General features: G+C 33.0%; 1 protein-coding gene across 2 annotated transcripts; it reads right to left on the bottom strand.

The window, feature by feature from the left end:
- Positions 1–18,893: 18,893 nt before the first annotated feature.
- LOC118198798 (E3 ubiquitin-protein ligase TRIM71-like) lies at positions 18,894–37,926 on the bottom strand. Of its 2 annotated transcripts, XR_004759851.2 has the most exons (3): positions 37,688–37,926; positions 30,907–31,008; positions 18,894–26,555 (listed from the first exon to the last, which is right to left on the bottom strand). XR_004759851.2 is itself a non-coding variant. In XM_085808078.1 (2 exons), exon 1 carries the CDS (start codon positions 37,478–37,480, stop codon positions 35,189–35,191), a length of 2,292 nt encoding a protein of 763 aa, XP_085664204.1. In that variant the 5' UTR covers positions 37,481–37,681; the 3' UTR covers positions 18,894–26,555; positions 30,907–35,188. The 2 variants fall into 2 exon arrangements, 1 of the variants encoding a protein (XP_085664204.1); XM_085808078.1 differs by lacking the exon at positions 37,688–37,926 and having other exon boundaries at positions 30,907–37,681.
- Positions 37,927–54,791: the final 16,865 nt, after the last annotated feature.

Here is a 54,791-nt window from a genome sequence, read left to right as displayed (position 1 = left end):
CGATTGCTTACTTCTAAAAAACTTGTTCAATGAAACTAATATTAAGATTGAAGAAAATCTACGGAGAAACATTCAGATGAGAGGTTCTGAAAAATTTGCTTAAACGCGATTTTCTGACAAATCAACAGAATTTGATGACTTTAAATGGGATCTGATTGTGTTAAACATGATAAAAAAACCACCAACCTCAACTGAGTGGAATATATATATCTTAAATCTCATAGCGACCAGCAGTTCAAAAATCAGCTATTACTGATTATGTATTCAATCCTTTTAGCTTTTACTCAAAGAACGAGTTTGCACCTTTTGAACTCCCTCACTGAATTTTCGAGAGTAAGTAATCCTGTACTTCTGGAACTAACCCTATGATATTTGTTACTATGTCGCGGAGAGGTTGGGGCACAAACTTTAGTATTAGCAGGAGCCAGATTTACTGTTTTCTTGTGTTAATTATTTATGGTAGGAGCAGTGACAAAGTTTTCCTGTTCCGAGCATTATTATTTAGGCGCGTAGCCAGATGGGGGTGTCCTGGGCGCCCGAGCCCTCTCCCGCTTTACCACTACCTATACTTAAAAAAAAGTGCTAAATAATTTTCAATAGATAAGACTTAAGCTTTTTAAATACTGATTTCCAGCTTCCCATAAAATTCATGTGATTAACAAAGAATGATCGGAAAGTCCACTATTTTCCATTTAGAAGTAAGATCAGGAAAAGTCATCCTTCCTCAGCAAACAAGCGGCGGGAAAATACTTCTCCTCATGAGGAGTATCTAGAAAATACAACTAGTGTAAATAATATCTGTACTAGATATATAGGTATTATCTTGAATGTTTGCTTAATCTGAAAAGGAAGAATCTATTTAGCCCATGTGCTAAATAGGGGCCCTTAGAATGTCTTGCACGTATGTATCTTTTCTGAGTCCTTTGCGTGCTTTTCCATTATTATCAATTAGGTTCATTCCGTTCCTATTTTACCTGAAATTTGTGAAGCATTTCTGTTTGAATACTTGCATTGGAATTTTTCTTTTTTAAATTAACTCGTACTAAAATGTATTAAAAGTTCATTTAAGTTACCGCTGTTGGACCATGATATAGAGTTCATGTCAATATTATATGTTTTGTATGGTATTTATGCAAAATATTTTTGATATCTGTGGAAAATTAATTATCAGATTGTAGTCAAAGATCTATAAGAACTTTAAGATCTATAAGTAAATTAATATCAGTTTGAAATGCGTATCTTCAGTTAAATTGACTATATTAATGTTAAGTTGTATTATTATTTGGAATTCATGTCAATATTTCCTGTTGTGCAGGATTTTATTTGCTATCTATCATAACTTAAAAATCCTTCTCAAAAAGCTGTAAGAAATCAGTGTTTATCAATTTGAAATGCATATCTTAACTTAGAAGGAATATATTAAAAAGCTTTGAGATTTGTGAAAATAATGATCATGCTATTTGAAAAAAAAAATTTTCGAGCTGAGAAATTTTTATATTCTAAGTTGGGAAAAAGATGACAAAGTTTCACTTCCGTAACTGAATATTAATTCCCTGTGTATTATAGACATCCTTTCTTTTTAGATGTTTTACATAAATATAGCTATATTGTGAATTTAAAATATTACATTACAATGTGGATATTCGTCTATGTAGTTAAAAATTCTGTAGCTTGTTAAAAAAATTAAGGCTGTGTTAAATTCATACATAGCAGTGTTTATGAAGGTCTGTTTATGAAGTGTTTATGAAGGTGACATTTTCACTTGATGGAAATCAAGATTTAGCGTATGTAGAAATAAGAGAAGTAAAATTCTTCAAAGAATTGAAAAAAAAAAAAAAAAATATACTTTTGTAAAAAAAGAAAAGTTAAAAACTACTTCTTGAAGTAAATTATAGGAAGGAAAAAAAGACTGAGTTCGTAAAAAAAAGAAAAAATCGTATGAAAATAAGTATAACTTTTGTAAAACAAATAAAGTGAAAAATGTAAAACACGGAAAGGAAAGATTAAACTGAAGGGGGAAAAAAACTTTTGTAAAATAAAAAGTGAATTAAATTAAAATTGTGAAAACGTATCACTTTTATAAAATCTATTACTTTTGCAAGTTAAACGTAGGGGGAGGGGGGCGAAATGTAAAACTTAAAAAGTCTTCTTAAAAATTTTTGAAACTACAAAGCAGAAAGCAAAATATATCCAAGCTTTATGGACATATTAAAGGCTTTTGCAAAAACTTTAATGTAATGCAAATTGTACTGAAGGCAAATAATACGGCACATTTCCCATTTTGTCAGCAGCTGAAAGAAGAAAATGACACAAATTTTGATATATTTGTGAGGATTATGTTAATTTTTCTAACAGTTAAATTTTGAGTTAAAGTTCCTTTCCTATCGCTTCTTAATTTCAACTTACAACTTCCGGCCAGAACGTATTTTTAGAATCACGTTTGAATGCAAACTTGAGGAGTAGTATTTAACCGCGAAGTTCTACTGTATCAGTTAGAGAGAGCTAGTGATTATGGCTAGTATGCGTCCGCCTTTTTAGGCTACTCTCTCTTAAGCTATTATTACGCTCGGCCGTACTTTAGGTCCTTGATAGCTTCGGCTATATCCTTTTAGTTAAGATTAGTTAAGTTAATTTCTTAGTTTTTGAGTTTAAACCCGAGCGGCGGCTTTATTGTAAAACTCCAAGACGGAGTTCTATTAAACTCTAATTTGGAATAATAAAGGGTCTTTAATTCTTTTCAAGTCTTAGTTACTGTCTCACGAACTCAAGCGATTAATCGCTTACCAGTTCTTAAGATTCTTCAAATTCAACTGTAACTTAAAAGTACACAGTACAGAATCTTATATATTTCATGAAATAATTACTGATATTAAGAAAGAGTTCCAGGAGAGGATTTTGACCCCCTAAAAACAAAACTTTCACTGTTAAACAACCCCATGGAGATTGAAGTAAGTGAGGTGCCTTGCGACCTTCAAATGGAAATTTGTGATCTTCAGGCATATCCATTCTATCAGACTAAAAGGTGTGATGTCACTGAACATTTCTGGAAACTAATTTCCAAAGGACGTTTTCCCAAACTGCACAAATTCTCTTTGCAAATGCTATCTTTTTCTGCTCTCAAACAAATTAAATCAAAAAGGAGAAATCGCAATTGCTTCACTGGAATCCAGCCTGAGACTTTGCCTTCCTGAAATTATAATACCAAAAAAGCAGTACCAATCATCGCATTGATTTCTAGACTGTAAAATAAAGTGATATATTAAACTAATGATTAATATGTAATTCATTTTCTTTTTTTAATGTCTCTGGCCCTCACTCTCCTATACTAACGTTTGATTGGCCCTCAGGTAACTAAAGATTGGGCCACACTGGTCTCGAACAACGATTTTTGCAAATTTCTTAAAACTGCTTCATTTGCAGTTTTCGAGCTTCTGTTCCTTTTTAAGGAAAAAAGTAAACATCTGAAAATAACACAAAACGTAGGCACATACTCTTTGCTCTCTTCCCCTGTTTAAGAATGAAGGTGTGTTGACGAATAGAACTGAGGCATTTTACTAAATTGCGGGAATCACTATTTATAGGAGGTCCAATTAGGCCTTAGGGATAAACTATGAGGGATCCGTCCAGGTTGATCATGAGAAAATGAGTAAGTAACGGATGAAAGTAACGGATCAGATCTGACGTATTCTAAATTTACTATGTTTTTGCTACAAATTTTGCTGTATGTTTGTGTTACTAGAAATAATTCTTTAACTTGTGTTGAGTTAATATAAATCCCTTCATGATTCCGGCCTGAAAAAAGAAAACATAAATTAGAAACTGTGTAAAAAAATTGAGTTTCTTTCCTCCAAAAACTTGTACATTTTCTAACGAAGTTAACTCTACCGGAAGCATTTCTGCTGTGGGAAAAGGTAAGCAATCTTACCCTCTCATATGAAAATTCTGACTATGCTATGCTATGATATGATATGATATGAGGGACGCAGCCCGACCCTCCTGGTAGACTTTACGTCGCCCTATGGCCTTTTTGCGGGCTGCGCCAGAGCAAGCCAGAAACAGCACCTTCAACAGACATAAAGAACATAACTAAAAAACAAAATTCAGATTATAATCCCTACTGCAAGCTTATTATGATTAATCCTCTCCGTCATTTTTCTGGCAAATTTTTTCAGTCTTTTAAAATTATTTAAAATATCATGTATTTTAAAAACATCATTTTTCTTAAACTTGTTCCTGATATCAGTAAAATATTTACATGTTTCCACATAATGCTCTGCAGTGCCCGGTTCTTTACATATATCACAGAGGTCAGACTCTTGTAATTTAAACCTTTTAAAATAGAAAGGAAAACGGCCATGACCTGTAATGATTTGGTTAACGTCAGTGTCTGAATAACATAAACCTTTTCTAAGTTTAACAAATTTCATATAACCTTTATTTCGATCAGACCTTTCCTACTCCTCCTTCCATTTATCATAAATATAATTTTTAATAATTGTCACAGCTTTCCCTGTTGATCCCTATACATCAATATCACGAGCATTAACATCGGTAATTGCCTCCTTGGCCAGTGCGTCCGCCCTCTCATTTCCAAAATGTCCAACGTGTGCCTTCACACAATTAAACACAATATTTTGATCTTCTCTCAAGTCTTTATATAAATCTCTAATATCTACTATAAAAGGATTGTCTTGATCAGGTAGTGAGAGAGCTTGAAGAACTGTCAGACTGTCAGAATAAATATGTATATCATATTTCCCTTTAAGAGTCTTCTTAATCCATTTCAGTGGATAAAAAATAGCCATAGCTCCCTCTTGATAAACTGAGTTATAAATATTGAGTTTAAATTTATTATTCCCAATTTCTGTTCCATAATAATATATAACATATGCGAAAGCAATGGCCTCTCCCATACCTGACCCGTCTGTATAAATGTCAATTTCTCCTATTTTTGGAGCATCGGAATACGGAATAAAAATTACGGAATAAAAATACGGAATAAAAATTCTTTCAGCAGGGTGAATCAAATTTAAATCAAATTTTCAAAAGCACACCATGTTACAATAGAATCTCCATATAATTTAAAATATATATTTCCCGTTCTTAAACGAAATTTATCATAATAAAAAACAAATAGTTTGGAGAGAGGGGGCACACCGGCCAGGATACAAACAACCTCAGTAGAGTCGTTCTGAAACATCTTGTAAACATTAGTAACCAAGCTCTCTGCATTGTGTACAGTTTCATACGAAGTCTAACCAGTTCCTCCGCCCGGCAACCCCATGCGCCTATGCCCTACATAATTCGAGGAATCACAACAGTCTCGTAGATTGGCCTTATTATGGCATTTTTCATAGACAGAATTTCACTGGGGAAGTTTCTCTTGTAATAATTTTAAATATATTCTGATTTTTTATGAACCATATTAAAATGTGAAATAAAATTTAATTTATTATCCACAATTAAGCCAAAATATTTAATTTCTTTTCTAAACTTTATTCTCGGATTCTTGTATTTCAACCTTGGTTCTCGTGTCTGCTTTCCTGCACGGGGAAAGAACATAGCATTTGTCTTTTGAATATCGAACATTAATCCTTCTTTTTCTCCCCAGTCCTCTAATTCCAGAACTAATTCATTAAAATATTCTTCGATTATTTCCAAAGATTTACCTTTTATAAGCATCAGAAGGTCATCAGCATAGGCTACCAAACGTATATACCCAGGAAAATGTTTTTTCAATAAATCATTTGCAATGAGGTTCCAGTACAGAGGAGCACTAGAAGACCACTGAGAGCAACCTTGCTGAAATCAATAATTATAGATTGACCATCTTCATTATCACGCACAATCTTCCTTTTATTAAAATAATCTATAACAGTGTTTAAAATATTCCTTGGTATCTTCAATTCAAGTAACTTGACAAAGAGTGATCGTCAACGAATAGAGTCGAATGCTCCAGTAACATCAAAAGAGACGGCCACCACAAGATCTATCTTTTTATTCTCTCTTATAAAATTAATAACATAATATAATACATCATCTGTACTCCGCCCGGCACAAAAACCATATTGATTAGAAGACATAAGTTTCTTCGTTTTTATATAATATTGTAAGCGATTTGCAATCAATTTGTCCAGCACCTTTAAGAGACATATTGGCCTCATTCTATCATTGCTTTTAGGTATGAGAACTAGTTTTGCAATTTTCCAAACCTCAGGAAAGAGACCATGTAACAAGCATTTATTGTATAAATGCCAGATAAAGCTAAGATAAAACTCAAACAACATCTTCACTGTGTCCGCATGTATACCGTTCAAACCAGGGGAACTTCTTGTACGAAGCTGTGTAATAACCGTCCGAATCTCATCCAGCATGAATTCTTCATCATTTGGCATTACATTCATTTATTTTTTCTAAGATGAGATCAAAATTATTCCGTATAGGGATACCAGTTCCCATGATCTCATCTAAAATTTCCCTTTTCACATGCCCTATATTTTCTTCTCGATTACTATCAGGCCTTTTTAACACCATTCCCCTTTTACCTTTTGAGTTGCGTGAGACTCTACTATATATAAAATAAAATAAATTTTTAATGCATTCAAAGTTCATGCAGTATGTGCTATTGTGTATTTACATATATTTATCTAAACTGAAAATTTTGATAAGTGGTAAAATTGTTCAATTTTTAATTACCTGCTGTTATGAATTGTACTCGAAACACTACAGTTTCATTTGCAATAATCTCAATTTTATTTAACTATACTATTTAGAAATATCATACAGATAGTTAATGCCTCCAAGTTGCGCAGTTACAGGAAATAATTTTCATAACAAAATTATTTCTTTAATATATGATATTAAGGAGGGAACAGTTATTTTAATTCTTATTTGAAGCTTTTCTTCGAAGAGCAACACTATTCACAAAAAAATGACTTGATTAAAATTTGCTAATAATGTCTCAACTTCACCGATTTTACAGAGCTGTAAAAGGAAAATGTCTTGTACTTATCCGTATGCTGTGATATATTCCTTGCTCCTATATCCAAGAATTGAAAATTAAACCAAATGAGATGCTTATGTGCATAATCAATGGAGTGCACAATGTAAGCGAGACGCTATGGTTCTGCCAAATTCAATCATTTCATCTACTTTCATTGTAAAATTCATAACAGCATATCATTATCTATCTCACTTAGAAGGAATTACAGTTAAACTTTAGAGACGACCTGTTGATATTGTGGAAGTTTATAACATGGTCCAGAAAATAACCGAGTTTTACATTTCTGAGCGTAAAAATGTAGAAAAGAGTTTTGAGAGTAAATTTAATCATGCTGGGCAAATGTGCAAAAAAACAGATGTAGAGCTTAAATTGCCATGCATCATTCAAAAGTAAGTCTATCGAAATAATGCTCATTGTAATTCTGTGTTTAATTATTACAAAACTATTTTAGCAATCCCTTTACTTGAACATTTCATTTTCCATTTAAATTCTCAATTTTCAAATTTAGAAAAGACCGCATCATCCCCGTTTTTCATACTGCCATTAGTTTGCGCTTATCGTGTAAATGAGAGCCGATGCTATTCGCACCAAGGGTGCGATTAGCCGCTTAAGCTATTCGCACCAACATTAACCACGCATGCGCATTGAGTTGTCAAAGGCGGGTTTCTACCTTGGCGTAGTTTATCATTTTTTAAGCGTTGGCGACTTTCAAAAGTTTAGAAAGGAAAATGAGTTCCTTTTCTTATAAAGAGAAGGAACATATTTCCTTTTATTAAAGTATATATAAAAAAGGGCAGATTTTTATGTTCGCAATGTTTATCCTTTTCCTGAAAGGTTTGAATAGTTTAAATGACTGATTTGAAGGGGGAGGGTAAAATCGTGTTGACATTTTTTGTACTTCTTAGAATACATTTAGCTTTAAAGACGTGTTTTGCTCAATCGAGCCTTTTTTTCATTCCTCTTTGAAAAATTTCGTCTGATAAAAGACACTAAAAATTAGACAGCGGATTTCTGTGAAGAAAATTTAGACATGAAATAAGTTAAAAGCGATTATATGAACTACTAAATGAATTATTCTGTATGCCTGCTTATATTTTTATGGAAATACTTGGCATTTTCAGGACACAAAAAGTGCTTCAAAGAACTTTGAAATATTATGACAAACACATTAATCAATTAAATTGAAATAAATAATGGGATGTAATTTAAAAGACAGAAATAATTTAATGTAAAAGATTTAGATTTAAAAATTTGCACACACAAATGATTTATCAGATTTTATAAGGTTTTTATTTCATAAATAACTTTGATATTGAGTATGGCATTTTAACCTATAAACATGAGTGGATACTGAAAAAGTGATGAATATATAAGAATATTATAATTTTCACTAAGTTTTCTTATTGAATAATAAATTCTGACAGTCCAATGCTATAAGACTGGGGTCTAAGTTTGCATAAAAATTCCTCTGTTAAATAAAAGAATTTAAGCAATTTCTGTAGCCTTTTTATCAATACACTAAAGATTTTTTAACTAATTACTCGTCCTCGCTTGCAATTAGAACCATCATTAAATCCCTATTTTATCTAATCATTTCCGGAACATTATCATGTATATAGATTGACTTCGTCTTTGTAACTGATAATCATTACTTGTAAATTATTCTCTTGCTGTTGAACTACGTATTAACAACCCTTTCTATTGCTGAGTTAGGGTTAACAACCTTCGCTCTCACTACCGCCTGCCTTGCACCTAGGCTGCTTGTGCGCATGCGCAAACGTAGGTGGTGTGCACCGTCGGTGCGATTAGCCACTGCGTGTAAATGAGTTGAAGGGGCCGTATAAAGATGATTTACCCTCTCCGGAAAACACACACACAACACTTCTAAACAAAGAGATGAAACATTGGCAACGGCATTTTATGTCTATTCCCAGAGCAAAGATCTCAGACACACCAATTTTGGATTTAAAAGCTTCGAATAAAATCTTTTTCCCAAATATTGATGTGCTTTTGCCCACAGCAGCTACACTTACGATAACATCTTGCGATTGGGACCATTCCGCAAGTGCTTTTCAAGGTTAGAAAATTATAATAGTGTTATTATGACGGAAGAGAGCAGAAATACTTTAGCATTCATTATATCAAAGAAATATCAGTTGACAAAGTTATTGATACATTTGCCAGTTTAAAACCACGAAAACTAGAATTCGCGAATATTTTAATTGCCAAAACAAAAAAAAAGGCCTGAAAAATGTTTGCTTTTTTTTTTTTTTTAATTTAATTTTACGTCCAAAATAAATGATGTATTGACAACTTTTATGTATTTAATTCAATATCTTTATTATATAATTTTACGCAACAAAAATTTGGATTTTACATATTTATTTATAGTTGTATTACGAAACCAAAGTAATATGAATCTCAAAATTCTTTTAATATTTTTAATTTAAAAACAAAAATATTGAGTTCCACATTTAATATGTTTGTTAAGTTATAATTATAAATGTGATAGTTAAATGCGATATATCCATAATTTTATTATTAAAGAAATTCATAATATAATTATTTATATTAACTGCCATTAACATAATATATTCGTCAGGTAATAATTATATACTTGAAGATGCTGTAATAGGTAGAACAGTATAGGCAGAGTCATAATGGGCAAATTACGTCCAAAGGGGCTTTTTTTAACGTTTTGTGTGTTACCTATATTTATTAAATATCATGTTCTTCGCATTTAAACCATAAAATTCAGTTCAATAGTAATATCGCAAAATAATTTTAAAATGAGCATATATTTAGAATTTCGGATACACAGTCTCGCACACTGGAGATAATTTTTTTTTTTTTTTTCCTTCTGTACAACGTTGCCATTACTCGCTTTGAAATCCTTGAGTTTGTTAATCAAAAATTCGTTAAAGTGTTACAAAATATGAAATCGATAATAAAACAAATTCCAAATTAGGGCTTCCAGATGCTCATATTCGAATTACTTTATTCAAAATTTGATGGCTCTAGGTACCGTTGTTTTATCACAATGCAAGAAACATACATACATTTATGTAGATTCTTCATTATTTAATTTTTTTAAATATAACACAGGCGATAATATTTGGTGGCAACAATTTGAAAAGTGAAACGGGCATTTAAAGTTTTCGACGCAAAATGCCAAAACGAAATTAATAGCCCTTCTGGGCTAAAAATATACTTAACAAATGGGATCATTAATAACGAAGAGGGACAAACTGCTCAAGGATCAAAGACGTAACATAGTGTTGAAAATCACGGCATTTTTATTTGCATGGTATATATATTTAAGGATATGGTTATTTTCACATACACTGAAAACAACTATTTGATTTTCAACCATGTTGCATGTTCTAACAATGGTGTTAAGTGCGTTAGTTCTTTGCAGGAAACACTTTTTTTTTTTTTTACGTTTGTTGTTGAGACACATCTCCCTTGTATGATAGCAACAACAGAAGAATCCTCCAACTTTATCGTGGCGAAGAACGCACGATTACATCTGTCGTTGGCATGGACCTTGGGTACTTTATGCATATAAGTGCGGAAGTTGAACTGCGGTGCTTAACCACCAGGGTGCCTGGGCGCCATAGCCCTACCCTCATCGAATAACATGATAAAAGTTTCGAATTATGAGAAATGTAACTGAATGTGAGAAACAAAATACGAAGTGCGACGCATGCATATAAGCATTCTGTTCTGCACCACAAGCATAGGGAAACATCTGCATAATTGGATATGGCTTCAGATGACATCATTTACGGCTCGAGAGTACCCTCCATACCGATTGTTTACATTTTGATTGATGAGCGATATGATTATACGATACATGAGTGAAAAGATTATCATCGTTAAGGGCGTTCTTTGTATTTTTGTTACCACTTCTCATGACGCTATAGTGTGGTGAATTAAGAAATTGTTGTGACCTATTTTCCTCTAGGAAAAGTTATTTCTTCAAGTGTGCTAACAACAGTAAATGTGTATTAATGCTGGGTGGCGAAGTTTTTAATAAAAACCGTTCATATTTATTTAATGTTCATTATATATCCAGTCTCTGCAACTGCAAGCACGAGACAAATTCGCCACCCAACCGTGATAGTGGTTAGCGACGTTGATTGCTGTACCAAAGGGCCTGGGTTCGAATCCTAAGGCATGTAAGCTTGTGTCTGTGCGGGATTGGAGGCACTCTAAATATGCGGCGAGCCGAAAATCCCTTCGAAGTTGGTGGTAGGAGACCTTTGACTCGTCCCCACCCGGGGCTCTCCTTCAACATGAGAACTGAGCAGTCATATTGTTATATGTATGGGTACTCAAGGCTCTTGCCAACGACAGGAGTGATCTTGCACTCCTTACCACGATGAATTTCGTGGGCTTGAGCTGACGTTACTCTCAGACAAATGGGATAAGTCACAACAACACGAGACAAAATTTGTTTTTGTAAATAGCAAAAACATTGGGAGCTTACATAATACACAGTAAATTCACGATACTTGCAGTCAGTCTGGGAAAGTAAATTATTTTTTAAGTTAAGCCTACTATAGATTTAGAACAGAGAAACAGATACATGTTTAAATTGAATAACTTTATGAATATTGCCCATTTTTTAATGTATAAAAGCTTTTATATCTTTATATAAAAATACTGTTTACCACAGAAGGAAGTTTTCCTTATTCAATTCAGCAATAACATTGAATGTATTTTTTTCCCTTTCATTTAAGCTATCGGAATATTAAAAATGTGACGACACTGCCATTAACATGGAAATAACACATGCAGTTGCAAAGAAAATATTTTCTGCTTTGTGAACGGAACAGAACGCAATCAAATTACAATATATTTACGAGCATACAATGCCTTTATAACTGGGTTGAAATCGTTATATAACCCAATGCATTTGCATTAAATTCATGACTTATATCATCTGAACACTTCAAATTCCTTCTGATATTAACAGTACATTTGGAAATTTTTTTAACTTTATTATTCCATGAAACAGGAAAGCCATGAGCAGAAAGTTGCATTTAAATTTTTTCATCTGGCATTATTCACAGAAAACAAACGATAATTTCCACACTTCCGGGCACTCGTGCACATCACTCAACTAAAACATAACCATAAGAATCCCACCTACATATCATTACACTAAGAGAAAATTATGTCATCAGAAAGTATGTCTAATTACAAGTACAAGCTTTTCTTTATGCACATGGGATGGTAATGAATACTTAATATGCGTTCCTTATAAGTGACTTCGCCCAGTTCCGCCCCAGCATTCAAGGAGGATCCTCTGGTGATGACACACCCCTCTTTCCCTACCACCAAGTCCCTCAAGAAGACTTTCATTTCACAGTCCGCTTTCAGTGCCCCTATGTGCAAAGACACTATACACATACAAGCCTTTTGTGGGATTCGAAGCTGAGCCCAGCGATATGGCAGCCTGCAATGCTACCCACTATATCGATCAGGGTGGCATTTTCTTGCGTTTAAACAGATCAAGTGATTAAACATATTTAAGTTATAATAACTGTGGAAATCATAACATCCAATGCTGAATTAGAATACCAGGATTATGACGTCATCATTATAGCATCACCCAGCGCAGTAAGAATCATCCCAGACAGCGCTGAGACCTGGTCGAGAGTGGAAGGCAGACGTGAGCAGACGGCTCACACGTCTTCAAGAGTTTATAAAAGGACTGTTGGTGCATCATTATGTTAATCCTGCATACCGTTAACTTCATCTTTATATACTTTTCTTTATATACTTTTATTTCTTTCTATTAAATAAACCATTTAAATATTACTTCGCGCTCTCATGCTGTGAATCAAGTAAATTCTACAAAAAAATATGGCGACCAACATTGCGGCCTCGAATTCCAAAATGTTCGAGTAGTAGAACTGTGCTTTGAACTGTGAACTGAGTGAACTGTTGTCACAAGTTATTCGATTTATTGGATTACTCGTATAAAGTGTGGATTACCCAATTGACGACGATCATCTGTCGGGTGAGTACAAAACTTTCTTTCCAATATGAAGTTAGTAGAAATTCCAGAATTGGAAGCAGCTTTAAAGAACAGTAAAAGTTCTGAAATCAAAAGTTTGCATAAGTTTATTTTTAATACTGATGGAGATCGAAATAACCGGAAAAGATAACGTGAATTTTCTGGCTTTATATTTAAACCAGATTCTGAAGAATTTAATAAGAAAATAGATGCAGTGCAGAATAGTTTTACTTTGAATGAGTTAATTAAAATTTGCAATGTACTGTGCATAAATTCAGAAGGTTCAAAAACGGAAGTCGTAACCCGAATTGTCTCTTTCCTATGTGATTTATCTGTATTATTTGAAAATATTTTGCATGAAGAAAATAGTGATATTGAAGATGAAACTATTAATAAATTTTCTGAAGTAATGCTTGATGATAATCAAAGAGACAATCCTGGTTTTAACGAATCTCAAGTAAATAACAGTATGCAGCTTCCAATTCAAGATTATTTTAAACCTCATCTTAGTTTTTCTGATATTGAAAGTATTGTTAATCCTTTTTCTGGTAATGCATATGAAAATGTTGATAAATGGATTGATGAATTTGAAGATGTTATAAATTCTTTGAAATTAAGTGATTTGCATAAATTAGTTTTTGCTAAAAGATCATTAAAAGGTAAAGCGAAACTATTTATTCAGAGTGAACCTAAAGTTAATGACTGGTGTAAGTTAAAAAAGCTTTTGAAATCTGAATATGGTAAAGCTTTTAATTCTGCTGAGTTGCATGAAATGTTATGTAAACGTAAATTAATGCCTAATGAATCTTTAGATGAGTGTTTTTGAAAATGAAAGAAATGTGTTCGCGAGGTAACATTGAAGATGCTTCATTAATTAAATATGTTATTGATGGTATTCCCGATTCTGTGGTTAGGAAAACTATACTGTATGGTTGCGAAACAATATCTGAATTTAAACAAAGGCTTAAAATTTATGATAAGATGAGATCGGACAATGATAAGTTTAAAAATCCGAAACCGAAAGTAGACACTCAAGTTAAAGATAGAAGTAAGCTTTCGTCATCAAACCGAAATCAATCTAACGTTAATAAGGTCAAATGTTTTAATTGCCAGGAATTAGGGCATTATTCTAAGCATTGTGTAAACAAATCAAAGGGTGTAAAATGTATAAAATGTAAGAAGTTCGGGCATTATTCAACTGACTGTCCAGATCAGACCCCCGAGAAACAAGCAGCTTTATTACAACGAATTTCCGACAAAAATAGAATTATGAAGACTGTAGAAATAATCATTTAGTTGATAGTTTGGTTGACACTGGTTCAGATGTAACGATATGCAGCGTAGAGTTACACAAGCAGATTGGTTCTCCTAATTTAAATTGTAGCGATATCACATTAAACGGAATTGAATCAAAGCAAACGTACCCCATCGGCTTTTTCATTTCTGATATTTCAATTGATAGTTTTTCACTGCGTACTAAAATTTATGTTGTTAAGTCATTATGTAATCAAATTGTATTAGGTTTGGATGTATTGAGTCAGTTTAACTTCTCTTTTACCGAGAATGGCCTTCAAATAATTTCTCATCGGAATAAAAGTAATGTAAACTTGATAACTGCTGAGTCATCTCGAAATTCTAACGTTCGTTGCGTTATGGGAAATTTGAATATTGCTGTCTCATTGAAGAATGTTTATGATCCTTCGCGATCGTCTGGCGTCTCTGTTAATGTAAACAAAAGTCCCGAAAGCGGAAGTAGCTCGACGTTTAATTACCTTTCACATCTGGTGAATGCTATTTCTGTCAACGAGATTGATTTATCGCATATTTCGAATGCAGAACATAAAGAAAGACTGTAATTTAATTAATTCGTACCAACCACGGAAAAATAAACAATCTGACTTCAAGATGCAAATAAATTTATGCGATGATATTCCTGTCTGTCAAAATAGAAGATACATGTCTTTCGCGGAACAAAAAATTGTTGACGATCAAATTAAGGAATGGTTGAAAGAGGGCATAATAAAGCCTAGCAATTCTAATTATTCGGCGCCTATTGTTTTGTGTAACAAGCGTAATAACTCGAAACGTTTATGCGTGGACTATCGGAAATTAAATAAGAAGATTATTAAAGACAAATTTCCACTGCCTTTAATTCCGGAAGTACTTGATCGCTTAGAACAGTCAAAAGTTTTCACGACACTAGATTTGAAAAATGGCTTTTTCCATGTAGACATAGACGAAAATTGCACCAAATATACCGCATTTGTAACACATAATGGTATCTACGAATTTCTTAAAGCTCCTTTTGGTTTATGTATTAGTCCAAATGTTTTTCAAAGGTACATTTATTCAGTATTTCGTGACTTGCTAAATGAAGGTGTACTAATTATTTATATGGATGATATAGTCATACCGGCTAATGATGAAGCTGAATGTTTAGACAAATTAGAAAGAGTATTCAAAACTGCTTCGGAGTATGGATTACAAATAAATTTCAAAAAGTGCCAATTCTTAAAATGTAAAATTGAATTTTTGGGACATGTAATTGAAAACGGAACTATTCGACCATCACCTTCCAAAACTGTTGCTGTTCGAAACTTTCCACAACCGCGTAACTGTAAACAACTACAAAGCTTTTTAGGACTAACGGGATATTTTCGTAAATTCATTCCTCAGTATGCTAAAATAGCTAAACCTCTTAGTGACTTACTTAGAAAAGGTATTGGTTTTAAGTTCGATTCCGAACAACAGGAAGCTTTTTGCAGATTAAAAGAAATTCTCTCTCAGGCACCTGTTCTACACATATTTAGGCAAGGATATCCATTAGAACTTCATACTGATGCTAGTAGTCAAGGCTTTGGTGCGGTATTACTCCAATTGTCTGATGATGGTAATTATCACCCAATCCAGTATATGAGTAAGAAGACTTCACCGCAGCAAGAGAAACTCTGTAGTTACGAATTAAAAGCCCTTGCAGTAATAGAAGCTCTGAAGAAATTTCGAAACTATTTGTTAGGGACTAAATTCAAAATTGTAACTGATTGTAGCGCTTTTCAGAAAACTTTAGATAAGAAAGATTTAACTCCTAAAATTGCGAGATGGGCAATGTTTATTGAAGAATTCGATTACGAAATTGTACATCGTTCAGGAAGCCAAATGAAACATGCTGATGCTTTAAGTAGAAATGTTTTAATTTTAACATCATACACATCCGATGTAACTGAGAAGATTCGGTTAGCACAACAACAGAATGAAGATGAACATGTGAAGTTAATCAAGAATTTAGTTGAGAAGGGAGAAGAAAATGGATTCTTCGTGAGAAATGATATTTTGTACAAATTTGAAAATGGTAAAGATCTTCTAGTAGTGCCAGAATCCTTACAGAACGAAATCATACAGAAGGTACATAAAAAAGGTCACTTTGCTGTAGATAAAACTGTGAATGCTGTAGAGCAAGAATTCTATATTCCCAGACTGAAATGCAAAGTTGAAAAAGTAATTGCTAACTGTATAGAATGTATACTGTACAACAAGAAGCAAGGAAAAGCAGAATGATTTCTTCATCCTGTACCAAAAGAAAACGTTCCTTTGAGTACGTATCATATCGACTTTATTGGACCTCTTCCATCGACGAACAAGAGATACCAACACATTCTAACTGTTGTCGACGCTTTTACGAAATTTACTTGGTTCTATCCAGTGAAATCACCAACTACACAAGAAGTTACTTCAAAATTGAAGCAACAACAGACTGTATTTGGAAATCCAGCCAGAATCATTTCAGATCGAGGTAGTGCCTTTACATCGAAAGAATTTTCAGCTTATTGTACTGAAGAAGGAATAGAACATGTCAAAATTACTACCGGTATTCCAAGAGGTAACGGACAAATTGAGCGAATTCATAGAATTTTGATTCCTGTTTTGTCAAAATTATCACATGAAGATTCAACGAAATGGTTTATGTATGTTCCAGATGTTCAGAGAATCATCAACAGTACAACTACGAGAAGTACGAAATATTCACCGTTTGAGCTTCTCATAGGCACAAAAATGAAGAATAAAGAAGATTTGAGAATTAGTGAGATATTGAATGAAGAATATCTAAAACAATTGATGCAAGAACGTGACGAAATGAGAGAAGATGCGAAAAACAACATTTTGAGGATTCAAGAAGAGAATCGAAAACAATTCAACAAGAAACGTAAGAAACCGAAACTATACAAGATTGGCGACTTGGTAGCCATTCAGAGAACTCAATATGGGACTGGTTTGAAACTACGACCTAAGTTTCATGGACCGTATAAAATCATAGCTGTTCGATCAAATGACAGATATGAAGTCGAGAAAGTAGGATGCCATGAAGGACCAAATTTGACATCTACTGCGGCTGACCATATGAAGCCATGGTCAAATTGATTCCATGCTTGTATCAGCTCAAAACCTAGGGACCTGATACTCTCTTTTTTCTTTTATTATCTTTGCAGGTACATGATGGTGATGTCTATTCAACAGACATCGAGGACGATGCCTCTTCAGGCTGGCCGAAGCTGTGGAAATCATAACATCCAATGCTGAATTAGAATACCAGGATTATGACGTCATCATTATAGCATCACCCAGCGCAGTAAGAATCTCATCCCAGACAGCGCTGAGACCTGGTCGAGAGTGGAAGGCAGACGTGAGCAGACGGCTCACACGTCTTCAAGAGTTTATAAAAGGACTGTTGGTGCATCATTATGTTAATCCTGCATACCGTTAACTTCATCTTTATATACTTTTATTTCTTTCTATTAAATAAACCATTTAAATATTACTTCGTGCTCTCATGCTGTGAATCAAGTAAATTCTACATAACTACAATTTGAAAACACTACTGACAAAGAATATGAATAATTAGAAGCTAAGGATTGATAAAGTGTGTGCAAATGAATAGGTACAGTAATTTCATCAGAAACCAATGGTGCAGTTGAAGGTGGCAGTCGACCCCAGCGGCACATTTTTCGAGTGAAACAATTTTATATAAGGGTTAACTGTATGGATCCTCAAAACAAAAAGCAGGGATTTATTGGCATGTGTATTTTAAAGAATATAAGGGTTTAATAATGGATTAGGGGAACGATTAAGGAGAAGGGACCTGAGGACTTGCTAGAGCCTAGAGCATATTCACGTTGTGAAAGGAGCAGAGGCTCATGTTACATATAAGGTAAACCACGAAAATGTTTATGCAGCCAGCACATTCTTTTGTAGCCCAGGTTGTACCACCCAGTATTTAGCGATCTTATTCATAAGGTGAAAAATCACAAGATATTGAACTGACATACAAAAGTAAATTGAGAGATTTAAGGGTATTTGAAGAAATCATGAAATTTTAAGCTTCTAGTCTTTTGAATAAACCTACACATGCCGATCAAATTATTTAATAATATAAATAAGAAAAATACACCACTCAAAAATACTGCTCAGTTTTACTAGCTGGCAAGTAAGTCCAACACCTTCAAGTATTCTCATAGACAGCAGCGTACCTGTTAAAAGATAAACTAGGGTTTAATACTGTGCAGTAATTAAATTTTTTGCTTTCAGCTGAATTTGAACATGTGGTCTAATTTAACCGAAAGTAGAGAGTTCTATTTATTACATTTTGGATTTGTTTGCTTTTTTTTTTAAATTTGTAATCATCAAGTCAACATGTTAATCATTTTTATTTTTAAACCTTTGTGATAGAAGGTAGAAGGGATAGTAAATCAGGTGACAGTCTTTACAGTTATTAAAAGGAGTTTGCTAATTTCTAACATGAAACATAATAAAACAACAAATGTTTGTGAAAGGCTGTAAAGTCAAATAAAACAATCAGATCACAAAATATAAATTTTAAAACATTTTGCCCTTTATTTCTAATTCAATACATAATTTCTATAAGATGCACGCTTGATTAAAACTGTTTTGATGGCAATCCAATCCAATCCAATAAAATAAAACTTGGAAAAAAAAAAAAAAATAAATAAAAATAAATTTAAAGCCAGGCACAGTACTTTAATCATGTACATCAAAGAATGAAATTTCTAGCAATTAAAAATTTTTTGAAATACAAAATGCAAAATAGGTTTTAACTCCAAAAGTTTTAATGAAAACATACAGTACGAGTTAAATTGCACATAAATATGTCTAGAGCATTTGTTTCTTAAGGGCATTATAAACTTAAGTCATGACTGTAATTGGACAGCATGTAAGCAAGAAACATGTATTATATACAAGTTGACTGGGCATTTGGACAAGATGCTAAAGTAATATAATAAGTATAAATTGATACACTGACAGTTTTATGGGTATAAAAGTTCACATAGATACTCAATACTTTCTAGTTTCAACATTTTCAGCCAAGTTAATGGATATCACAAACAAGACTATGAGCAAAATTTTGTGCAAAATATATCAGGCAGAAATAAAGCTTTTTGTACATTGCAAAAGTGCAGAAAGTCAGTTCATAATCATCCATTAAAGTCTACTAAAACATTAAAGAGAAAAAATTGTTGCTTATTTATACTTTATAAATAGAAAAAAAAAAGCTGTCTTAAAATATGAAGATTACTTCCTGTATACTAGATCAATATGCCAGCAAGAGCACTTTTAACAGATATACCTGGCTTATTGCAACTGCATGCAGAAAGGCAAAAAGCATCTGCCAAATTTTAAAACACTTGATAATTATATAGGAACTGTGACCATTAAGTAATTATTTTACTGCAAGGAGGCTGGACGTTATAATCCTAGGAACTGCCTACCTACATAAATCACTATCAAGACAGGTGAAACATTTATTCCTCATAAGGTCCATTTCCCCACATCCTGAAGTAAGGGGAAAATCATGTTACAGAAAATAGCTATTATACATAAATTAATCTGAGTAAACTGCATTGCAATATTTTTTTATTCTATCCAGGAAAAAATATTCCCTTCAAAGAGAATACAAAATACAGTGATCAATAAATTTCACTACTTGGTATAAAAACTACCTTCATCAGCATAAGCAGTATTGAATAACTACAATGCTTGAGCTTAACGACAAATCAGATTTGTTAAGTATACAGTTTTACATATATTTCAGATTTTTGATTATGTTTAACAGGTAAGTTAACAGTTTAGTGATATGAATTAGTCTTCATAACAAATTCAAAAACCCACAATATGTTACCATTAGGAAGATTAGTACTTTAACCATGGAAAAGCGTTCAAATAAAAATTAAAGTAATATGTTTTGAAATTCAGAAAAATAAGATTTTTATTGGTGGGTTATAGGCCAGTGGGTAAAGTGTTATTACATAAAGATCATTATCACTTCTCATACCAATTCCTTTAGTATATTTTACAGTCATCAATAATGTTCTTGAATAAACATATAAAATAAATTATACATATATATTATACAATGTACAAACAAAATATTTTTTGCATAGGATATCAGGCACTGTTCAAGCTAAAATGGTATCAGAAACACTGATCACATTTGATGCAACTTTTAAAGCAGCATATCTTAATTACATTTCATACTTATAAAGATCAGACTTGAAAAAGCAGCTGGTTGATTTTGATGAAAAAACAGCCACTGGCCATTTAAAAAACTTCAGATTATCATCAGGATGACCATCAGTAATAAACAAAAAGTGCATAAAAATTCTTAAATAAATATTAACATGACTGACATATCAACAGAAGGCTATGTGCAACTTTCTAATAAGAAATAAGTGCATTTTCAAGTACAACAAAATTTTACAAGAATTTTGAAAACTCATGAAACAACTTCCACACATATTTATCATTGCATTCTATCCATGACTTAATCCCTGAGAGAATGACTTAAAGCAATAACTCACAAACATTTAAGTTTTCAGAAACTCACAATTCACAGTCATAGGAACATTAAGCTATAAGCCTTGTTTACATATATAATAGGTTCAAAACCAGTATATGACTGATGATCAAGTAACACCTAATATTTTACATACAACAAAAGCACACAAGTAAAGAATTCGGTAATTCCTCGCATAATTCACAACACTTCAAATGAAGTACTAGTATATTGACATACTTGGGATACATGATTACATTACAATGTAAACAATAAAACAGATCTTTCACAAGAATTCAAACTTATGACTCCAGCATATGAAAATACACAGAATACTATTCAAAATACGTATACAGTACACAGTGATCAAGATGTATTTGTCAGATCAGTTTAATTCCTTTACCAGGCAGTTAGAGAACCAAATTTTCACTTTGGCTCAAACACAGGAGACAAAAACATTAAACATGGAAGGAAATGCAAGAAATCCACAAATACATTACAAATGGCAGAACATTTGACAGTTAAAATTCATTTTGATTGGTGCAGTTTTAGCCTCACCTTGGCTTAGTTCAGTTAAAAAAAAATTTATAGGACTGAAAATCTAGTTTTACAAGTCAATAATCAGTCTCTGGCAATCAAAGAATTATCACAGTTTATAAAACACCTAAATAACCCTTTGAGCCAATACACAAACTTATGACAGATAAACAAATACCCAGACTTTTTTTTGGTTAAACAGGGTTAAATGCAATAGAATAATAAATAAATAAAAAAACCCTGCATGAGATATTTTGCAAAGTGAAGTTACATTACATTAGGACAAGTACATATTGTACTTTTAGATATCAGCCACAATGGCATTTAAAAAATATAATGTGGATGCACAAAATAAATATATAGCCTTCAACTATCTAATGCTCAAATGCATGAATCCACAACAATTACAATATACAGTACAAAGTCCGTAATCCGAACTCGTCGGGACTTCGGCGATTCCGGATTAGAGGTTTTCCCGGATTATAGATCATCAATTTAAATCTAGTAAGATGGCATGCAGAAATTATACAATTAAAAATATGAAACCATAATTTATGAAATAAAAGCAATTATGATCTAAAGGGTATCAAAATTTACAAAAAAGTCTTAATATTTATTTGTTTACTTTATTAAACATTTCTTTCAATGCAAGTTGTTTAAGTTGCTTCGTTTTTTGTGCTAATACTTTCTCTTTAATTCTCTCTCCTATAAACAGACATAATTTCTTGTTCAGTTACAAAGTTCCACTGTTGAAATCCTGTAATTGCCGTGTCGAGAATACAGACTAACTTGTCAATCTAAATTTTTTTGTTTTCAATAACCTCTGTTACTTTCTCCACTATCGCAAGCGTGCATGTGTAAACGCTTTACTGGCTTTACGTACATGTGTAGCGGATGCACGCATTAAACGCACATGGGTAAACGTATTACACGTATGCGTAAGTTTGTGGCTTTGAGGTTCGGATTATAGATCATTCTGGATAATGGACATCCGGATTACGAACTTTGTACTGTACTTTAAAATTATTTTTTGCCCCATATATTTCTATGCCTCTAAAAGACTTTGTAATAAATCTAAAAAATTAAAGGAATATCAGAATATTACAATAAACAAACCAAGCAACTAATAAATAAAAACAGAAAATGTAATATTCAGCATAAATTCATAATTAGGAAGCTCAGATGCATTAAAAGTTTGCTAAACAATAAAGACATAATATTAACTGGTTATATGCACAAATACATATACAAGTCATAGCAATATTACATAAATGGCTTCCAATTACTATTTAAAAATATAAGACTAATGACACTCTTGAGGCTATTCACTAAAATGGGAGGAATGTGCATTTCTTGTCATACAAATACCTGAATTTAAGCTCATGTTACCACTAAGAATACGTAATTAGAAATATTAAGCTATAATTATAACTATGAAGTTAATAAATGCACATAAGTACATTTCATAAAATATGCAAAATAGTATACATTATATGATATACATTATGTTCCACAAACAAATAAAATCTTAGTTAAAAATATACAAAAATTCAAAGCCCAAAACAAATTGAAGCATTCAAAGTCCATAACTTGTTTTTATAGTTTAGTCGTAAGGTTTTAATAAATTCATACCCTAAACTCATTTAGGGCAGTACCTTAAAAAACTCTACAAACAAGTTTAACAGAATCATTAAATGATCATAAAAATATATAGCACTTAACAAAATAAAAATGACAACATCTAAATAGTAACTTATAGTTATTTAAAACATGACAAAAAATTAAAATTTATGTCAAAGAACAAATGAGAAAATGATTCAATACTAAATGAAATTTTCAATCTAGTGTTTTTTATATCATAAAAGAAAATGAAAAGCAAAATCTTAGGTTGTACAATTTTATGAAAGCCCAAGTTAAAAATTAATCTTTCACAGAAAACTTTTTATTAACTGAACTCAAATCTTTTCTGGTAAGTATTCAATGCTAACTTTGTTCGTGCAATGCAATCTTACAAGAAAACATTAAAAACTATATAAAAAAACTGCATTAGATTTAATTCTATAAAATGTTAACAATTCCTTGAAACCATACAAGCCAAGAACATGTCAAAAGATGAAGTTTTAAGGTCCTGAAAATTTCCACAAAACAAAACTATTACTGAAGAGTTTTTTTAAATTTCACCCTATATAAAAACTGCTACCTGATATTAAGCTCAAAGCTGTATGCTATTTTATAACAAAAATAGCTAGTCTAATCACATGCATCAATATTGCACCATTAAATCAGTAAGGGAAATGGTAATTTAATGTTTTTAATAAGTCACTAATAGATTAGTTTTTATAATTACACCAATAAATAAGCAGAAAATATACATAAAGCACAACATAAATACAACATTACACAAGAAGGAAAACATTTTTAAATGTTTTGCACCTAAATGTTTCTGGACATAGAACTGAACCTCAGACATTTCTGATACGAGAGTTAAAAACTTGGGCAATTCATTTAATTCAAAAACTGAAAGTTAGTTTATTCACCATTTTACAGGACTAGAATGATAAGAAGAAATCTAAAATCAAAATAAATTTGCACATACTGGCCTTTCAATTTCTGTATTATACTCTTATGTACGTAAACAAAAAATTAAATAGGCCTTCTTAAAAAATATATCAAATGTGATATAATTTATGCATGATATTTCTGAAGGCTTTAAAAGAATGTGGTTTCTAATTATAAAGAACCCAAATCTTACTACTTTAAAAAAGTTCACTATTACCTCAGCCCTACTCACCCACATTCATTAATATAATCGGCTGAAATGCTGCTTCTCATTACTCATGTTGCAACCTTAGATAAATTGCGTGCTGAAATAGCAAAACTCTACTTGCACATCATGACATCTTGTTATTTTAAGCATAGTTTATGTAGAATTATTTTTCAATTACTTCAATAAAGAGAGGGATATTGTACACTTAAGTGATTAAAATTCAATGGTTTTTTTTTTTTTTTTTTTTTCTTTTTTCATTTTAAAAACCTTGGGAGTTTATTTCAGCAAGGGCAGAATATTGAAACTTGCAAGATTATTGGCTAGATTATCAGAGAGTGAATTTCATTCGATACATGAAATTATGCTTCAGAGTATTTGCATGTATATTTTAAAAAACAGTCAAAAACCAAATAGCTATCCAGCTATGGGACAATTTTATTAGTAAGTACTTATTATAATATTACTAACAATGGCTATGTTACAGCCATTATCTACTCAAAATTTTAACTACAAAAACTTATCAACTTGCATCAATCGCACACTACTGTGCTGTCCATCATCTTGATAAGGTGAACTACATTTAACATGAACATGTCTTGTCACCAAGTATGCATAAATGAGGTTCAACTTAGTTTATTTAACCATGAGATTCCCTTAAGACAAATGATGAAAATTCAAGATTTTAATGTGGTATTTCAGGCTTTAAACAACACTGTATCCACGAAGGAAATCTGAAAATGGAACTTTAAAATGATGAATATATCAAATAATATATTTTTCATTCCCTGCAGGTAAAGAAAATAAATTAGTAGAATGGAAAATGACATTAAGAGGAAAAATAGCCAAACAATTATTCTATTTTTTATTTTGGTACCTTTTTTCACCTGCATATGCTTTCTTATGCACCTATCTCCCCCTTACTTTTTTCAAAACACTCAGAAGGGAAAAAAAAATTGTTTATAACAGAAAAAATATTTTACCAAAAAACTGATTCCAAATTGGGGAGGGGGTGAACTGAAGAACTTTTCAGATTTCCAAAATATCTAAACATCATTCTATTTTTTAACATATACAAACCCAAGAAGATGTAAATTGTATTAGGATTTATTTGTCATGGGACTACATTCTCATTTAAAACCCAAATTTTTTACATAATTCTTAGTTTAAGGGAAATGTTCCAACAAGCAAGTGCACATGGTCAATGAACAAATCATACATCACCGGTTTTATGTTTTAAGAAAAAATACACATATTAAAACAATTTTGTTATAGGAGCTTTGATTTTACCACTTAAATTTATATCACCAATATAGCAGCTATTTATTTACAAAGACTAGTATATATTTTATGGTGTGGTGGTGGTGTATTTAATTATGGCAAAGCACACTAGGGCTATCCGCCTAAGGGGAGGGATGCCTTTCGTGGAGGACTTTCTAAGGGAAACTGGCTCATATACACGTTAAACATGGGGAAAACCACGAAAACGCCCATGCAGCCAACTCGTTCGCGGGATTCGAACCTCGAACCGAACTACCAGTGTTCAGCGTCTTTACCGCTCGGCCGCTGGTGGGCCATATATTTTATGGAAAAGCCTCATAATACAGACCAATAAAAGTTTCTGTAATGCCAAGAATTTGCAATAAAATAGCATCTCTTGACAAATCATTTTGGCATCGATTCAGCTTCATAATTAACCTTATATTGTGAACATAAAACTAAACCATTTTCTTGATTCTGATATGGTATCATTGATTAGATACTAATGTAAACCTATGACAATTCATGTATTCTTGAATGAATTTATGCATTTAAGACATTTGAGGGAGCTTCAAAATTTCTTTACCTTCAAAAGTGGTATTTTATCTAAACATATTTAATTGAACTATACTGTTAAACATAAAAACACATGAAATCAGTAGATAAACTAGCTCTTGTAGCAAATGACTGATAAACAATATTCAATTCAAAGTCAAATATGAAATAATATCAAAATAGCTTACATTTCCCCTGCTAAATGCGTATATTTGTGAGGGAGGGAGAAACATGACAAAAATAAAATATTTCAATGTACCTGATAGACTATAGGGAACACCGTACAATATTTTTTTTTTTTTTTCAATTGGTTATGCACTTTCTAAAGACTTATTGAAGAAAAATTACTTTTCGTACTGTGTGGGGGGGGGAACAAATAATGGACGAATTTAGGAAAGTAAACTTTGCATAGCAAGCGTCACAGCGGAAAGCAGCAGAAGAGATGAGCAAACAGAAGAGAGAGTTGACATAATTACTCTTTTTGTACTGAATTCCATTTCAGACCACGACAAGATTCGTGTACAGGATTTTGGGTTCATATTTCATCGGTAAGTGCACATCAGAACTGCAGGGAGAAAAATTTATTGCTGTTATTTTTAGAATGAAACGGAATTTAAAAGGCTATTAATTTATTATTTGAAAGCAAGATTTGATATTTTACGTATTAGATATTTTATATTTTCCCCACCTTCAAGAAGAAAAGAGCTAGGTGAGAGAAAGTATTAGCAAAGAAATATCAAATCCTGAAATTCCGACCAAATAATTACTTACATAATTGCAAAATATAAACTGATAATATTTTAGAGTCCTATTAAAAATGTTCAGTCCAAAAGTCTGCATTTTAGAGTCCACATAATTAGATTTATTCGGGAAAGGCTTTGTATATAATATCATAGTTGTAAAAATTTTGCACACACATTACACATTTTGAATAATCACAACAAATTTCAAAATGTTCAAAACTTAATTTTTTGGCATTATATTTTAACATAAAAAATTTCATAAGATTATTACTGAAATTATGGTCCTATAATTAACTTTCCACAATTTTAGGATCTTCCCCTAGACCAGTATTTTTAAGAACATTCTGGCATGTTATGTAACAGTTAGTATAAATACAGAGTTTGTGCCATTCTTCGTCAGATTGCTTTCTCCTCCTGCTGCTATCAGACTTTGCTCCTGCTCTTCATATCTGTCTCCTTTTCTTTAAATAGTATGACACAGTAAATTTAATCTTATCAAGTTTAAATCATTACTGAATATGTAATTTTGGAGAATTTCATCTAAAAGAATAATGATCGGCCATTTGAATTGAATAGAGATATGTAGCTATAAAGTTAAATTTTTCTGTTATCATTTTGCTATATCTCACTCCACCAAACAACTCTCAGACTGTGATGCCAAGTTTAGTCATTTCTGTGCTGATCCATAAAATCATCACATATATATATGAAGAAGTTTTAAATCCTCACTTTTTCCAGCATTTGGCTAACTTTGATGTTGCTAATGAGTAAATAGTTGATAAAATATTTCAGCCCTACATAAAATTTACAAATAAATATTGTTTGAATTTCCCAAAGATTAGATGCACTCAGAATACATACAGTATTATTTTATGAGTAAAAAATACCAGAACATTGAACCAACATATAATGAATATGTTTTATATAATGTAAACAGGCAATTACAATGTCAAAGCTGTATTTACAAGGCAGAATAATAAAGTAAAATATGACATATCACACTGATATTACATTTAATCCATCAAAAAATTACTTATTTGCCAATTTACTGTAAAACAGTTGATTGACTATTATAATTAAAAAACACGAAGGAAACTACTATATATGCAATGTAAACCAATTCAACTGCCTCAGACAACTTTGGAATCCAAGCAGATGTGTAGTGAAGCAAACATGCAGAGTGCAGGTCAATTTCATTAATACTTTAGTGCTAGTGAAGTACAAAGCGTAATTCTTACTACAGAACCATTTTTTTGCTGTTCTTTAGTACTTTAAATTTTTGTTTTGCAGTATACTTTACATACAATTTTCTTATTTTATGGAAAATTTTCGTTTTGCACTATTCATTATCGTTCTCGAATATTTCATAAACTATTACTATTTTAAATGCTTTAATTTTAAATATGTGTACTATATATTTTCTTAAATAAATATATGCAACATTTATTATTATTGAAAAAATAATAAATAACAAGGAGAGTAGCAAAAAGTAAAGCACACAGGAAGTTCTAGTGGTCCCTCTCCCAAGTAGCAACTGCATGGATTTAGGGGAATGGAGAACAAGCAGGTTTCTATCTTAGGGATAGCTCAGTGTCAAGAGGAAAAAAAATCCAAGTAAGGCACATGTTTAAATATTATTTTCAAATTTACTCATTTCTTCAAAGATTAGGAATAAAATCAACATTTTCTTCACTGCAATTTCAGCACTTTTTTTTTTTAATATGAATAGTTAATTAGGATAATTTAAAAATTCTGAGGATAATCTTAAGCTCCCTCACTGTGTGAAAAAAATTCGATAAATTGTTACTGGGGTTAGTGTTATTAACTGCTTCGGAATAAATTTTGGTTTTAAGGTAGATTTAAATTTTGAATAGTTTGTTAGAAAATGTGACTAATCTTTGAAATACGGTAGCAGGTAGTTTGGCAACATTTTGGTAAGGCGATAAAGGTTACTAGCTAGGACTTTAGCAGTGTACATAGATAAAGTCAAGAGTGTGCGCAATGCCATTTTTGTGCAATTCTGGGATTTTTTTTAAGTGAAAATAGGTCAACGTGTACATGGATGATACCGTGTATGTGCAATTCTTAGAAACGCGGCAAGCAGTAAGCGATTCTGCACTTCCTCCGAATTTCTTACCTAATCTTCGTCATAATTAAGCACTTTTGTTCCGTAAAAGTTCTAGCATAAGCGTAATTCAGCTAGCAGATTGTTGGAAAAAAATGTTGAGTAAAAAAAACCTTTACTTCGTGAAAACAAAATGGCGTCCAAACAAAAATTATCAGGTTGCTGTAGCAGGGTTGGTCGCCAAAAAGTTACCATAATCCAAAGATTAACCGAAAATGTAATTTTGTTCTTGCCAAGAGGAAAGATTCCAGGATTTTCTATTTTGTGGCTAGCATTATTATTGTGTTGAATACTGATAGTTCTGGAGAGTTAGTTTTGATGAAATTTGATTTTTGATATTCTAGGCAGTCACCAGTTTTTAAAATATGGAAGAGAAAAAGTATTGAGAAAAAATGATGCCGAGATACTTCCAAATATTTGATTAAGTCTGAATAATTTTAAAATACTCCAATGGGAACAAAGTTTCATTCAAAACGTCATTCAGTCATTTGCTATGTGCTATCTCAGACTACCTTCTCACGTCATCAAATGGATTTTAATGTAAAGCTGGCAACTTAAAAAAAAAGATTTATGTACCTTTCACAGCCAGAAAGAATGGAACGAAATTCAATGCTCCTTTCCATTTTGCCCATTAAATATACTATAAAATTGTATAACAAACTTTGACATTTCAATACAAACAAAAAATTCACATTAGTGAACTGTTCACTGTTGCACTCCAACAAGTTCTCCAATGTTGTTGGTAACTCAGCACATCTATGTATATGAATTTCAAAAACTTTTTATGCCTGTGATATTTATCATATACAATAATTAATTTTAACTTTTTCTCCATGACATTGCTGTGTTGTTGAAGATTTCTTTTTCTAGTTTAAATTTTTTTCTAATAATAGTGCATTGTTAACCTAGAAAATTTTTAAGTCTCAGCAGAAAGTCCTTTTCCACCTTAGAGAAAAATGTTAACTAGAATAGTATATCAAATAAAATGAAATAATTTTACAAATACCTATAAGAAAAGAAAACAATATTTTAACGATCAAATTATCTACATTTTACTTAAACTTTTAAAGCACTCAATATTTTAGCTTAGCAGTCTACAATATTTTTACAAAGTTTACTTCTTAATGGATGCCCATTCCCATGTTTTTCTTTCTGCTTTCAAGTTAGCTTTGTCTCTATTGCAGATATTAATAATACACTAATAATCTAACATGACACATTAAAGCAACCAAAACTTCAAAAAATATATTTTAAACATACTTATTTTCAGAAGACTTAATATTATGACATATTTTGGCTTGCTGTTTCAGTTTCATATTAAACCTTGAATATAAATAATTTATGTAATTTATTAACACTCAGAAAAGAAAAGTCATCTGTAAGATCATATAACCTGGAACATACTCATACTAGAAATTCACATACTGAAACTATTACATTTTAAGCAAATAAAGCGATAGCTTTACAAAATAAGCAGTCTTGTTTCAGAATAGATGAAACTTGATAAACATAACTAATACAGATATGGGTGTACAAGGCACTTTTCACATACACACATAATATTATCTTGCCTAAGATTTTCAAGGGCTGAATAACGAAAGAGTTAAATCCCTTAAGTATGACTAATTATATATAGAGTGCAGAAATCAACAGGAACAAAACATTAGAAAGAATCAAAATTCAGTTTTTAAGACATTATTACAATTATAACTAACATTAATTCAAAAGACAAACATTTATGATATTTCAAATAATAGAATTTAATATAAAAGCTCTATACTTTAAAAGTATCAAGACTAGATTTTTAAAAATATGACATATAGCTCAACACATTATTTGATTAGGTAAAGTCTAGTTTAGCAAACAGTGATGCCCAACATAATGAAATGTGTACACTGGCTCAGAAACATCCAATATTATAGACCATGCACAAATGCAGTATCACACCATTAAAACATTAAACATAGTGTTAAATTTATTTCTGTTTTGAGGCACATTATCTATGCATACACAATGAAAATTAATAAATAAGCTGGAAATTAACATACTTCATGAGAAGAATGAACAAAAAAAGATTCACATCTGTACAGCCATCAACAAACTTCAAAAAAAGAAAGTCTAGGCAGCCAAGCAGCAACATATCAATCAAGCTAAAATGAACAAAGTTAGATCTATTCAATGACAGTATTATATTTATTTTAGCACCATCCAACACAATAGGGAATAAGCTACATTTAAAGCTACATTCAAAGCAACAGGGAGAGTTAAACATTTTTAGATAATTTCTTAGAATCAAGAACTACCCAAAATTCAAAGGCAAATGTGCCAGAAAGTCATTAACAGCTGAGAACTTCCATTAGAAATGGAAGACTAGAAAGATAACTTAACGGAATGACACTTAATACACTATATGCGAACACTTTCTAAAAGTACAAAATTAATTTCAAACATTTCCAATACATGGAGTGTCAATAACGTCTGAAATGTTTTAAGATTTTGAAATAGACATCAATTCAGCAGAAATACACCTGTCTACACAATGCACACCATCATGGAATAAATAATATTGAATATAAGGCACTATTGTACAATAAAATATTACCTACCTGAATAAAGTTTTCATGTTTTAAAAAACAGGTAACCAAGTTTTAAACATTCATTTAAAATTCAAAAGCTATTTACACATTTGATTCGTAATGGAAATTTGGTCACAAATCTAGAAATTTGTATCTGTAAATTTCAAAATTTACATGCAAAACAGCAGAAGGCTGAATGTAAAATATCCATATTTGCTTGATGAATAATATCAATGGTATACAGAGTTAATTCTTAAAATCTATCATTTGTGCCAAATATACTTAAAGCATAAATATGCATACTAGAACAATAAAACATGCAGACCGAGAAAATAACTATGTATTCAATAGTTATTTTTATATTTAGAATGTTCATAAAAAGACCTTTTCAAAAAGATAAAAAAGTAAAGAATATTCACAGCACAGTTTTATGAGGAAAAAATAGACTCAGAAACTAGATAATGGTCTTATTTTTATGATAACAAATAGCTTTAAATTTATTGATAAACAAATCAAAAATTTAAAAAACAAACTTTCAATTTATAAATGCATGTATTAAATTTTGCTTAATGTTTTAATAGATAACTCCTTCACTAACCCAATTAATTTCTATATAAGTAAATTATTTTGCATGTTTAGCCCATTTTACAGATGAAGCATATTAGGTTTTATCACTTTTAGACCCGAGGTGTTACACAAAGAATTGCAAATTATTAAATGAAATTTTCTACACCTTTTGCAAATATGCATGTTGTACATTAAAGTTAACACAATACAATGTCCAAGATCTGGAATGGTCGAAATTTTGACAATTCTGGATGTAGACATATCATTACAGCTTCACTTATTGCTTATGTTGGATAAAAGATTGCTAACCCCCAAAAGGATCAGCATTTCAAAGCCGATGTGACACACAAGACAGGAGAATTAAGAGCTAGCAAAAAGTTTTTGAATTTAAAGAAGCACCAAACACAAAAAAAAAAAAAAAAAAAAAAAAAAAAAAAAAAAAAAAAAAAAAAAACAGAGCTGGCAGAATTGTTAGAATTTAAGAGAGGCATGAGGCAGCAGAATTTAGGGATGATGGAATGTTTAGAATTTAGGGAGGTATCGAGCAGCTAAATTTCAGAAGTGCAGAAACTGCATGGAGCTGTAAATATATAACACTGGCCCTGCCCCCCCCAACGTTCTAATGTGATCCTGGCCAACATCAATAGAATGCAATCAATGCATTGTTATTGGCTACAGTGCAATTCCGTAGCAAATAGGTATTTCGATGTGACATGCAGGAAACTCAATTGAGGGGGAAAAGGAATCACATTTACAGCACATTTCTTTTTGTTTAATATTTTTTTTTTGGCTGGTGATTCAGATATTATTAGATCAATCTAGATTTCAGACTTTGTACTTTATTTTATACTTATCTGACATGTTGAGAATTAGATCTGCATTTTTTTTTTTTCGTAAAAATGTTAATTCTTTTTTAAAAAACTGATTTGAAAGCTACCGACAACAGTCACATACCTCACAGCAGATTTTATCATTAATATTGTCGGCAACTGATAAAACCTACCTCCAACATTTAAATTTTATTGAACTCGAGTAAAATTTAATAGAATTAACCGTTTTAACAATGGCTGAAAAAATGTCCTTTAAAAATCATAACATTGGCAGTTTCTTTAATAAATGCAACACTGTTTACAATATAAAAAGCTTGATTTCTTCACCTATGAGAGATGCTTAGAATTAAAATATTTTAATTTGGGAAAGCGCATTTAGAAGTAACACTTACGAAGCTGAAGGAGGAGGAATAATTGAAATATCCTAATAGACAAGTTTAGAAATATTCCCTTAATAAAAGCAAAAAAAAAAAAAAAATAATAATAATAATAATAACCCTGAAAAACATTATTTCCCTTTCATACTATTTAGATAAAAATATTTCATTCAGGTATAAAATAAATAAAATTATAAAAGTATAAAGCAGTATAACAAATTTAAGATATAAATAAATATTAAGAGCAGACATGTTACTTACCAAGAACAAATTGACTGCAAAATATTACAATCCTCCAGTTTGAATGACATCTTATCACAGGATTATTATTATATACTTCATACTAGACTTTAACTAATCAAGAATTATATACACTTTCTTTATCTACCAGAAGTTACATAATCAAAATTACACAAATTGCAGTTCATAACTAACACATCAAATAATAAAATAAAATTTACATATTTTTAATTTATAATATTTACTGTTTTAGATAACTAAATACAATAACTATTTGTAAAAAAAAATCTGTATTAAAAGATAAATCATATATGCATTAATTTAAACAGGCACTAATGGCTATTTATTGCTTTTTTTTTCCAAGACTTGTTTTAAGCTTAAATTTTAAATTAAAGAATCTTACATTTTTCAGCAATGCACAGAAAACATAACAAACCTGAGGAGAAACTCATTTCACAGCAAAATTATGCACACTTTGAAAAATATACAATTTCAGAAAAATCCAGTCACTGCTTACAGAACATTACTATGAAATGAAATTAAAAATTTTTTAGATTAGTATGATCAAATAACTTTAAACACAAAATTAAAAATGCCAACAGAATTTAGTGAATCATTTCAAAATTTGGACCACACTAAGACATCTAATATGGCAGCAGTAGAGCATTAAATATCAGAGAAGGCTAATATGTTAAATAATTTAATTGTACCCTTAAAAATGTCCACTGAAATTTAAAGCATATTTACCAAAAAATGATTTCAAAGAGGTTTGCACTAAAATCCATGTTTTATAACTACTTGACAAAAATGAAAAGTATTTTAACTATTAGATTACATTTTTTGAACATTTCTAATGAACATGTCACAGCAGCTTCTTTCAGAAACTGTCTTTCTGAAAAATATGAAAAAACTGTAGAAGTTGCCAACTTCATGATTGTGCAATTGAATGTAATACATAACAAAGATTTGTCAATGGTTCATTTGATTAGTTAAAAACAACTGATGATAATATAAAACAGAATTACATTACACCATCATAACTTTAACACTGATGTTTTCTACATTATTCTGTCTTATGATACAACATTATGCATGGAATCTTACTTTTCACTTGTACAAAGCTGGACAGGTCAATCTATTTTTTTTTTTTTTTTTTTTTTTTTTTTCTATCCACTTTCATATATCTATAATAGCAAGTGGATATTACATGAGCTACAGTGCTATAAGCATAAATAAAAATATTTACCCTACATCTCGTTACAAAGACAGTTTAAAACACTTTTTCACACTTTTAAGTGCTAAACTTTAGGAACATGTACCATTTATAGTTTTTTTGTCACATTTATGACACATCTTGTAATTTAAGGAATTATATTCATTTTAATGAAAATCGTCAACATAAACATATGGCGATTTACTAAACGCCAGTAGTTATTTAAAAACATGAAACAAACTAAAACTTTAAAAAATAACAAACTGTAACTGCTATGCAGCACTGCAAGGAACCTATGAATAAGCAGATCTTTTACGATTCTACATTCTGAGGTAGAAGAAAATTGTCATAAAATGACAGTAGTGAGGTACAAAACTTTATCACACATGACATTAAAATAAAATTTAAAAAAGGAACTGATGCAAATAAGCACCTCTAAAACATTTTCGTGCCTTGAAGACTTCAGAATTCCCTGAGCTAAATTATGCTACAGAGGTCAGTGTGTCAAAGTTTAATAAAATAGATAATCAAAACACTTGAACTCGATTGTTACCAAAATCTACTATTATGATATAGCCCTCAGGAGAAATGCAAACACCAGATGGTCTATCCATCTGGCCTGGTCCAGTTCCTGGTGTTCCAAACTTGCAAAGGAAATGACCATTAGGATGAAAAATCTGTATGCGATGATTTCTGGAATCTGCAACAATAATATGTCCTTCAGGATCTACTGCAACACCTTGAGGTCTCAGAAAATGACCATTGTTTGAACCCTCTTGACCTAGGAATCTTGCTGACTGGAAGTTAGGATGTACGACAAGGATACGATGATTATTAAAATCGGTAACCACCATATGGCCATCTGCTGTAAAGGTTACACCACGGGGAGAATCAAACTGCTTCCAGAGACCCCCATCAAAACCATATTTATTAATAAATGTTCCATCTGATGCAAAGAGTTGTAACCTGTGATTTCTTGTGTCAGATACCAGAATTTGACCTTCTGCATTAACAGCAACATCCCATGGATAATTAAACTGCCCATTTTTGCTTCCCCTTTCTCCAAACTTTAAAATAAAATTACCTTCAGAATCAAAGATCTGGATACGATGGTTATCCTTATCAGCAACAATTATACGACCTAAATGATCGGTTGTTACACCAGCAGGTCGGTCAAACTGACCAGGTCTTGATCCAGGTGCTCCAAATTTAAGTTTAAAAGTACCATCTGGATTGAAAATTTGTACTCTATTATTGCTACGATCAGCTACAATGATATTACCACTCTTATCTGTACAAACACCCCACGGACGACATAATTTTCCTTCTCCATCTCCCTCTCCTCCAAAAGAAAATAACATCTTACCTATTTGGCTATAATTTCGGCCCATTCGCACATTCACATGAAATGGACTTTGCTGTATGTGCATACCACGTAAAAGTACTGAAATAGTATGCTTCCCAACAACTTCAGGTATATAACAAACAGCATATGTTCCATTCTGCCTATCTATAACATGGGCTTTACAGTTACTGCCATCTGGAGATTGAACACCAGCACATAGTGCATCTCCTCCTACTACTTGAAGTTCTCCTAAATAATCTTTTACTTGTACAAGAAATGTAGATTGATGACCACAGAGAGCTTGCTGAAGTCCTTCACCAGCAGCAACAGAATTTGGACCAAAGCCAGATGTACTAAGAAATCCTAAAGTGCTAATCGCACTTAAAAGAGCACTGTCAGGCTGTGTAAATATTATGTTGTCATCTTCCCGAGGCTGCATGTTACTACGGCGCTGTCTTAGTTCATTCATTTCCAGTAAGCATTTTTCCTTGGCTTCTAAAATATCAATATCACTACCAGTATCTAAAATACACTGTATAAATTCTATCATTTCAGATACATCTTTCAACAAGGATTTCAAATCTTTAATTTGCATCAATAAAGCTCTGCCTTTCACCTGACGTATTTTTTCAAGCTGGCGTAGTAAGTCTCTTTCTCTCTCTTCAAGGACAGACATGTGTCTTCTGACAGTTGTTCTAATTTCTGCTGCAACACTTTGAACTTTCAATTCTACATCATCTGCCATGTTTTGATTCATTTGTATGCTTTCCTCAATTGTACGCAAATTATTTTTTGCCTCTTCTAAAATTGTTAAGGTGGTCTGACGACAATCTCCAACAGCATCTTGTAAATAACTCATAGAATGACCAGAATGTTTAACATCCATAGTACAATCATTACACATAGGCTCTCTACATAGTTCACAATATAATCTTAAAACTTTGGAGGGATGATGTTCACAGAAATTAATTGTCTTGGTAGTATAGTTTAAAGAGTTAAGTGCAATTTGATAGTCCAACCAATCTGTAGGGAATGTATCAATTATATGATCTTTTGTCAGTCGGACCCTCTGATGTGCTCTAACACAGTTATCACATAGAACTTCATTGCAATCTTTACATCTAGCTACAATTTTGTTACCTTCATCACATGAAGTGCACAATACATCAGAATCATCCATCTGAGAACTAAAATCATCGACTATGCCTAGAATGGTATTGAGCAAAGCATTGGGTGATACTAACTCACAATCTTTAGGTAAAAATGCCTTTTTATGGCAACTCGGACAAATAAAACAATCTGCAAAATTCCACATTCGGCTGTGAGTTAGCTGTATTAAACAAAGCTTACAGAAAGAGTGGTGACAAGGCAATAAGCTCAAATCCACTGTATTTTCATTACAGCGTGGGCAGACTTGAGTACTTAGCCTTGCTTCAGGAAAGGAAACAGCCATATCACTAGCAGAACACCACATGGTGAAAAATTTAATGAGAATAAATAAATAAGACTGTGTAGTTACCGTAAGATAAATGCTGCAAACGGAGTTACGATAACGTAACTATCACGATTAGCTAAGAGCTACACTCTTGAAATTTACTAATACGCCCGTCAGTATGCCAGCATGTTAATAAAACACTCTGTCAGTTAGCGAAATAAGATAAAATTTTGTTCGAAAACCAACCTTTACTTTCATGCTCGAAACTTGTATAAGCCTAGTCGCATTTGGCACTTTTCAATGCAGAGAACTTCTAAACGAGAACAGGAACATAAGAATACAACCAGATGCCTATAATCAATGCACTGTGTAAAGCTCACGTTACTTAACTGCAGAAAACTGAAACGCTTTTGACGTCCAGTTATCACAATAACAAATTCTGTGCTTTAACTCTTTAACCAAGGAAAATAATGAAACTTTTTAGATGGATGACGTCATTGTATGCGATGATAGCGTCATCTGTGAAACCAAATGTTAATTCCGTAATTTATTCAAATTACTTGAAACATATTATTACAAAACAAAAAAAATTAGAGTAAAGAACATGTTATAGCATTTGCGTTGAAAGATTAAAATAAATACGTATAATTTTTGAGCAGATCTTTCTTTCTTAATGCAAACAGAAAAAAATTAATAACATTTGATTTCTGATCCCTTTTTCTCAGACGCAATATTTACTATGAATTTAAAGCTTGGTATAAAGCAAAATTTGATTAAAAAATACCAGTTTTTCACTCATGAATATTGAATATGAAAGTCAAATACTTATTAAGGCATTTAAAAAAATTACTAAATTGTAAGTATCATATTCAAATAGGGCTCCACTTACTATCAAGAGAGTTGAAGTTGACGTAATAATAAGACATAGAAACTAGCTTGGATGTATACTATATATAGTTTTTCTTCAGTTTGTATACTGTATATAGTTTTTCTTCAGTTTGTATACTGTATATAGTTTTTCTTTAGTTTGTTTGGCAAGACCGAGAGAATTAAGTTTATTGGACGCAGGAACTGATTTCTGCCTAGGTCCTTAAGGAATAAGGCCTAGGACCCCAAAATTAAGCCTACATTTCCTCATAATCCCATTTTTCCTCTTATAAAAAGAAGAAAACTGTACTGTGAGAGATTGTGGGGCTGTAGGGCCAATCTGATATTAGAGCCCTAGATTGCCTCAATAGGGTCCTGCTTAAAATGCTTTAACCAATATTTTCTCGAAAGAGTTTCAAAATCGAAATTTAAGTTTCTCGGTTAAATGTTGAAGGATAAGGCGAGAATGTTCACCCGAAACGTTAGGATCACTGCAATTACATTCTTAGAAAATAATTTTGCAATAATGATCTCAAAACGATTCTGTCTTTAAAATACTGATTTAATATACAACATATATTTCGCACAGATTTTCAGAACTGTTGAAGAGTAAAGGCCCATTTACACTAGCGGAACTTTGAGCCTAAGAAATGCACGCGGAAGTTGCTAGCTTCACTAAATGGCGAAAATGTTACTCTTTTTTTTAAACTGAAACTGAATATGTACACATTTAAACAAACAGCCTAACTTATAACATTATTCAAGAGTTTAAGAGTTAAATATTCCCTCATAATACGAAAAAATTGCTGTTTAAAAGCTCTCAAACGAGTCTTCAAATTCGCCTGCGTTTCTTAGGCTCAAAGTTCCGCTAGTGTAAATTGGCCTTGAGATTCGAAATTTAACAAATAAAATAAAAAAATGACAGGCTTTGTGTAACCGTCCGACGTCGATTAGCCGATCCACAGTGGAAAGCTGCACGTCTGACTCAGTTGTGCAGAGACCCTTTTTGTAATTTTGCGCATTCCAACCAGTCGTGCAGAAATGTTTGTTTACATTTTTCTTGACAATCAAAAGGGTGATTTGGTTTTCTGAGTAGACATACAGTGACAAGAAAAAGTTATTTTATTATTTTCTTTAATGAATAAATGCTGTCTCATATATATATATATATATATATATTTGGTGGTCGTGTGTGCTTAATGCATGATATAATTAAAGAAAATAAGAGTAGACAATCTCCTATAACAAAAGAATATATTAAATACTAAATTACAATTTAAATTACATTGAAGAGATCAACACAGAGCTCGGAACACAGTTCATGCTACCTTCGCGTACAGTTGTGTGACGAGAAGTCTGAGTGAGTAATGACGTCGCTTTGCTGCTCCGATTAAGAACTGGATTTTACACGTGGCGCCATCTCATGAATAGAAGTTGAAGTATCTGTCGGAACGCCACAGTACTCCCCCCCAAGTACCATCGGTACGTTATAAGTACTTTGGGTTAAATTTAACCTTTCTTCCAGATCTGGTAGTTTTAGGTTGCTCTTTTACGGGATGTAAGCTTTCTTCCGGGAGTGATGTTGATGAGGAAGTTGTTGGATCTTGCATTAGAAATGCTGGTTTGAGACGATCGATTCCAATCACTGATTGTTTGCCATTGCAGATGATGGTGAAATGTTTCGGTGTTCGTTTGACAACTTTGAATGGACCATCATATGAAGGTGTTAAAGTTGGCTTAATTGCATCGTTGCGCACGAATACGTGCGAAGATGCCTCAAGCGCAGGATGTACAAAATAGCTTGGCTGGTTATGCGAAGATGCTGGGGTTGGCGAGATATTGCTCATGGTCTCACGTAAACGTTGAAGGAATGTTGGAGGGTCGATAACTGGAGTAGATTCTGGGTGAAAGAATTCACCTGGCAGGCGGAGGGTTGCACCATATAACATTTCAGCACAAGTGCTACCAATGTCTTCTTTGAATGCTGTGCGAAGACCAAGCAAGACTAGGGGTAAGGCTTCTGTCCAGTGTGTGCTACTGTGGCACTTCAGACCTTGTTTGAGAGATCGGTGAAAGCGTTCCACCATCCCATTTCCAGATGGATGGTATGGTGTTGTGCGAATATGGCGAATGCCAAGAAGAGAGGTGAGGGATGCGAACAAGTGACATTGAAATTGTCGGCCTTGGTCAGTAGTGATGGTGGTAGGCATGCCAAATCTTGAAAGCCACTGGGAGATGAATGCTCGAGCTACAGTTTCAGCGGATATATTTTCAATAGGAATGGCTTCAGGCCATCTTGTGTACCGATCAATACAAGTGAGGAGGTAAGTGTGACCATTTGAAGGAGGCAATGGGCCAACCAAGTCCAAGTGCACATGATCAAAGCGTCTTGCTGGAAGGTTAAATTGTTGAATGGGGCTGTGAGTGTGACGGGATACTTTACACCGTTGACATCTAATACATGAACGAGTCCATTCTGTGATGTCTTGATTCATTGCGGGCCAGACAAATCTGTCTGCGATCAGCTTTTTGGTGGCACGGATTCCAGGCTTTTTGGTCCGATCAGCTTTTTGGTGCCAAATTGTGCAAGGCATTAAACACTTCACGTCTAAAATTGACTGGAATATAGGGACGTATTCTATTGTTCTTTATGTCACAGTAAATTTTAAGCGTTGGATCAATGTGCAGCGGTTGTAACTGAAGGGAGGTTTGTGGATTTGAGATTAGGTTCTTGAGTTCCTCATCATGCAATTGAGCTTTTGCAATTTCAGAGAAATCTGGGGTAGTGAGGTTGATATTGTTTACCCGAGACAAGGCATCAGCGACACAATTATCAGTACCAGAGACATATCTGATATCTGTACTAAACTGGGCGATGAAATCCAGATGTCGAAGCTGACGAGGAGAACATGAGTCAGAGTTTTTTCTAAAAGCGAAGGTTAATGGTCGATGATCGGTGAAAATGATGAAGTCGTGTCCTTTCAAGTTGTGCCGGAAGTATTTAACAGCACAGTACACAGCAAGTAGCTCTCTGTCATATGTGCTGTATTTCCTTTCTGCAGTAGTAAGTTTTCTGGAAAAGAATGCCATTGGGGAAAGTCCTTTAGTGGTATGGGCTTGAAGCACTGCTCCTATGGCCGTGTCAGATGCATCTACCATTATAGAGAGCTGATCACTAGGTGAGTGATAAGAAAGTGCCAGCCATTTGCCAGATCGTGTTTGCATTGCACGAATGCTGCAGATGCAGATTCAGTCCAAGGGACAGCTCGTTGATCGTTTTTTTTTTTTTTTTTTTTTGCTATTCTTCAGAAACTCATGTAGGCAGGCTTGTGTTTTTGCGGCATTTGGCAGAAAGCGTCGGTAGAAATTTAACATTGCTAGAAAACGCTTCAGTTCAGAGATGGTTTCGGGCTGGGGTAGGTCGTTAATTGCTTTGACTCTTTCCGGTAAAGGTTTGACTCCATTCTGGGTAATAAGACATCCAAGAAAGGAAACTGAGGGTTGACCAAGTACACATTTGGATGGATTTAGTTTTAATCCATGATCTTTAAGGCGAGTGAAAATCTGACGCAGATGTTTAAAATGTTCTTCCGCATCTGTAGATGCAACCAGGATATCATCAAAATATGGAATGCAGAAATCGAGGCCAGACAGTACTTGGTGTATGAAACGCTGAAATGTTTGGCCAGCATTGCGAAGGCCAAATGGCATATATAAGTACTCAAAGAGACCAAATGGTGTAGTCACTGCGGTCTTAGGCACATCTTCAGCATGCACTGGGATCTGATGATATGCTCTGGCAAGATCGAGGGTAGAAAATATGTTTGTTCTATGAAAAAGATGGGTACAGTCTTGGATATGTGGGACTGGATATCTGTCAGGGACTGTGATGGCATTAAGTCGAGGATAATCTCCACAAGGCCGCCAGTCACCATTAGACTTTTTAACCATGTGAAGTGGACTGGCCCATGGACTTTTAGATGGGCGAATGGTTCCCTGTGCTAGCATGAATTCAAATTCTTTGCGAGCAGCTTTTAGCACTCTCTGCAGAAAGACGACGAGGCTTGGAAAATACAGGTGGGCCATGTGTTTCAATGTGATGATACACTTCTGGCTGATGAGTATGCTGCCCTGATTTGGATGGGTTTAAAATGTCAGGGAATTCTGCTAATAACCGATGAAACCGTGTGCTGCCCGATAAAACACTTATGTTGGTAGGTACATTCGATATGTGAGAAGCTTGGCCCTGTGATGTCAGCTGAGTTGTAGCATCAATTAAGCAATTATTCTTGACATCCACTAGAAGGTGGAAATGTGTCAAGAAGTCGAAACCAATAATTGCTTGAGTTACATCCGCAATAATAAAAGGCCAATTGAAAGTCCGGCGCAAGTTTAAATCAAGTGTCAATAGTTTGGTGCCGTAGGTTGCAATTTGGGTACCATTGGCTGCATACAGTACAAGTTTATTAAGTTGGTGAGCATTTGTTTTAGTTCTCGGGAGCACTGATATGTCAGCTCCAGTATCTACTAGAAAACATAACTGAGTTGAACGATCAGCCAGTACTATTCTGTCGATGTGGCGGACATTCTGTTGGCCAGCAGAAGACCGCCCATTTAGTTTCCCGCTTGTACAAAAGTGCATGGAGGGGCACACTTGCGAGCTTGAGAGCCAAAATTCATATGATAAAAACATATGCCACTTGTGGGTTCTTTGTACTGCGTTCGAGTATTGTGATGAGATTGACTCTTGCTTTGGGCACGAAATTTATTACGTGGGCCCTGATTTGATCGATTGTATCTCTGTGAAGCATGAAGACTTGTAGAGAGTTCAGATACATTTTTGGTCAATTCAGCCACTTGTTGTTCGAGGGATGAACTGGAAGGTGCAGCATTAGCAGCACTGACATAAGCTGGAGTAACAAGTTCATTAATTTTGTCAGCCATTGCTGCTAAACGGGTTAGATCTTCATTGGAAGCAGCAAGAATTATTTGTTTGTTATTAGGGAGACGCGAAAGCCATAGTGACTTCAACAAGTCGTCACTAAAATGGCTTCCTGCCAGATCACGCATTCGTGACAGCAAGTATGAAGGTCGCTGATCTCCAAGTTCAAGTCCTTGTAGTAAAGTACGTATTTTTGAAGATTCACTTTCTGAATAGATTTCAATGAGCCGCTGTTTCAGTTTGGAGTATTTATCACAATCAGGTGGTTTGAGAATTAAGTCATGCACTGAATTCAGAATATCAGACTCAATTGCTGCAACTACATGGTTGAATTTTGTAGAATCCTCACTAATGCGAGCGATAGAAAATTGTGCTTCGATCTGAGCGAACCACAATGAAGGATTATTTTTCCAGAAAGGCGGTGGCTTCACCGCAACGCGTGTGATTTGTGGCTCTGGTGGAATATCGTCGGGCATACTGATAGATAATTTTCACTTTAAATAATAAACACTTAACAGCACAAATATTGTAGCATGAGGATACACTATTGATATTTTACCATGATAACAATAAATATTTTAACCATGCAGAAAAAATTTACGTAACGATACACACACAAATAAGACACGGTCAGCAATTACACACACAAATAATATTTTACCGAAATGCATTTGAAAAGAAACCCCTATTTGAGAAAAAAATGATGCGTTAATTTTGTATTGCGCACGCACAAAATCACCACTTCACATTGCTAAGGCACTTCCCAAGGAAAAAAGGAAATCACTCCTGTAGCACATGGGAAAAAAATTCACTACTTTCGAACACTGAGGGAAGAATTTTGCCGTAGCACGTTGCACAAAAGTTACTGATGTAGCACATTCAGCGAAAATCACTGTTGTAGCACATTTGTCACAAAAGTTGAATGATCAAAGAATTATTGCACCACGGCGAAGTCAGCGGAACGGAACAGATCACATTGATGATTTGCTGAAGCTCCTTGCGATGATATGCACGACTTTGAAAAAAACACAAGCAATATATATCAATACTTCTAGAAATAATTGAAGGGGTACGTTGTAGCATACGTTTAATGTCCATATTCGTTGTTATTTTTAGTCAGTTCTTCAGAATGCCTTGGATGCACGTGGCTTAGGGTCGTTGAAAATCCATTGTCAGTAGCGTGCTCAGTCAAAAGGTCACCACTTTTGGTGGTCATGTGTGCTTAATGCATGATATAATTAAAGAAAATAAGAGTAGACAATCTCCTATAACAAAAGAATATATTAAATACTAAATTACAATTTAAATTACATTGAAGAGATCAACACAGAGCTCGGAACACAGTTCATGCTACCTTCGCGTACAGTTGTGTGACGAGAAGTCTGAGTGAGTAATGACGTCGCTTTGCTGCTCCGATTAAGAATTGGATTTTACACGTGGCGCCATCTCATGAATAGAAGTTGAAGTATCTGTCGGAACGCCACATATATATATATATAACAAAATACGACGGCTGGTTTAAGAATAATTGACGACCTCCAAAATCAACTATTCTAGATTTAGTGCTCTTCCCCTAAATTAATCTGTTCTCTTGAATTCGAGATCTTTCCATGTTATGTAACAACTTGAAATTAACCAATCATGGCTTAGAGTAATTTTTGCATCATACTTAGTATAAATACTCTTGCCACAACAAGTATGTTATTCCTTTCCCTAACTTCTGCTCCACCGCGCTTCTTTACCTCGTGAAATGCCTACGTCATTTCTTTTAACAAACTAATGTACATGGAAATTATCGTATTTTGTCAGGACTGAATAAATGTCTACTAGGATGGTTTTATATGGGTGAAAATAAAGGTTGCGATACTTCAAGTTCAGTTGTGTTAACTACGCAGCCACTACTGTCTTTTCAGCCATGACGAATCTCGAAAGCTGTTAAAAGTTCTAGTGTTTTATCACATCCTAAATGTTGACAGGATGAAAATGCAGTGAAAGTTTCCTCAACGGATGTGTACCTGTTGCCTCAATTTCCAGTGACTGCGAAAACAAGAAATTAAAAAGAAATGGAATTCCGCTCATCTACTGAATGAAATAATGTCTTCTACGTCGTCAAAGTATGTCAAGATCTTCGATCGAACGAGTGAGTGATGTGTTACGCATCTCAGCGATTTTGTGTGTTTGCGCGTAGTGAAAAGTGAAGATTCTGAAAGATTCTATCGGTGTTTATAGTGAAAAAGGGTAATCGAGTCTTCAAATATCGGTACTTCTAAAAATTGTGCATCATTCTGCAAATACTTCAAAAATTCCAGTGCAAAGTGATTAGCGTGATTTAGTTTCGTGTTTTGATGTAAGTTTTTCAGAAAAAGTGAATCCTGATTAAGTTTTAATTATTGCGAATTCTCAATGGTGTGTTCTACTACTAATTATGCAAACCAGGTCTTAAACAAAAGTGTCTACAGAAAAAAGGGAAATTGCGACATTAAGTATGGGTAAATTTCAATCTGCTGTATTTGACGGTCAAAGTTCGGATATACCTATAGATAAATATTTCTTACTGTTTGAGAAAAAGTGCCAGGCTAAAAATATTACCGACAAGGATAAATCGTTGGTATTTTCCGAATGCCTTTGCGGCAAAGCTCTGACATTTTTTCGAGAGTGTGTCGAATTACATTGGAAAGATGTAAAAGATAAATTCCTTACTTACTTCTCCACAGCAGAAACTGCTACTAGCTTTAGTGACTTTGTTGCGGTTACTTACTCTATTTCAATGCTATTTGCCATTTGTTTTCCCCTGTAAAATTTTAGATTTGTCCTATTCACAGATGGGAAGTCTAAAAATGTTTGGCTGAAATATAGTTCCTAATCCAAATTTTAAATCTGGAAGTTTGAAACAACGCAGTACATTTGCATGCGTATGGAGTAAAATAGTATTAAATTATACATAAATGCACTGTTAATTTGACATATAAATGCATTTAAAAAGTTTCAGTTTAACACAGATATGTGCATCAATTTATAGAAGTAAAATTTATGTGTGATGTCTTGAGTAAACAATTGCAAAAATTTTAACCTTTTTATCAACTTATCTATAGACATGCATATCCTATAACTATCTTTTGCTTTATATAAAAGTAACCTTAATCCATACAAGAGTAAAACAATACACACATCTATTAATGTAGACCATTTTTAGGACAGTAATAAATAATAAAATTCATTATTTGTAACTAAAGTAATATAATTTATTATTGTGACTTATCAGCAATAAAATATTATCAGTTTTGTAATGCCATCTAATGAGAGAATTTGTAAAATAATTTTTGAGTATTAAACAAAAACACTATTTCTAAACTATTCATAATATTTTTGCGTTCGTACGGGTTCGTAATAGATTGAATGCACACAGGTCCGATGATAGTTTATTAAAATTTAGTTTATCAAAAGAAACGCTTCAAAGTTCTGAAACTTTCCACAGAAATACTCGTACAAGTGCTCACAATATCAGAGACTACAATCAGTAGTTACACTTCAAACTGCTAAGAACGTTAAACATAATGCAATGCAAAACGCATCTAAAAGGCGAAGCTTTCAATTGTCCGAAGCTGCTCAGAAGTAACAGCTCACAATAACAACTGAGAGTAGATGCCTTATATAGTTTTCACCTGGCCGCCAAGATAGTTCTAGTACTTTCTTCTTTTCAAAATTACTGGGAGGCAATATGAGGGTCAAATTACTGTTACAGCTAATATAATGATCAATTACATTTATGCAATTACTGTTACGGTGATACATGGACAGGACAAAACGGTAGCTAAGTTTGGCAACTTTTGGCGAAAAAATTAATCCACAAAGTCGTTGCCAGCTTGGCGATGTCTTGCCAAATTGCCGAGATACCCATTTAATCAATGCTAAATGGACTTGCCACCGTACTGTTACTTTTCCAGCATAGCTTAACTGTCTAGAATTTCTTTTATGCTACATCACGCAGAAAAAATAACTATTTCACACATAATAGCACTAAAATTATCTATCTATGTACCATATTCGTAACAATATGTACACTACGCCCCCCCAACCCAAAAGGGACAGTTCTATATCTCCCGTTCTACTGGGCTGATTGACGAAATTCAAATTGCGTTTTTCCTGCCTCGAAAGCTTGATTTAAGATGTATATTAGATTTATATATAGCATTCTTCTAATATAGATATTTTGACACAAAATCGGACTTTTTTTGAAATGACATACAAATTTTTTTTCCCATATTTCGATTCTACAACTCAAATTATGCCAAACTACCAAATTTTGTAAAATTGGCACGAGTAATTTTTAAAACATTAGCTCTCAAAATTTTAGCTCAGTGTTAATTGAATTTAATATATATTTATTAATATCTCTTATTTCATTAATTTTACTTGATTTTTAATTTCATATTTCGAAATTTAGGTTCATTCCAAATAAAATTCGCCAATTTTTTATGATTTATTTTTAAAATTTGTAAACAATTTTTGAAGTATAACCTATAAAAGTTTCGCCATCACCTTAAAGTAGATGTATGTCTAGGCATGCCTGGCAAAAAATTAGAGTTTTTTAATTCAAATTTTTCATTAGATATACGTAAATTTACAGTTTAGCGCGTTTTGAAATTTAGCGTATTTATTATAAGCGATAATAACGAAAATGTGGTGTAGCACTTTGTTAAAATTATTTGAAAGTATGAACGATTTTTTTCCCGCTCGTTTCCCGCTCACAAAGGTGTATTTAATTACGACAAAGCACACTAGGGCTATCTGCCTAAGGGGAGGGATGGCTTCGTGGAGGACTTTCTAAGGGAAACTAGCTCGTATACATATTACACATGTGGAAAACCACGAAAACACCCATGCAGCCATCCCGTTCGCGGGATTCGAACCTCAGACCGAACTACCAATGTTCAGCGACTTTACCGCTCGGCCGCTGGTGGGCTCCGCTCGTGCACAAAGAAAAAAGGCAAAGGAAAATAGGTTGCTATAAATTAAGAAGTTCACCAAGTGATTTATTCTTGGCGCAAATTAAAAAAAAATCGCCAAGATAGATTTTAAATTTCTTCATAAATTTCTGAACAAAAATTACAAAATTTAATATTTAGGCATATTTTGAGTCGTAGAATCGAAACATAGAAAAAAATTGGTTATGTTATTTCAGAAAAACTGCGATTTGTTAAAACAATGCTATATATAAATCTAATATATATCCTAAGTCACGCTTTCGAGACATGAAAAACGCAGTTTGAATTTCGTCAATCGGCCCAGTAGAACGGGAGCTATAGAACTGTCCAATTTATTTTTTGCGCGGTGTACATGAGATATGTGCAGTTCTGTTTTTTATTTCCTTCTTTTTTTCTTTCATTTTCTCTTTCTCTCTCTTGTTTGTGTGCATTATTTGATACCTTTTTTAAAATCATTTTCAGAATTTTGAAATGCTATAAAAATCTGATTTCAACACAAGCATAATTCAGAAATTTCTCCAACTGAAGTGAGGCAGCACACAGATATGACATTTTCTGAGAACTATAATAATCTCTTTAATGACTTTTACCTTTCCGAATAGTTATAAGAAGAGAAAAAAATAGAGGGTGTAAAATAGTAATAGTGTTAAGCAGCTGTATTCAACGTTTTGGCTAACACCCACTATCTAAACAAAAATTGAAAACCTTTAGTTTCACCACTACATTTTACAATGATTTTTCAATTTCTTAATAGAAATATTAAAAATATATATATATTTTGCTACTCTCACAACCTATTCGCTAATTATATTAAATACCCTCACATAAAAAAATATTAGATTAAAAATTGGTTACCATTTTAATTATCGAAACTCAAGTTTTAGTACTTTAAGTCTAAAATCTAATGTCAAATTTGGGCCTGTTTAAGAGAGATTAATTTCTTTATGTCTGGTCTTATTTCACTTAGATTTAACCGCAAATTAGGATCCACTTTTAATTTTGTTCTGTATTTATTATCAAATCTAATATGGAAGAAAACCTTGTTCACACAAATAGGTTACTCAAAAAGGCAATAAAAATTTAATAGCTATATTTGAAGTGCATTTAAATTTTTTCTTTCGATTCACCGAAAGTTAACAGGTGTGTTATTTTTGAAATCTTCAGTTAGAAGTCGATCGCAGGAAATTTCTATCACTTGTTCTTTTTCTTCACGAGATAAAATTTCAGGTACGTTTGAGCAAAGTGGATTTCTAATTCAATTTTCTTTTTCATAATCCTATGAAAAATGCATGTTGAAATTATTAATTAATGAAAAACTACAATATTTAATGTCGATGATAATTCTGCTTCTGTTTTCAAATTACTTTCGTTAGAAAACTCTGTAAAAGCGGTAAACAATTTTTGATTACAAAATTTTACAAATTGTTTACAAAACTCTGTAAAAGCTTAAAATATTATTAATCAATTCTTTGATTATTAGCTCGAGTTTTTTAATCATTGCATTTATTTTAAATCTAACGGTAAACAAATTAACATTTTGTTCTTGTAATCCTAAATTTAATTCATTTAACTTTACAAAAATATTAGCTAAATATGCAAAACGAGCCAACCATAATTCACTAAAGAAACAATTTTGCAATTTAAAGTTTGAATCACAGAGGAAAATCTGAATTTCTGATCGAAGTTCAAAAAGATGATTTAAAACTTTGCCTCTGGATAACCACCTTACTTCGGAATGTAACAAAAGCGTTTCCTGTTCACCGCCAATTAGTGTTTAAATTGCGCCGGCTCCGGTACTTCTCAATTTTTAAAATAAATTACAATTCTAGCCGGAGCGCACCGGAGCCCTAAATAAGATGAGCTCCGGTACTTCTTTTTATAAAACTAAACCATAAAAACAAATATTTAAATATACACAAAAACAAATATAGAAATTAAGCCCTGCCGCCAATCTCTTGGTATAAAATCGTAAATATTCTTTAATTTAAATCTCGGCTCTTAATAAAAATTAAAAAAATTCGTAGCTTGATTCAAAACGATTTTCAGGTTTTGAGGATTATTTTCGCTACTAAAGCTTCACGATGAATGGAGCAGTGAGTAAATTTGGTTTCAGATGATACTTTCTCTATGTGAAAAATAACACTGGAACGTTTTCCATTTAAAGCTCCGTCACTGCGTACGGCAATGTATTTATTACAAGCAATATCATTCTCAGACATAAAATTGTCAATTACTTTGAAAATTTAATTTGCAATTGCTCTATCATGAAGAGATTCTCAAAATAAATACCCATTGGCAGTTCGTTTGTCTTTTTCGAAACGTATGTAAACTAATAATTTTCAATGCGAAATATTCACCGTGTTTTATTTTTTGAATAAGTGCCTCTTTTATGGATTTGCCATTTCATAAATTCGTCGACTTACTGTATGATTTGATACGGATTATTAAGTACATTAGCCGCTTTTTCGTTGAATAATGTTAAAAAGATATCTTTTAGCTGCTGGTAAAATAAGGTTTCCTCCAATAGTGTGAGCCTGCCCAGTCTTGGCAATTCTAAGGCTTACTAGGTAGCTAGCTTCGAAAGCTTTTTCAAGTCTTTAAAGTAACAAAACCTTTCATTACTTGTTTACTATTTTTGAAATCCGATAATTTCCTTTTAAAGTATTCTTCAGATTTATCCATTAAATTAGCATGCTCAGATTCAAGTTGTCTTTTAAGAAACGATGGTTTCATACTTGGAGGGTAATATTTCACTGCAAGCAACACATTCAGGTTAAGGGTCCATTTCATCTCCATTCGAGGTAAACCCAAATGATAAATAACTTTCATTATGTTTTCCATAAACAATTTTTCTTTTTCTTTTTAATATTCTCAATGCTAGTACATTGTCCTGGATCCAGGACCTCTGAATCATCACTTTTCCGCTTTGTCAATCCTGGCCATTTTTCTACTTTGAAAAATGTAAGTTTGTTTTATTATTTTTTTTTTACAACTATTTAAATGCACAACATATTACGAGGTCTTCAAAAACAAACGACGATACTCTCAAATCGCATAGAAAAGTAAGGGATATAATACAACTAGAAGACAAAATAGCTGCTGCTTATTAGAATATCGACGTAAAAAATTATTCAGATTGAAAATAGAGCAATATTTGCCCGGAAATGGTGGAAAGATAAAGTGTAGACATGCTAATAAATCGATCAACTCTAAAAGAATCAATGAGATACTATTATCTTTTTAAATAAACTTTTTATTTCCTATTAAATACAACATCCATTTTTTATTACTCCTTTTATAAACATCATTTATGACAAATTTTGTTGTGTCCATGGCTAAAAGAATATATTTGTGAAAATAAAAACAGATTACTTTGCTAAAGTTTATAGGCGGATATTGAACCTGAACAAAGCTCAGATCGTATAAATTTAAGAGTGTTAGAGAAAAAAAACTTAAACAGAATGCTGGGGTATTTAATTTTTGAATTCAATAGCTAAAATTATTTTGCTTCTTTGCGTACCAGCTACTTTTCTCTTGCTTACCACCGGTTGAGAATCGCTGGTGCAAAGGGTATAAAGTTTACAAAAGCTGAGATTTCTAATGTTATCAGGTTCACCAGTGGCCGAGCAGTAAAATCGCTGAACACTGGTAGTTCGGTCCGAGGTTCGAATCCCACGAACAGGGTGGCTGCATGGGCCGTTTTCGTGGTTTTCCGCATGTGTAACGTGTATACAAGCCAGTTCCCCTTAGAAAGTCCTCCACGAAGGCATCCCTCCCTTTAGGCTAGATAGCCCTAGTGTGCTTTGCCGTATTCTCCAATACACACACAATTCTAATGTTATCGTTAAACTTGCATTTTTTACAATCTTTTAGACCAATTATTTAAATTATATATATATGTAATGAAAGAGGATTTTGTAATAATGATGGTGTAGAATATAGAAGGTTGAATCCATAATGAAGGACAAGAATTTTGATCGTGTAGAACGCTGAAATGCCGATTCACAATGAATAGGAAACTGGCAGCCGAGGCAGATTAAATCATCTTACTTCAGTAAACGTATGTTGCGACCACAAACAACTTGGCACATTATATGTGCCCATTTCGAAAGTTTTACATTTTTGATTACTTTGCATTAAGAAGGAAGTACCAGAGAGCTGTACAGGTAGGCCGAAGAATAGCAGGCGAGTGCTGAATATGCAAGGTAAAAAATATGTAAATCAAAATTATAATTTAAACTAGTGATAAACCACAATTCTCCTTCTCTATTGCCAAAATTGTAATAACTTTTGTGGGCTGAGTCATTTCTAGATCAACCCATTTTGCATATGGCCTGCGAAACGCTTAGGTCGTAACTAATTCGGAACTTGAACTAAAAATTTCGAAAAAAAACTTTCTAAACCAAAACCTTCTCTTGGTGAGTCTGCATATTGGATAACTGCGCACTTCAGCTTCAGCTCTCTTGCGTTCAAGATGCTACGTCTCTCCCTTTGCTTTGTCTTGCAGCTAATTACGTCGTTATCTAAAATGCGATACTCTGTATAAAATTGCGGGGTACGTATTACGCTCATGATCATGTGTGACAAAAAATGTTTTCTATGATTAGTTCGTATTGAGCAATAAAATTTGTATTCAATTCGGCCACATCTGTCTACATGTGTCATCTTTCTAACTACTCAGTAAAGTCTCCCCAAGATCATGAGAAGTTTTCTACTGTTTAACTTCCACTTGATAGTCTAGAAACTTATCTAACAATTTTAAATTTCAAAATCTAACTAACCATTTTAAATTTCAAGGCTTGCCTGGACCCATGACAGGTGTATTAATTGTATTTAATTAAAAAAAAAAAAACCTGCTTTTTCCTTATAACATGGGAAGAACTAAGAATTTTCTTAGCTCTGCTTATGTATATTATACATTTAATTTAGCAATACATTAAGGTAGGAATTCCACTGAGAAAAAAATGCTTTTTTTGGAGTCTTCAAATCATTTTTAAATATCATTCAAGTCATCTGGATTGCAGAATGAAACATACGATACTGCTTTAGTTTTTCAAACAAACAAACAAACAAAAAAAAAAAAAAAAAAAAAGGGAAAAAAGGTCATTTGAAGGCAGGTCTGATGAATATGATGGATGTGGTAGAAACTGTTCATATTCCTGGATTGTAGTCTGGAAATCTGAGCCTTGTGTCTTGGAGCACTGTTATGCAAAAGCAGCATTTTTCTGCGTAGCTTGCGACACACTTTTACCTTTACAGCTTGTAGGAGTTGGATTGGATTATTAGGAGTATAACAAAGCCGCTGAGGGCTATCTGCCTAAAAGGCCCAGTACTACTCAGACTTTGATTAAAATCACAGTTAGAACTGGAGCCCTAAATAAAATGGAACTGTGATAATTTTAATTTGCTATTAAACTATTTCTATTCATAAAATTTTCATTTATTTGTTTGCAATTTATTTTTTGTTATTTAATATTTAATATTTTTTAACTTGTTCTTTAAGGAATTTTATAGGGCTCTGGCCCTTATAAGAAATTACTCTTGGCTGCAATTCATCCAAGCATAGATTTGAACAAGCACCAATATAACCCTACGTCAGACATCCTCCACTAGTGAGATGCGTTCAATATCAAGAATACTAAGACAGATGAGCCCATAGATGCCCGATTGGGATTAGATGCAAAGCTCACGAGGATGATTTGCCTAAGGGAAGAGGCTTTCCAAGAGAAACTGACTCTTATTTATGCTACACACGAGACAAACTACGAAACTCCCAAGCAGCCAGACCACCCAGAGTTAAACTTATTGGTGAACCTAATTTTTGATAAAGAATATATTTGCGGTTCCAAGTACAGCTGGACAGAAGACGAAAGCCCTTACAATAGGCGGCAGACAACAGAAATGAGATTTCTCGGTATAGAATGTGATCTCCCTTATTGCGGTACAGTTTGTCCACTGCCTATTAATGCTCTGTAAGATACCGTTCGCTTGTAGTGTCTACTGCAGTTGTTGAATCATCAATAGCGACTAGAGACATGCTATCATGATTCTCCAAATAACATCCCCTATTTCTAATTGGAAAATGTAGAGAATTCGGAATGCAATAGGCCAAGCCATACGAGGATAACTTCACTTTCTAATAAGTTAGCGACAGGTGCTATAGCGTGAGGTGTAGCGCTGTTTTTCGTAAAGAATCCTGGAAAAGATGCACTTGGGAAAGAGTGCCTTGGCATATAGTCAGTAATGAACGAATCAACTTGAGAGAAGTGGATATCATGTCTCAAGCTGAGATATATCTCCATATATCCACCAAGAATTTTGTATTCCACAAACAAGAATTCTCCCATTTCCAAACCGGTCCTTTTTCATGATTGAACTGTTGTGGATAGCACCAGGTTCTTGTGAGCATTAAAGAGTTGAGTGATAAACATCATCCAGTTTGTTTTGCAGTGCAAGAAACCTTTTGGAAATAAAGTGGTTTGCCAAAGCTTCGAATGCGAGCAGGAAAGAAAATGTCAGTGAGGATAGTGTCTGGAGAGGTGCTGCTCTTCTTGGT

The sequence above is a fragment of the Stegodyphus dumicola genome, chromosome X1, assembly GCF_044657685.1.
Source record: "Stegodyphus dumicola isolate Sdum_Otavi_A_Nest chromosome X1, ASM4465768v1".
Classification (NCBI taxonomy): Eukaryota; Metazoa; Arthropoda; class Arachnida; order Araneae; family Eresidae; genus Stegodyphus; species Stegodyphus dumicola.
The sequence above is the reverse complement of the archived record's forward strand: the minus strand, read 5'-3'. Positions and strand labels throughout refer to the sequence as shown.

Excerpts from the sequence above, each read along its gene's own strand:
- LOC118198798 (XM_085808078.1), bottom strand. The coding sequence starts at position 37,480 with ATGTGGTGTTCTGCTAGTGATATGGCTGTTTCCTTTCCTGAAGCAAGG.